At 43.3% G+C, this 71,085-nt stretch overlaps 4 protein-coding genes across 6 annotated transcripts in view; 3 read left to right on the forward strand and 1 right to left on the reverse strand.

Annotated features, from left to right (window-relative positions):
- The first annotated feature begins 9,415 nt into the window (after positions 1 to 9,415).
- LOC133124743 (voltage-gated potassium channel subunit beta-3-like) lies at positions 9,416 to 39,878 on the forward strand. The gene is made up of 14 exons (XM_061236187.1): positions 9,416 to 11,385; positions 24,277 to 24,320; positions 25,791 to 25,828; positions 25,920 to 25,999; positions 26,230 to 26,274; positions 26,426 to 26,470; positions 27,047 to 27,090; positions 29,352 to 29,438; positions 31,610 to 31,695; positions 32,700 to 32,820; positions 33,006 to 33,100; positions 33,474 to 33,594; positions 34,261 to 34,349; positions 35,892 to 39,878. Exons 1-14 carry the CDS (start codon positions 11,105 to 11,107, stop codon positions 35,979 to 35,981), a joined length of 1,266 nt encoding a protein of 421 aa, XP_061092171.1. The 5' UTR covers positions 9,416 to 11,104; the 3' UTR covers positions 35,982 to 39,878.
- Positions 39,879 to 43,846: 3,968 nt separating this feature from the next.
- On the reverse strand, positions 43,847 to 48,603 carry LOC133124319 (motile sperm domain-containing protein 1-like). 3 transcript variants are annotated; one of them, XM_061235416.1, is made up of 6 exons: positions 48,421 to 48,603; positions 47,162 to 47,484; positions 46,862 to 46,937; positions 46,178 to 46,398; positions 45,655 to 45,807; positions 43,847 to 44,744 (listed from the first exon to the last, which is right to left on the reverse strand). In XM_061235416.1, exons 2-6 carry the CDS (start codon positions 47,394 to 47,396, stop codon positions 44,716 to 44,718), a joined length of 714 nt encoding a protein of 237 aa, XP_061091400.1. In that variant the 5' UTR covers positions 47,397 to 47,484; positions 48,421 to 48,603; the 3' UTR covers positions 43,847 to 44,715. The 3 variants fall into 3 exon arrangements, with proteins under 3 accessions (XP_061091400.1, XP_061091401.1, XP_061091402.1); XM_061235417.1 differs by having other exon boundaries at positions 47,162 to 47,511; XM_061235418.1 differs by lacking the exon at positions 48,421 to 48,603 and adding an exon at positions 47,780 to 48,389.
- A 502-nt stretch (positions 48,604 to 49,105) lies between these two features.
- On the forward strand, positions 49,106 to 56,993 carry LOC133124317 (mitochondrial 2-oxoglutarate/malate carrier protein-like). The gene is made up of 8 exons (XM_061235415.1): positions 49,106 to 49,445; positions 51,081 to 51,233; positions 51,470 to 51,676; positions 52,014 to 52,104; positions 52,232 to 52,322; positions 52,747 to 52,846; positions 55,015 to 55,066; positions 55,735 to 56,993. Exons 1-8 carry the CDS (start codon positions 49,369 to 49,371, stop codon positions 55,888 to 55,890), a joined length of 927 nt encoding a protein of 308 aa, XP_061091399.1. The 5' UTR covers positions 49,106 to 49,368; the 3' UTR covers positions 55,891 to 56,993.
- A 1,393-nt stretch (positions 56,994 to 58,386) lies between these two features.
- The window catches only part of rnf167 (ring finger protein 167), a 19,052-nt gene continuing 6,353 nt past the window's right edge, over positions 58,387 to 71,085 (forward strand). The window contains exons 1-8 of the mRNA XM_061235227.1: positions 58,387 to 58,711; positions 62,117 to 62,270; positions 62,548 to 62,628; positions 62,877 to 63,014; positions 63,926 to 64,013; positions 64,436 to 64,526; positions 65,654 to 65,759; positions 66,983 to 67,076. Of these exons, the coding sequence (XP_061091211.1) occupies positions 62,160 to 62,270; positions 62,548 to 62,628; positions 62,877 to 63,014; positions 63,926 to 64,013; positions 64,436 to 64,526; positions 65,654 to 65,759; positions 66,983 to 67,076 (709 nt within the window). The 5' untranslated portion in view covers positions 58,387 to 58,711; positions 62,117 to 62,159. The remainder of the gene's footprint in view (positions 58,712 to 62,116; positions 62,271 to 62,547; positions 62,629 to 62,876; positions 63,015 to 63,925; positions 64,014 to 64,435; positions 64,527 to 65,653; positions 65,760 to 66,982; positions 67,077 to 71,085) is intronic.

The raw sequence follows: 71,085 nt of genomic DNA on the forward strand, positions 1-71,085 counted from the left end.
AAGAAGCCCAAAAAAGCAGCCGCCTCGGTGGCAAAGCTGGGGGCGCGGGGTCGAGCGGGACAGGGCCCGGGGCAGAGGGGCGAGGCAGGGACCCTGGCATCGCAGATCCTCGCCGCGGCACACCGGCTGATGGAGAGTCGGCGACTGGAGATGTTCTTGCGCGAGTGTAGCCTGTCGCTGGCCGACTGCGTTGCGAACCGCACCACCATGATGTACAGGTGAGCGACCCTGCAGCACTGCCATTGTCATATTGTACATTGTGCAGCTACATTTTATCAATACAATATTGCTACTGCAAAGGAATACCGGAATATTGATGAAGGCTGTGTACTGGTGGATTGTCACCTACCTTTTGGAGCAGTGAAGTCCCACGTTTGTCTGTTTGTATTTTCCCAAAGTAACGTTTCAAGCTCCATATTGACTGTGGTGTACATAAAACATGGTGTGCAGAAAAACAAATTCTTAAACTTAATATTTTATTTTTAAGGTGTATCAACCATAATATGCTTGGAAATTCAGTCAAAAATCTGGTAAAACCAGGCAGTCAACAGGACTCCATATTGCCAATAACTAGGTATTAATGATTAATTGCCACTGGATTAATATAAAATTGTTAGGTTTAATAACCAGTCTGAATATCATTGCATGTCACGCTGAAAAATAATTACACTGTCTTGCTGTTGTCGTGTTATTGGTATGACAGATTTCCCGTTTCTCTCATTGTCAGTTGACATGGATCAGTGCTGGATTTATTCTTTAATGATGTATACCCATATGTCATTGGGTTTTTGCCCCAGTGCAGTCGTGGTTGGTGGAGGCTGCCACCTGGCAGTGTCAGTCGCTTTGGTCCCCACTGTATCAGTAGCAAGCAAGCCACCCACAGTGGAAATATTTGGAGAAGGTCCAGCGAACAGCAGGAGACTCCTGGTTGGCCACAGCAGTGCTAACTCATCCAGATGTAAATACTGGATACAATATAATGTAGCTTCTAATAAGGTATTCCAATGCTGGTACAGTAACACATCTACACTACTACAATGCACTGCTCCCCCATGCTCTATGTAAACACAGTGGCTGCAGCAGACTCAGTTGTTGGCTCACCGTCTGCTGTCTCACAGAAGCCAGAGGACTCCACTGTCTGTTCTTTTGCCTCACTGGGGTCAACGATGTCAATAGAGCAATTTACTTGGCCCATTGATCCAACTCATTATTTAGTTCACTGCTCGAGGCCTTTGCCTGTGTGGGACTTCGTATGAATAAATCAGCTTAGAAAAATAATTATTTGTGAAAATATTGTGAATTTTCCATTCCCACCAGGATTAGTGCACATCAATGGAAAGGGGTCCTCAGAACTTGTCCTGCTACAACAGCTCCACTGCAATGTTCACTGTCGTGCGCGTCCAGTGTCACTGGAGCATTGCAGCAAGGCAAGAGAGAGCCCAAGGCTGTATTCAGATTTCTGCGTGCTCTGTGTGTGCGTTTGTGTGTGTGTGCTGTGTACAGTGTGTGTGTGTGTTTGTGTGTGTGCGTGTGTGTGCTGTGTGCAGTATGTGTGTGTGTTTGTGTGTGTGCGTGTGTGTGCTGTGTACAGTGTGTGGGCGTGTGTGCTGTGTACAGTATGTGTGTGTGCGTGTGTGCTGTATACAGTGTGTGTGTGCATGTGTGTGTGCTGTGTACAGTATGTGTATGTGCGTGTGTGTGTGTGTGCTGTGTACAGTGTGTGTATGTGTGTGCGTGTGTGTGTGCTGTGTACAGTATGTGTGCATGTGTGTGCGTGTGTGTGCGTGTGCTGTGTACAGCGTGTGTGCATGTGTGTGCGTGTTTGCGTGTGTGCTGTGTACAGTATGTGTGTGTGCATGTACGAGTGTGTGCTGTGTACAGTGTGTGTGTGTTTGCGTGTTTGTGTGTGTGCTGTGCACAGTATGTGTGTGCGTGTGTGTATGTGTGAGTGTGTGTGCGTGTGCATGTGCGTGTGTGTGCGTGTGCTGTGTACAGCGTGTGTGCATGTGTGTGCGTGTTTGCGTGTGTGCTGTGTACAGTATGTGTGTGTGTTTGTGTGTGTGCGTGTGTGTGCTGTGTGCAGTATGTGTGTGTGTGCTGTGTACAGTATGTGTGTGTGTTTGTGTGTGTGCGTGTGTGTGCTGTGTACAGTGTGTGGGCGTGTGTGTGCTGTGTACAGTATGTGTGTGTGCGTGTGTGCTGTATACAGTGTGTGTGTGCATGGGTGTGTGCTGTGTACAGTATGTGTGTGTGCGTGTGTGTGTGTGTGTGCTGTGTACAGTGTGTGTATGTGTGTGCGTGTGTGTGTGTGCTGTGTACAGTATGTGTGTGTGTGCGTGTGTGTGCGTGTGCTGTGTACAGCGTGTGTGCATGTGTGTGCGTGTTTGCGTGTGTGCTGTGTACAGTATGTGTGTGTGCATGTACGAGTGTGTGCTGTGTACAGTGTGTGTGTGTGAGTGTGTGTGTGTGTGTGTGTGTGCGCGTGTGAGTGTGTGTGTGTGAGTGTGTGTGTGTGTGTGTGAGTGAGTGCCTGTTTATCTTCATGATTATTGCAGGTACTGGATAATTGGATACCAGGCTCTTACAGTACGTACACAAATCGGTCTACTTTTGTGCTGAAAGCTGTGGCATCCATTTCCACACTAATACACCTCCAAAGGCTGTTTCCAGAGGTTAATTGCAGCGTAATCTCCTCTGATCAGATCCTGCAGAAAAGCGCATCTGTGTTTCATCGTGGAGGCTAGACATGATTATTATTTTTGCTTGCATTGTTTTTTGGGGCGAATGAATGTGTGGACAAAAACTAGACAAAGATAAGAGCAAAGAAAATTTCAATTAGTCAAAAAAAATAAATCACAATACTTCAGTACTTAGAAGGGCCACTTTGTGGACAGTGAGTTAAGGGACACAGAAAATGGCAACACGCCAAGCCTTATTTGACTGAAAGAAAAACAAGCAGAGGCAGAGACTCCCCTGGATGGAGTTTAAGGCTGTGGAGCAGAACAGGTGTCTGGAGCAGGTGCTTACCCTGAAAGCAAGTGGAAACAGGCATCACCCAGTGAGTGATTGTCAGAGGCTGCAGTCTCTATAGTCATCTTCCACTCCCTTCCCATCCCTTTTGTTCAGCGGTACTTTTTGCTGGGGGGCCAGAGTGTGATTATTTTCAGGGCAGAAATATGTACATATGCTGCTTAAATGTCAGCTATACTTATTCATTTCCCCTCCTCCCATCTCTGTGCTTCACTTTATGTTTCTCGCTGCAATATGCCTGCATTGTCACTTGCATATGCATACATGAATATATGCATGTAGACAGACATACATGCATTCACAATCACACATACAGACATGCAAAATGTCAACATTCCCAGACTGGTTGAGAGGTATGTTTTAGGAATGAGAGAGATACATAGGGATACTAATTGTATTTCTTTATTTATGAATTTGGCAGACAGACACCCAGAAGCTCACACAATTTGACACATAAGATTCAGTGCAATACAAATGTCAGTGAATGGGATCAGGAGGGAAAACTGTGTAGAAACGTCATTCTGAACAATTATTCATAAACCAATGGCATTGCTTTAACCTGTGTGGGGCTTTTACAAAACAGACTTTGTAGCTACCCCGGCCATCTACAATCCATGTCCTAAGCATAAACTGGGAAAACCACCAGGATGCAATAAAGGACATTCACACCTCCACGCCTCCAACCTCAGGGTAGCAGAGCCGTAATGGCTGCATTCCCATGTGGTTACTGACCATTTTGGCCTGAGCGCTATATTTCTCACGTTTTGTTTTATTGACAAGCTGGGTTCAAGAGGAACCGTTTGGTGTTATTGCTTTGTGGAATGATGGACATTTAATGAAAATATCAGAAACCTGGTCAAGGCCCTATTCAGCATGAGATGCAAATCTGTCTGCATTCCTCAGGGCTAATTTCCCTCTATAGCACTGTGGTAACAGTTTAGTGTTTTACGGATAAGGCAGCAAGGACTTTTCAATGTTTCAGTGAGCCGCCTTTCAGTAGCCTGGATTCTCCTCTGACCCGTTATGCTTTTGTTTGATGGATTTTAGTTGACGTCAGACAATGGTGGGTGATTCTGTAAGTTCCAACAGTCCCACAAGCTCCATTCTACCACTGGGCGGCCAGTCAGGTATTGAGATATGTTGGGGTGTAGAGCGGCTTTGGAGTGGAGGAGTAACCAGACCACAGAATGTGATAGAGAATTTGAGCAACACTACCTGTGATGAGGGTTTGAATGATATAAATATGGATAAAGATGAAGCCAAGACGAATCTGAGCCATGCCAGTGCCGGCTGTGCCTCCAGCATAACTGTCTTTATGGGAGGGAGGGATGCAATCAGTAGAGATAGAGTTGTTCATTGCTGTAGTGGCTCTTGCTGGCTGTCTGTGGTTTGCCCTCTGCGCACACATATGAATGGGTCTCCTCCGCCCCTACCCTGTGCATGCGCAGCTCACGGCTGTGGTAGGCAGTTGGCTGGCCGATGTGTGTTTCGAAGGGGAGCCATGGTTTGTCTTCACTCTCCTGAGCCAGAAGCAGGATTTTATATGCGTGTATATCATGAATTGAAGATTTTAAATTCGGGTGGGATTGCAGATACCAATTTTTTTTTTTTTAAGATAAAGCAAAGACAGAGAGAAGTAGGAAGAAAGGATAAAAGGGGTAGTGGGAGATGAGAGAGGTGGAACAGACTGCCCTTATTACTAGTGCCATCTGTTTGTAATCCACTAACATTCTGCTTGTTAACTCTGCATGTGTGTGTCTGAGGCTATATGTCTTTCGGCTGTGTGTGCTTTGTGTATGAGTGCGGGGGATCTTTGTAGTGCCAAGACACTACAAAGATCAGGCATCAGGCCATCCTCCCAAACTGCAACCAGACAAGACAGGGGGAATCAGAGAGTTAACTGAGAGGTCAGATACAATCCTGGGAGCTGCAGAACTCATTGGCTAAAATGAGCGAAACTGCCCAGAAATCCCTTCAGCACTTCAAAGATTCGGTGTCCTAGAGAGATGGTTAGATGGGAGCCTGCCTGGAGTGTGTGGCAGATCCATAGACCTAAAGCTGAGCTCTTTGGCCTGAGGAGTGCTTTATTTAGTGCAAACCAAACAAAGCCCAGGTGACACCATCTCTGCCACCAAGCATGATGGTGCTGGCATTATTCCATTGGCTGAGATGGATGAAGCCAAATTCAGTTAAATCCTTGAGGAGAACCTGTTTTGGTTGCCCAGACTGTGCTGAGGGTGTAGATGTATTGGTTTAAAAACAGAAAACCCAGCACAGGAACAAACAGGAATAACAAACTCCAACTGTAATCAAAAGCCTAGACTCAAGACTAGATATTGCAAACTTTCTTATACCTGAACTAAGATGGCAATAGAACACACCTGACCAATGAGATATAGCTGAGAAGCCAACTGGCTAATTGCTGTTGGTCCCCTAAAATGTGGGGTGGGGGGGATATGTATAAAAAGAGATGTAATTCCTACACAGATCGATCGACTAATATAGCTGTAAATGCCCTCAAATTCAAATTCAAAACAGTCTGCACTTTAACCTCATACTCATTGTTTCATTTCAAATCCAATGTACTGGAGTACTGAGCCAAAAGAAAATGACTTGTACTGATGTTCAAATACTTATGGACCTTGTGTATTTCCAGTATTTTGCGCATCACGTGCAATATTGACCACTTTATGCCTCTTTAGGAAAGAAGTAGCTTGCATAACATACCAAATCCTGATATGAGAGGGATTCCATGCTTTTGACCCTCTCATCCTGTAGCTCTCACTGTCATCCCTCTTGTTATGGCTCCATTGCTCTCCACAAAGGATAATTCACCAGTTCTCCACCATGGAGATGAGTCACGCTACTTCTGGATAAAGGTGTGAAAATAATTGTAAAATAAAACAGATTGTATCGGCCGGGGTCAAATGTGAATGATGGCAATTTGTCTGAATGCCTTTCAACACCAAGCACTTGGCGCAATGCAAAACATGTTTTTGTGTGTTTTGTGGAAGCATATTTTGTAATCAACTAGAAAACACCTACAATTGATTTACTGTTAGCCATGCTATTTAGGCTTTGATAGCTGCCTCTGTTTTCTTTCTGATTGTACAGTAGATTACGTTCTAGTGTTCAAACTGTAGAGGAACTGTCATGTCAATTAAACAGGTCACTGGTACTGTATTGACTGCCTGTATTCAGTGGTAAGCCATGCAATTACACTTGTTCCCCACTGGAGGGTAATGTTGAGCATATTGTGTGGCTGTACTTTCCTGTCTTCTCCATTTCTACATTGCCGGGCAGAATCACTGAACCATGAACATAGGCTTTTTAAAGGTAATGCATAGTGTCCATGTTTACCTGTTGAGTGCAAAAGCTGTTAATGTACTTGTCTCTCTTTGCCTTCATCAATATGCGTGTTTGTGATCTGCGTATGCTTGCGTGTATGTCAGTGTGCGCATGTGTGTGTGTTTGCATGCACAACAACCCAGTGAGATGCTCTGTATGAATGTGTTTCTTTCTGTGAAGTATGTGTGTGTGAGTGTGTGTGTGAGTGTGTGCACGTTTTGCACTGTGATTGTGGATTAGTGGTCCTGTGGCAAACACAAAGCTGGTTTATGTGAGATGGGATGTGAGATTTACTGTCTTTCTCCATCTCTCTCTCTCTCTCTCCCTCTCTTCTCTCTCTCTCTCTGTTTCTCTCCTGGGGACCTACACAGTCCATCTTTTCCCTTCTCACTGAGTCAGCAGTGCTCAAGACTGCGCCCACTCCTCTGTTTCCCTCTCCCAAACGCACAAAGTCTCGCACATACTCACACACTCTCACAGACATGCACGCACATTTTCTCTCTCTCACAAACCTACAATTACACTGAAGGTGTGCACTTACACTTATACATACTCACAATCTGTGTATTTCTCTCTTTTTCACACACTCGGACTATCTCTCTTTCATGTACACACACATACAGAGAGAGAGAGAGAGAGAAAGAGAGACATACAGTACTTATAAATAAAGTGTGAGTAACTCTTCTAAACATTGGCAGACATACGGACCCTCGCTGATAACTCAAGCAAAGTCATCTGTTTATGTACTGCACTAACACCCACCCCCGCATTCAGTGTCATGCTAAGTGACTAAATACTGAGAGCTAGTCTTAGTCTTAGTGCAAATCGTCTTTCCGATTACTGTATATGTAGCTGATCTTTTACTTTTTGGCACCAGAATATTACTATCTTCATATTGACTATCATAAATGTATAAACATTAGCCATAATGTTATAATGTTCCCCCTGTAAGTATTGGGATCATGTTGGAATTTGAGGTCCTATTCTAGGATTCTTACTTGCCTTAGCCATGTGTGTGTGTGTGTGTGTGTGTGTTCCTGTGTGTCTGTGTATACATGTGTACATCTAGGGATATACAGTGTGTGTGTGTGTGTGTGCACATGCTTGCACGTGTGTGTGTGCCTGTGTGTCTGTGTCTGCGTGTGTATGTCTAGGGATGTACAGCGTGTGTGTGTGTGTGTGTGTGTGTGTGTGTGTGCCTATGTGTGGATGTGGACAGCAGTCTTAGAGCCTGAGTGGGTGAGACAGCTCTCTTCTTGCTCCCTTGCTGAATGACCTTGTGCAGAAGGCACGCTGGATGACCATCAGAATCAATAAAACATCAACACTCCATTGGTTACATCTCTCTATACAGTGCAGTCTTTCTCTCACCTGTAGACACATAAACACATACACACGTACAAGCGCACAACTCCCACAAAACTCTTTCCTGCTTACCTGGACTCCCAATTCATAGAGCCCTCCACTGTAAGCAGTATCTTGTTAGATCGCACCCTTCATCAGTAAAGAAACTGTATACTCAGCAAGACATTCCAGGGTCAGACACATATTTTCAGTGATGAAGGTGAGTCCTCAGTCAAAAGCTGACCCAAAGTACATAAACAGAGCTCTATTGATCTACTGGTCATTTAGCCAATTTTAACATCAGCCATCAGTAATATAATAGCAATCACCACCAATTTGTGGAATCCAACTGACCATGCAACCCTATGAACTTGTATAACAGTGACCTCCAGAACCATTACGTTGCATTATAGTCATTTAGCAGATGCTCTTATCCAGAGTGACGCTACAAAAAAGAACCACACGGAATACAACCTCTACTAAGAGCTTTCAACATGTTCTACCAAAAGACACATTTCCTTAACACAGAGAATTGTAATGGTTACTTATGTGCACACTCAGTAGGGAGGTCTCAAAACATCTCTTTGTTCATAATCAAATGTAAGTCTTTTGATCATGAACATTTCCTTGGTCTGTCAACCAGGATGGGTTACTGTACATTATGTATTATTTTCCCATTTCTGTTTTGAGATAATAATATGCCAAGAATATTCTCCAATAGGCCTTGCCATGTATTTACAGTTCCAAGTTCTGTCAAACTCACCAAAGCACAATTCAGGCATGTAAGATACAGTATACTCTTAATGGTAACATCCCTTGATTGGGGATTGTTAAAATTGGGTGATGAAAAAAAGCCCATGCATGATACTTGTCACTAACCTTCAAAAATAATTATTCATTGAATATGTTCCCTGCCCATTATGCAGTTTTCTCTGACAGATAGGTCTTATCTGCAATGGAAGTGGAAGTGTTTATTTTTCCTGAAAACATTACGCAGTTTGCCTTTTTTTGTCAAAGGATTGACAGAGATGAAGGCCCGATTTCAGTTATTTTTGGATTGATCCTTTTTCATGTACTGACCATGTTATTTGTAGACGTTGCCAAAATAAGAATAACATTTCCTTTAATTTCCTTTGGACTGTTTTGCCCATGGATGATGTGGATGACACTAGTAAGGAATTGAACAAGAGCACAATGTGCAGCTGGGAAATAACCACTGCCATGTCTCCATATCTTAAATGTTTATAATAGGCAACAGCACATTTGATACTCTTCCTTAAGGACTGTCATCTATATGTTATGGGTGGCATGAGGTTTTGCTGGTTGAAGCAGAGAGGTGGGGGTGAATACACTATGTATATTCGTTCCCTTCGTGTACATTGCTCCTATTTTAATTACAAATAGTCAAATTCCCATTGCGTCAGCTCACTGTGAATGCAAAATGTACAATCTCATTCGCTGAGTACAGGCAAGACTGGTTAAGCAACGGCGCGCTCTACTGCATACTTGTGTTTCTATGCAGGCAAAGGGGAGGTGGGGAAGAGGCAGGGAGGGGGTTGTAGATGTAGAAAGGGAAAGGAAGAGGAGGTAAAGTGAGAGTGACAGAGAAAAAAAGGGGGGAGGGAGAATAAACCGCAGGCTGGCGTGTTCATTGAAAAGGGAGTGGTCCTTATTAAAATAATAATTTCGCCGTTCGTGTGTGCATGTGGAAGCAGGCAGCTGAGCGCAAGCCATCACAGTTAACGCTAGACACGTTTGTAGCGCGCGCGTCTGTGCGCGCGAGCGTGCGGGAAGGGTTCGGTTTCGCTGTCTAGGAGGCGATTCCTTTCGCGCAACCAGAAAGCGAGGGAACTGGGAAGCGGCGTGCATTTGAGTACAGCATTGGACACTGGATGTTGGAATCTATCTGTCCTGCATATTTTGGATGTGGCAATTCTTCGCCTATTCACCGCAAAAGAGATTAGCTTGCATCAGAAAAGCACCAACAGGGAAAGCGGCAATCAGAAGCAAGCAGGTGCTTTTCGGTATCACCAGGTTTTTTTCGACGTGCCTTCGTGTTTGAACCTGGCTGAGAGCAGTGGAGTTGAGCTTTTTCTCCTGGCTTCTGGGGGAAACTACTAAGATTGTTGATAGGAAAACAGCTTTTCAGTCACTGTTAAAAGAGGTGTCCAGGGTTGTGCGTCTGCCAGTTAGTTCCAATATTTTTAAATTATTGATAAGCTATATATCGGTTGGAGTAGATGGGCGTTATGCGATGGATATAGGCAAAAGGAACTCGCAGATTTCCCGGTTGTAAGCGGGTTAACTATGATAACTGATCATAAAAATAAGAACGGCAAGAGTCATTCTTGCGGTGACTGTTGCCGGGGGCAGTGCCAGTTCTCAGTGGCATGTGATTGAGCAGCGCAGTGTCAGGAAGTGTTACCGCTGTGTGTGCGATTTCTTGTGTATGTGTGTGAGCGGGAGTTAGTTGTGTGTTAGGACATGCATGTAAGCTCGCTGCCTGTGTGTGGTTGGCAATTGTAAGATCTTTTCGGCGCTGTCTTTACCAGCAGTCAGTTAGCGCATTTGGTACGCGACAGGGGATCGGCTAGGTGCGAGGAAGATTCTGTGGATCTGTCTGTGTCAACGGTGCAGCGTGCGTTGGGGAAGTCAGTCTGGCCGTCCACTAAGCCAGTGTTAAGATGAGTCAGATGATTGTGTACAGAATTTGTGTGTAGCAAGGTAGTATTTTAGTAGCCAGTCCGTTTGTTAGTCAGTTGTCACGTTCCAAATCCCTGGCTATCCTGGGTGTTTTCTCTCGGGGCTTGCTTGAGCAGTATGCGCATGGATATTTTTCACTTGCGTAATCAATGTGTTCAAGCACAGTGACCACAAGGGGTTAATCTCCATGCCAGCCTGCTCAGTGAAGATACTGTGGGTCTGGCAGTCCGGGGGCAGTAGTCCCTGAGGTTGTCATTGGAACGACTACTACTGAGCTGCAGCTCCACCAACTCATACCCAGCCGTGGCTTTCTGCAGCAGTCCTCATCAGGCGCATAGGCATACCGGTGTAGAAGCCAGCACACTGTGAGCCCACAAACGCCGGGAAGCCGTCGCTCACAGCACCGTGTCTGCTCAGACACCACCTGCGTGTGCCAGGTTACAGAAGCTTGGGCCCGTGCCACCTTGTAGCACTACCAGTTAAGAGGCAGCCCGGCGTGCCAGTTTGGACTCCGTCCCTGAGAAGAGAACACGTGCCAGCGGAGTGTAGGCCGAACCGCACAGGCGCCACCGCCTTCCGAAAAGGAGCAACCCAAGCCAGGAAGAGGCTGTGGGGAGGGGGGGCCTAGTGCCACACTGTCCCATTCTCAGAGGAGCGACAGGGAGAGCAGGCGGTCAGCATGCAGGTGTCCATCGCCTGCACGGAGCACAACCTGAAGAGCCGGAGCAGCGAGGACCGGCTGTGCGGCCTTCGCACCATCGCACCCGGCGGGGGCTGCCCCAGCGGAGGAGGGGGCGGGGGAGGTGGAGGAGGAGGCGGGGGTGGAGGTGGGGGAGGCCAGGGGGGAAATGGCCACCAGGTGCAGATGAAGTCGAGGGCGGCGGTGGCCACGCGAACCGTCACCCAGGGACACGCCCACATGAAGGAGACCATCGGACGGCACAGCAGCATGAAGTACAGGTGAGTGGCAGGGCCACGCTGTGAGGGGCAGGAGGAGGAGGAGGGCCCCAAGACAACACCAGACAACACATTTGTGACCCAAGGAAGGGGCAGAGCAGGAGCAGTGTAGTGGCAGAGTGCTGAGGGTGGCGCTGGGGGATGTGGTGGGGGTAAACTGGCTCGTAACGGGACTGTGAGCCAGGGGTTGAGTCAAGGGTAGCACTTGTTGGCTGAGTCACCTGTAACTGATATTGTGGCTGGATTACCCTTCACTGGCAGCTTGTTCATGTGGTTTCTGAAATGTCATTAGTTTTGGGCCTTGCGCTCAGCTCTTGGTGTTAGGAATGTTTTTCTGGTATGAAAATGGCAGTCTGACCTGGTGGAAATCCGGAAACCACTTGGCCCATGCTATAGTGAGGAGCTTCATTAAAGCTGGTCTCTCTTACGGTGGTGGAAATTGAGGCAGTGGGGTAATAACAGGCCCTCTTGGGGTGCTTCAGGACATCCTAGCCGATTGCTCTGAGAATAGTCAGAGGAGTTGGTATGGCAACACTTGGGACGATGGGACGTATAGACGGACGTATTTGTAAAGGACACCAGTTTGTGACACCATTGTGATGACTGGACTGCTGTCAATGGGTTGTTTACTACTGCTGGAAATAAACACGATAGTGTCGGTTTATTACGTTCATTTCCCTCCATGGCTGATGTTGTTGTTATGTTCAAGGGTGTACAATATAATCTCACAGTAATTCCGGTGTTGCTTTTGTGCTCATAGGGGAATCGGTAGCAACATTTATTATTGCCATGATTTTAATCTGCACCATCATTTGCACACCACCACTTTCACTGCTCCTGCAAATTGAACTGTTCTGCGACAGTAGTATTAATATTACTATTACCACTGTTCATAATTATGCTATTTTTGGAACAGGCTGCATTGTTATCTGCATTCCCTTGAAAGGGGAAAAGGCTCAGCAGAGACAGTGTTTAAACTCTGCTGGTTGCTTGGCCACTCTCTCAGCCGCAGTCTGTGTCAGACCTGCTATCCAGCAGTGTAACCGGTCCTGCTTCTGCCTCTCAGTTCAATTAATGTTCCTTTGATTCAGTCTTAATTAGCTTAATTGGGTTATTCCTCTTAGACTGAAATTGGGAACTTGTGATCCCCCAGGCTGTCTCCAAACAAATTTTGACTGTTCCATAAATGTTCCACTGGTGAACGCAAGCATCAGCGTTTGTAACAGAAACGATGGCAGGTTTAACCAGTTGAGGTGGTAGCCCTATAGTCAAATGCATTCCCATGTTCAGCTTCCTCTCAAACCATCACATCTGCTGCACAATTGCGGCACAATACTCTGGGGTACTGTTATACTATCCTGGATTTATACTCTAAGCAGGCTCTACAGAAGAGTAAGGTTAACTCTTGTGTGTTCTGTACTGGTTTGTGTGGCCCGTATTATTAAACTGCGTACTTTGTATCCTTTGTAGCTGTAGCCAGGGCAACACAAAAGGTTGTCGGTGTGAGAGCACTCATTGGATGTCGCGCTCGTGTCAGATTTGTTTGGTTGCATAATTACTTTGAAGCGTTCTTGCGATGTGCTTGAGATGCAACTACAAATCTACACAGCCCCCACGCAGCACGTTTGTGTAGGATTGGAAAGGTCAGCTGCTTTTAATTTGTCTGCCTTTAATTCACGCTTTCGGGGTTGTTGGTTTAATCAGGGCGTGAAAGCCGATCAACTCCGACCAGCTCTAATGCTGATGTCTGATCACTGGACCAGCCATCAACAGGGGTGTTCACAATGTTTGCCATTGGTCCGGTCCTCAGACTGTCCATGTTATATACACTTTTAACACCTCTTCAAAGTCACTGAAATTACAAAATTAATGTTACTGGGTACACTCCAAAAAATAAAGTACATCTTATTTCTTTTACATTTTTGCTAAGTAACACAACTTAAGATCGCTAGATATTTGTTGCAGTGTAGACATTGAACTGCTGTGGCAAATTGAAAATGTAGCCATGACTTAATGTTCTGAAAGTTAAAGTTTAAAACATAGTCCTTTCAAAGCTGCTATCGCTGAAGAAATTAATAGAGTTAATGGGGTTTTCTTCAGAAGCTTTTTTTATAGCAAAGGTAGCCCCTTAAGCAAGTTTCCATTTGTCTGAACGATTCTGTTGATTGAAATCATGCTCCAGTAGCCTATATGGAAGCGAGAACCCCTGTTTCACATGCGCGTGCAGTTTCTTATCGTCCTGACATGGATGGCTGGAGGCATCTCATGGTCTCCTGTGGGATATCTACAGCTGAGATGCATTCGAATGTGCAGGAATCCACAATACTGCGTGTCCTTGAAACTGGGCAAACTTACGTAAGACCGTGCTAAGTCTGCGCTATTTTCACGCTGTCTGGATGGGACAGAGCTGAGGCTGTGATCACTGGCCTGGCTTTATGGGTACACACAGAGCTTTGCAGTCAGGGATGACCTTCACATAGCATTATGGTCCTGCATTATAGCAGCCAAAGAGCTGATCCCCCCCCCCAACCCGCTACAGAGTTGGACTGCTGTGAACGCATTTGTCTTTGTGTACTCAACTGTGGGTTCCTGATCCTCTCCAAGTTTGGGCTGCTGCCGATTGCTGCTCCTGGTATAACTCCCGGAGGATCCTGACCTTGAAGATGTCCAGGTCTTCATCTTAAGAGCCCTAAATTGTTGATACCTGTCAGTGGCTGAATGCTCTGGAGCCTGTCTCTGACTTGGCTCCGTGTCAGGAACGGTCGTTTGTTTTAACTGCCCGATTCAGGCCGGATAAGAACGGACTGCATTACCCCCCCCCCCCCCGAAAAGACCCACGTTCCCCACTTCACCCTTATAGCCTCTCCTGCCCCCTGCTTTAGAGCTCACGATCATTATAATCATCGTTACTTTGGACTGATCACAGCGGGAGTGTGTTATGATGATCGCTAATAGCGCGCTTACGCATGATTGCGATCATGATTATAATCATAAGGACTGGCGTAGTTTTAATATTGTGCTTATTGGGTGGACAGCTCAGTCTGATTGTCGTGTGTGTGTGTGTGCGTGTGTGTGTGTGTGTGTGTGTGTGTGTGTGTGTGTGTGTGTGTGTGTCGCGCGTGTGTGTTTTTTCCATCCCCCCAGGAGGAGCTGCTGGACAGTATGTTAAGGGCTGCTCATTTGTCTGTGGGTGAGGGGTGCATACTTCACCCCATTGCTTCTCTGCGCTCTCCTTAATTGCTTACGCTAACTAATTAGACCGAGTCAGTCGTCAGAGCGGGGAGCCATTACAGAGGCTGGGGGAGAGAGCGCTGCAAGACAGACAGGGTCTGTGGATCACAGTGTCCCATCGCTGCCTCAGTCGTGCTGTGTGTGTGTGTGTGTGTGTGTGTGTGTGTGTGTGTGTGTGTGTGTTCCAGACCCCTCTCTCTCTTCCACAGTGATATCCCGCCCTCCCTCTCTCTTCTGACAAATTCTTGTTTCTTTTTTATCTGATTCACATGCAGTCTTGCCTTTTCTCCCCCTCTATTTCTTTTTCATTTCTTCCCTCTATCCCCATCCTTATTTCTCCCTTTGCCTCTCCCCTCCTGTTTCCCTGTTTCTTTCTTGCTCTGTTTCCTCCTTCTCCTTCTCCTTCTCCGCTCTCTGCTCTCAAATGCTTTTTCGGTGCATTGCAGCACTCGGTGCCCAAGTGCAGTGTGCACACCGTCTGATTGTTTGTTTGGGCGTATACTGTATGTGGTGTGGGTATGTGTGTGTGTTTGTGTGTGTGTAGTTTGAAGCCTGTGTTTGTAATTGGTGTTTTTTTTTGGCTGTTTTCAATCTGCCATGAATGTGTGTGTGTTCACTCACCTTGAGTGAGTCGGAGACAAATTGTTCATGTTTAGCCAGTGCGTATTTGCTTTGGGGGACAGTGTTTTGGCACAGAATGTGTGTGCATGTGGGAAGTGTCCACATTTTTCTTTTTGTTCGCAATTGGTTTGAGCCCCTGGCCTTAATAGTGACTTGGATAAAAACTTTGCTATGCTCTGCTTTTCCTTAAACGTGTGTTTGTTTGTAAGTCTGTATGGTTTGTACAAATGTGTGTGTGCATGCTGGAACATGGTTTCACCCTCGGTTTGGTAGACCAAGGTAGTAATGGTGCATGGTAGACTAAGACAATAATGGGGTTTGGTAGAATAAGGTAGTATTGGTGCATGGTAGATTAAGACAATAATGGGGTTTGGTAGAATAAGGTAGTAATGTTGCATGGTAGACTAAGACAGTAATGGTGTAGGGCAGACTAAGGCCCCTTAAACCTAATGACTGAGGCACTAATGCTGTAGGCTAGACTAAGACACTAATGGAGTTGGGTAGACTTAGGCAGTAATGGTGTGGGCCAGTAGTTCCCAAACTCGGTCATGGGGGCCTCCTGTGTATGCTGGTTTTCCTTCCAACCACAATTGCAATCCAAGAACTTTAACAAGCTGTGTGCTTTTCATGGTTAGAGGGAGTATTTACCCTCTTAAACCACATTTTGTCAGATATAGCTATGCATGCCATGAAGAATAAAACTCCCATGTTTGTATGGTGTTTATTGTGCTATATTGCAAACAATTGTGTAGAAAGAGGTAACATTTGTGTTACTGAGACTGAGGTTAACCAATAGGCTCATAATTAGGTTGCTGAACAAATCTGTTTAATATCCTTCATAATGTTTCCTTAAATGTATCAACTCAATGAAGGTTTGGCTCATTATCATTTGCTTTGCTTTTGAATTCTTTATCTTCCAGGTGGTTAGTTTTAGTGGCCAGGTGTCCACAATTTAACTAATTAGGAGCATATTGTTTCACCACACTCTTTAATTTTCTCAGTTAAAAATAAGTTGCCTTTTTCATGTACCTGCTTTCAATATAGCACAATAAACAATATATCCCTCTGAGCACGGAAAGTTCCGGGATTGCAATTGTGGTTGGAAGGAAAACCAGCATACACAGGGGGCCCCCAGTTTAGGAAGCACTGGTGTAGGGTAAACTACGCCAGTCATGGTGTAGGGTAGACTAAGAGAGTAATGGAGTTGGGCAGACTAAGAGAGTAATGGAGTTGGGTAGACTAAGACAGTAATAGTGTAGAGTAGACTCAGGAAATAATGGTGCCAGGTAGACTAAGACAGTAATGGTGTAGGGTAGACCAAGTGATTGTGGGGTACGGTAGACTAAGACAGTGATGGAGTTGGGCAGACTCAGGCTAATGCACTAATTGAGTAGGGTATTGCCAACAGATGCACTGCTCAGAGCACATCCTTTAACAAGCTTCAGAGGAGTGCCATGCCCAGTCTCACCCCTCTTCTATCCTCATCCGTGGCCCTGGGAGTGTGAGGGCGTGGCGGGCTGCCAGGTCTGAGCTGGTCTGTCAGTCCCTGCATGACTGAGCCTGGCTCTGTTCCACAGGGGGATGTCTGCACCCCTTTCCACATGTAGTCTCTGAGTCCCTGCTGGCTCCTCTTGCCCAGGACCGGGGTGATTTTCCATCATCTATTCCTTTACGCTGACCTGCGTTAGCTCAGCCTGCTGGTGTTACTGGTGCTGGCCTACTTACTAAGCCAGCTGTGGGCTGAGTCAGCAGGCTGCATAACTATACTCCTCTCCTTCCATCGACAAATTAACTATAAATCCAGAAGGTGGCCAGGAAAAAGCAAGCTTGCTGACCAGCAAAAACCGGAGGGGACAGTAGTAATATGAAGTCAGTTTTTTTTTTTATCCAGGGCAGTCTCAGCCTCCAGCCTGACGCAAGTGTGATGTGTGGTGACAGAGTATCACCGCTTCCAACTCTCCGTACCTGTGTGTGAAGCCCCAGCACTGCTGCCAGCCCTGTGGAGGCTGTGACACCAGCTGCATCTGAAAGCAGCCTCGGCCTGGGGGCTCAGCATTCACCACGCTGCCCACCATTCCCACACGGAAACTGACTTTGTGCCGGGGAGTGCCCAGACATGGGTGCCCAACATCCAAAACTTCCCCAGACGTCCTCTTTTCTCAGTGTTAAGTGAATAAACGTAACTAAAAACACTGGCCAGGTCATGTCATGTAGTAGAGGCAGAGAATTTCAGGGTCAAGAACAGGCTAGATATGGTGCTCGATACTAGTTTTTAGAAACACTTAGCTCTAGGTTCACTTTAGCGTTGTTCGGCCGAATGGCCTGTTCTTGTCATTATTTTCAGTTATGTATATTTCGTGACTTAAAAGCAAAATAGTTCATGCTAATAATTATAATGCGATGTTGTATTTCAGTATATTGCGTTTGACTGTAGTATATAAGTATATAAGTCAATGTGAAGCTCCAGATGTGGAGATGCACACATTAGTATGATGTGTCTGTGGCGTGCTCATGTGCATTTGTGCCTTTGCTTGCATGCATGATAACATATGTCTTTGTGCAAACGTACCGTGTTGTGGTGACTGTGGGTACAAGTCTGGATGTACAGTATGTGACATATGCCAAGGCAGAAATATGTACAGTATGCCAGTGTAGATGATATTTCCTGTGTGTGTGTGTGTGCGTGCGTGCGTGCGTGCGTGCGCGCGCGCGCGCGCGCGCGTGCGTGCGTGTGTGTGTGTGTTAACACTTTAGGAATAGTAGCCCTGCAGGCTGACAGTTCACTGCCTAGTATCACCTTTACAGTGGCCTGGGCACACTTCCAAATTTCCTGTGCTCAATACACATCCTAGTCATGCAAATAATGAAAACAGCTGTGCAACCCAACAGCCGGCTACCTGAGCAAATACATGTGCACACACACATATACTCTCACACATCACACAACACACACACACACACACACACACTCACACAAAGACCACTTTCCAAAAGCAGACCCCAGGGCACATGGACAATGTGTATGAGGTTTTGCATGTGCATACGTGTTTTCTATATTTGCAATATATGTTAAGTGTATAATTGGCAATGTATCTTGCTTCTTTACAATGCATATTTCAGTACTAGATGCAGATTGTGCAGTATTTTGGTGTGTCATTCTTGATTAAATGAGATGCCCTTAGATGTTGCTCTCGAGGATTGCTCATGATTAATGAGAGTAATGCCTAAAATCCCGCTTAATCTCTCTTTATATTTATATTTCTTTCTTTATAATAGTAGCCCACACACACATACACACACACACTATTCACTGCCTCATACACATAATAGAAATTCTAAACATAGCTCAGCTGACCAAATATAAATAGTGGGAGTGGGAATTAAAGAAACGCTCATGCTTCTGGAGAAAATAAAAAACGATTCGATAAACTGTGTTATTCCATCGGGGTGTTTATGGTAAGAAGGCGAGAGCAGGCGGCATGCGGCCGAGTGCTTCGGCGGAGATGAAAGAAGACGTGGAAAAACACGGAGCTGAAAATGCAGCTGCTGTATTTCGCTGCAAGTCTGACGCAGCACCGCGGTTTGGCTCCAGCTGGCGCGGTTAATTAGAACAGAGCCGCGCGCGCTAAACCTCGGATCAACCGGACATGCCCGCGTTGTTCCGCCGCTTCCTTTCTGTCAGATAGATGCAGCAATCGCCTTTCAGCCCCAACGCTAAACGGGGCATTCAATAGCGCTTTGATAAAGGGACCTTTTTTAAATGCTCAATGACATCCAGATCCTCAGGATTCATTTTCAATTTTATTTGTATTCAGTTGTTCAGTTTTCATTATTCTATTCAAAACCATACACCTGCACACAAAAGAATAACAGTCGGCAAGCTACTGTTATGAAGAAATGAACCACGGTTTAGGTTCTGTTCCACTGAAAAAAATCACATTTTCAGTCAAATTGACCTTTTTCTGTTTATTGCTGCAAATCATACCTCAACTATTCAACTTTCAAGATAATTCCACATTTTGAATGCTTATGCCATGTGTATGGTGAAATTAGTATAATTATTTGCCATGTCTATCTTTGGAGTCAATTTTCACGAAATCAGATTTTGGCCGATATTACAGAATCATCTTTCTCAGTTTGTAGTTATTCTATCATCATGAAACTTTGCAAACCTTTACTCCATATCCAGGAGAGTGTTTTGAGCCAAATATTTTCTTGTTATAAGCTTTAGGGGCAGGTACAGCATCATAAGTGTCATTGTTAGATCCAGAAATTTCATAATTTTTCTTCATGAAAAATCTGAAATTTCTAGAAAAATTACTATTGGGTACAGGTGAGAAAAAAAAATGGCTCAAAATAATCTTCAAATATGTCTTATTTAGAATCTGAAAGTATTATAACAATATATCTTACTTGATTCAGATTATAAACTGCTACATTAATGTTTGAATTTGTAATTTCCGCCATCTTGAATAAAGTATGGAAATGAGCTCATTTACACTTACGCCCCACTGTTGATTCATTCAAGCAGCAAATTTGCACAAACAACTCCGGGCATATTTGTCACAATCAATTTTGTAAATAAGTGCTGAAAATTATGGCAAGGGCCATATTACTCCTTTATGGCATACTTTTTTGTGACAAAAAGATTTTATTGTTGCATTAAATGTTCATGAATACCAAGTCAGACAGCAGACAGCACAGTGAAGCATCCAAAGGTAGGGTGGGACGACATTGGCTCAGGCGGTAAGAGCAGTTGTCTGGCAGTTGCCGGTTCGATCCCCTGCCCGGGGTGTATCAAAGTTTCCCTGAGCAAGACACCTAACCCCTAAATGCTCCTGACAACCTGGTAGGTGCCTTGCCTGGCAGCCAATCGCTGTTGATGTATGAATGGGTCAATGAGAAGCATCAATTGTACAGCGCTTTGGATAAAGGTGCTATATAAATGCCAACCATTAACCATTATCCTTTAGTAGACCAGGGTTGGAGTGGCAGGCTATGAGTAGAAAACAAAGATACAAAGAGTAGAGTGAGGGCAACATATAACCCCGACCAGGTGTTTGCTGTGACTGCATAACTACTGAGCCTGAGACAGAGAACCTATACAGGCATCAGAAATGCAAGAAACCTACCCACCCCCCAAGAGCCTGAATAAAAGAAATAAATGTATGAAAAGTACCTGAAATTGGACAAATGCCTGGGGCGGTACCCTTTATGTGCATAACATTTTATAATTTGAATATATAATTAATTTTTACCTTTTCTTTTGGCATGGGAAATGTACTCCAGGCCAAGGAGAACATTACTGTCCTTTCAACAGACATTTGGGCATTTGACAGTAAGTGAAGTTTGTTGCCCCGTAATAAATTATGCCTGCACGAGTCTGCAGTTCTGTATCTAGATTATACCTGGTTACAAGCTTCACTGAAAAGGTGTGTTTCTGATCAGGGCTTAGATATTGAGACTGTGTCTGATTCCCGTTTGGCACCAGTCTCTGTGCTTCTCGCTGAGCCACCCACACCCCCCGGGCAGCGCTGCAGCTACTTCTACACTCCTACACTAATCTTGTCCACAAGCCAGTGGATGTTTTGCACACTACCAGCCACACAATGTAGCATAGGCCACAGAATCACATGGTTAAGTGGGGCCCAGGTAGGTAGGTGTTCAAAAACATTATGACCAATGTGAAGTCTGAAAAAGTAGGCTATATGCAATCATCGCACTGCAAGCATAACATTTTGCCTGCATCGTTCAGATATGCGAGTTCTGCTGCATTTGTGGATCAATCCCAATTAAACCACAATTGCTGGTGGTACATTACACTCAGTGATCGCTGTATTAGGTGGACTGGTACACCTGCTTTGTTATTGCAAATATCTCATCAGCCAATCATATGGTGCAGCTCAATGCATAAAAGCATGGCATGGTCAAGAGGTTCAGTTGTTGTTCAGGCTAAACAACAGAATAGGCAAAAAATGTTCTAATCTAACTGACTTTGACCTTGGAATGATGGTTGGTTTGGTGATGACAGAAAATGCTGATCTCCTGGAGATTTCATGTGCAAAAGTCACTAGAGTTTACAGAGAATAGTGCAAAAAAATATCCTCTGAGCAGTAGTTCTGTGGGCGAAAGCACCTTGTTAATGACAGAGGTCAGAAGTGAATGGCGAGACCGATTCAAGCTGACAGGATGGACGACAGCAACAGAAGGCCAATAAGTATAATAAATACATAATAAAGTGGTCACTGAGTATGTATTTTGGGAAATACTTATCTATTATAATTTCTTATCTAACCCCTGCCAACTGCTAAAAAGTTATTGGATGTTGTAGCTGTTGGTCCCATTCTATAGGCAATGTTGGGGAGTACATTTACATTTACATTTTAGTCATTTGGCAGACGCTTTTAATCCAAAGCGATTTACAAGTGCATAGGTTCTACCATAAGTCAGAGCATCACATCCAGAAACTAGCAAAATACACAGGAAATGCTGTTCTAAACATAGTTGTCATCAAACAAAATGTGTACATGTAATAGAGAAATTAGCCACATTTCCCAGTAGCATGTGGTTGCTAAACTACTTAGCTTTCATGTACAAGTTGTGAAGTTATCTTATAAACTAAATAGCAGAATAGCATGGGTTGTAATTTGCATTACAGTGGAATAGATCCTGGCACTGAAAGGGAGGTCAGGCAAAATGAATCCCGCCTGGATTCCCTCGGCTGTGGTGAATGGTCCTCAGACAAAATCACGTTCAGGAACGGGCGGCCAGGGTATGCAGCGCCATGGCTGTACCTGTTTTGGCATTTGTAGGGCTGTCAAACTTCAGAAGAGAGTTCTTGAAGTATAGCTTAGGTGTACCGACCAGTGCTGTGTGCAAGTGTCCTTTCAGCACTGGGAACAGTTTTTCCTCCGAAATACAATCGCCTCCCAGACACACATTTTTGAGCGATGGCTCATGTGTAATTCAAATACCAAGTTGTGCTTCACGTCAGATGACTAATTGTTCATTTTTCATAGTTTTCATTTGTGTTTTTTAAAAGTAACTTTAGCTTACATAAGTTATTTTTGGTAGCTGTACTGTAATGTACTACTTCTTCAAGGAATTGGTAGATTGGTTAAGTACATCAGCCAACACTGTCCATAGCCTATGCAGTGGACAACATCACAGCTGTGGTATCATGATACCAGGAGTGTATTTCTGACTGGTAACCTGAAGGTGCCTAGCTGTTGGCTAGTGGGTACTTATAGTGCAGTCTGTAAGTATTTGGACAGTACATTTCTACCAATTTTCCATTCTTTTGGCTCTGTAGTCCAGCACATTGGATTTGAAACAAAATGATGAATGTGAGGTTAAAGTGCAGAGTGTAAGGAATCACTTCTCTTTTTATGCATAGCCCCCCTTAACATTTTAGGGGACCATAAGTAATCGGATGGATGGATTCTCAGCTGCTTCTGAATTGTACGTGTATTCAGTTGGTTCCTTGGTGCAGGTATAAGAAAGCTTTCAGTATATAAAATCTTGTATCAATTCTAGGCTTTTGATTGCCTTTGCAGTCTGTTATTGGAGTTTGTCAACATGAGGCCTAGAGTTGCATTTATAGTCAAGGAAGCTACTATGAGGCTGAGCAATAATAATAAAAAAACCATGCATTCCAATTAAATTCACAAAATAAATGGGCTACAGTTTTTATAATTTTGCCCGGAGATTATTTATTGCACTAATGTTTGGGAGCAATAAAAATTAAATTGAGGTTTTCTATTACTGAGATATTGACATTCTGTGAAGTATTTAAGGGTGCTTTGTGTTTTAACACAAACAAACTGAAAATGTGCTAAAATATATATTTTTTTTAGCGTGTTTCAGCAATACAAAAAAATACATGTTTTATTTTTTTCCTAAATCTAAAGTGCACACCTATTCCCTCCTCATATTATGTCTGATATTGCTGTGAAGTAGAATCTAAGAAAAGTATAATTATCCCCGTGGTGACAAAGAGACCCATTTGGTGATATTGCAGTTAATGAGAATGCCCCTAGTGTTAGTCAAGGTTATCAGTCTATCGCCAATTAGATGAAATTGTGTGGTGAGACTCCATATATCATTCTGTATCAGTTATCACTGCTGTTATTACACAGAGGCCGTGTATGAATACCTAACTTCGGGATCTCAAGCTCTGCAGGGCCGTCGTCTGGTTTTTGATGTGTTCCTGCACTACGTGCTTCATTTAAGTCATTGATTGGCTAAAAAGTCTGCACACCTTGTTTCCAAGGTCTAATTGGCTGCTGCTGGAACGGAAATCAAGAAAAGCGGCGGAGACTGCAGCCCTCCAGCACTGGAGTTTGAGACCCCTGACCTACAGTAGCTGCTTAGAGTTGCAGTGCGTGGCAGGGACTGGGGCATTGTGGCGGTGGGGGTGGGAGGCACGGGCGCATATCTCTGCCTTTGCCTTAATGGGGCTCCTGGGACTTTGAGCTTTCAGGCATCTGTGGAGAAGAGTGGTATTAATGAACAGTGAAGATAGAGAGAGGATTCTTGTTTGCACACTTGACCCAACAGGACCTGGACTGGGGTGGAGGCTGTGCTGTCTGTTAGACCCAACATGGCATAGTCGCACAGTTCATTCACTAATCCTTTTCATTGTATATAAAACAACAGTTTGCTAAATATTACTACTAGCTAGCCTCAGAATAACTTACTTCCTTCTGCCCATTCCCTGATATTAGCATTCAGGACTGAAGGTCTTTTTACTATGTAATGTCTTGTCCTTGAAAAAAAGATTAGTGTCCTTTTGGTAGGTTCTGCAGTGCTATGACATGCTGTAGATCAAGGGGGATTGACTGGTATTTAGGGCGAGAGTGTATCAGTTTTCTGTTGTTTTTGTGTGGATAAGCCAACGGCAAATGCTTGTGTCCTGATGGTAAAGTAGGCTAATCAGGTCTGCCTAGAAATTGTTTCCAACAACACAGACGTGCAATCTGTGATGGATTGGATCAGACTGGATGAGCTGAATTAACCCCCTCATCTCCTATTGCATTTCAGGAACCTGGGGAAGTCAGGGCTGAGAGTATCCTGTCTGGGACTAGGTGAGCAAAGAACTCCAAGAACTGTATGGTATACTACACTCACTGCATAGTATACGACAGCACTCCATGGTATACTGCAGCACCATAGCAGCACCATGGTGCCCATGGATGTGTGAAGGAGAAACAAGCCAAGTGTAAAGCTTTAAATGCCTTTATTTATTCTGATCTCAGGGTGACTTACATTGCCTCTCATTGGATAACTGCTGTTATACAGCTGGCGTTTCATTTCAAGTATTTGGGATGAAGAATATCCGTCAGTGGGAACTGAGTAAGCTCATATCACTGGTTTAATGCCCTCATTGGCTTCTACAGCCCACCCGCCAAGATTAGTTAATACACGCCTGGCTGACATGTAACAACATGACATTGTATGTGACTTTCTTGCTAAATATATATTCAGAAACATTGTGTGAGGATTACTGGATTATTGCACCCCACATGTCAGACCCTATCCCAGCATGTGGTGGAGAGCAGGGAGGTGTGAGAGTGTGAGAGTGCTTAAGGCATGTGTGTGTGTGTGTGTGTGTGTGTGTGTGCATGTGCATGCAGAGGAGGATGGGTGTGTGTGTGTGTGTGTGTGTGTGTGCATGCGGACAACGATGGGTGTGTGTGTGTGTGTGCGTGCGGAGGAGGATGGGTGTGTGTGTGTGTGTGTGGAGGTTGGATGTGTGTGTGGAGGAGGATGGGTGTGTGTATACTTGTGGTGGACAGCAGGGAAGTGTGAGAGTGTGTGTGTGCATGTGGGTATGTGTGCGTGTGGGGGTGTGTGTGCATGTGGGTATGTGTGCGTGTGTGTGGGTATGTGTGCGTGTGGGGGTGTGTGTGTGGGTGGGTGAATGGGTGTGTGTGTTTATGGGTGTGTGTGTGTGCATGTGGGGGTGTGTGCGTGGGTGTGGAGGATGGGTGTGTTTGTGCATGTGGTGGACAGCAGTGAGCTGTGAGCGTGTGGGTGTGTGTGTGTGCGGACAAGGATGGGTGTGTGTGTGTGTGTGCGTGCGGAGGAGGATGGGTGTGTGTGTGTGTGTGTGTGTGGAGGAGGATGGGTGTGTGTATACTTGTGGTGGACAGCAGGGAGGTTTGAGAGTGTGTGTGTGCATGTGGGTATGTGTGCGTGTGGGGGTGTGTGTGCATGTGGGTATGTGTGCGTGTGTGTGGGTATGTGTGCGTGTGGGGGTGTGTGTGTGGGTGGGTGAATGGGTGTGTGTGTTTATGGGTGTGTGTGTGCATGTGGGGGTGTGTGCGTGGGTGTGGAGGATGGGTGTGTTTGTGCATGTGGTGGACAGCAGTGAGCTGTGAGCGTGTGGGTGTGTGTGTATGCATGTGGGTGTGTGTGTGTGTGTGTGTGTGTGTGTGTGTGTGTGTGTGCATGTATGGAGGTGTGAGAGTGCTTCAGGCAGCTGTGCATGTGTCTGTGAGCACACGTGTGTAGCTTAGTTCTGGGCAAATAATGTATATCTTTTCTGTTCTCAGGCACCTGGGTGACCTTTGGCTCCCAAATCTCAGATGAAGTAAGTCAGTCCAGTGTCATGTCTCAGTGTGCATCTCTGTGCATCTCTGCGAGTCTCAGTGCATCTGATCTCGAGTGTCTGTGTTTCTCAGATGGCAGAGAACGTGATGACCATCGCTTATGAAAATGGCGTAAACCTCTTTGACACAGCAGAGGTTTATGCCTCAGGAAGGTTAGTGTTGTACCTGCCTGCGGTGTTTGATCATGCAAATTATGACAGACAGTTATGTCCCAACATTTTCTTAATTGACATGTTTCTACAATGTTAATTATTTCCAGTGCTGCACTGTAGACTGTGTCTGTGTAGTATCGTCATTCGTAACTGGCTTTGTAGCTGTACTTGTCTAATTTTCAGTATATTTGTTTTTGCAGTATATTACTTTTTTTCCACTGTCTCTTTAGGGCTGAAATCACCCTGGGAAACATCATTAAGAAGAAAGGATGGAGGTGCATCTCTTCTATATTTATAGCTGCCTTTTGATTTATCTTTCTGCATCGCATCTGTGGTTTTTGTGATGAAGGCAGTAATGGTAAAATGCTGTAAATAATTGGCGACTCCTCTGTGCCCATCTCCTCTCTCTTTCTCTCTCTCTCTCAGACGATCCAGCTTTGTAGTGACCACTAAGATCTACTGGGGAGGACAGTAAGTCTTTCTTTTTTCATACATAAGGGGTCTATGAAGCCGGTTGCAAAAAAAATATTTTACTTAAAAAATTGTTGATAATTCTCATTTCTCAGAATTATATTGTCGTAATTATTATGAACAACCTAAAAATGAAAATGTTATGAGATGTGATGAAAATTTTAGGCCATATTGCTCATTGTTCGGGGCAGTAAGTATGGCAATAAATTGTGTGTGTTTTTATGGACATCTGTTGGTTTATTCCAAGTAATTTGAGCATGATACATTTTATGAAAAAATGCATTGCATGCAAAAAGTACCCCTCATGCAGACACTCCATTGGAAGGAAATACTCCTCATCCACTGATAAGAACAGATGTTCCTGTCACTAGATTATCAATGCATCTCTTCTAATACTGATCCGGGAAAAACTTTTCTTTCTTCAGGGTTCTATTATTATTAAAGCCATAAAAACATTGTAGTAGGTACAGTTTTCTTTACCCAGAGCCTTTATCAGATATAATAAAGCAAAAGATTGCTACTGTATGGAAAAATAAAGCTGGAAAGCCTTATGACAATACCTGTGTCCACCTGCAGGGCGGAGACAGAAAGGGGGCTGTCCAGAAAGCACATCATTGAAGGTACAACACCGTCGCCGTGTGATCATCATCATCATCATCATCATCATCATTCACTGCAATGGGATATTTCTTCCTTTTCTTACCTGCGTCACTTTTACACATTTAGTGTTCTTGTTTTATCACTATACAAATTTCGGGAAATTTAGGCTTTAAGTCCTACGGAGACCTGAAACCCACCGTCCTAACAAGGTCACAGTCCGGTGTCTGCTTCACAACGCCCTGCTCAGCTGCTCTTTCACTGCCTCCCTGTGCCTTCAGTGTCCCCGCCCTGTTATCAGTGCGTGTGACTCTGATGAGGGCCAGTTCCCAAATCACTTACTGGGGCCGGCAAGGGTGAAGGCCCGTCTTTTAGCACGCAGAAACAATAGAGCATCATCCCCCCCCCCACTACCCTCGGGAACGTGACCTAATTATCTCAGTACCACATTCCTGCTCTAATTACACAGCTTTGTTCTTTCTCCCTCATGGTAGCTAACGTTACTCTACACAACATTGTGGGCAAAGTGTAAAGTACCATATGTAGCCTGTACATGCCCCATGCACATGCACTGAGCCCCTTTTGCCCTGTCATCTTCAATATACTCTCAATACAGAGCGAAACACCTCACTGAGCCCCTTTTGCCCTGACATCTTCAATATACTGTCAATACAGAGCGAATCACCTCATTTTGGAATAAGCATGTGCATCCCAAATGTTTGGCAGTTTGAACATTTTCTATGGTTTTTCAAACTGCTGAAAAGTTGAATCTTTGAAAAGATTACATCAATTTTAGAATTTCTTAGTATTTGGCCCACCTTTTGCTTTAATGGCAACAAGTTTATTAGACATTCAAACCACCCTGTCTGGCACCAACAAACATTCCAAGGTCAAAGTCACTTAGATAACATTTCTTCCCCACTCTGACATTTCGTCTGAAGAACAGCAGAACCTCTTGGCAATGTCTGCATGCTTTTAGGCATTTAGTTGCTGTGTCATGATTGGCTGATTAAGCTGGTGTACAGGTCTATCTAATAAAGTGCCCAGCGAGTGAAGATTTCACCAGTGTCAGCATGCATGTGTAAGCCACTGGTGTGTAAGTACAGCAGTTTCAGAGCTGTACGGCTAGCAGAAACTTGATTGTACTTCTTTTCTACTACTGCATCCAGGAGCTGCTCAGCAATAACCTTTTCAATGATGTTAGAGGCAAAAGGCAACTTGGATTTTGTAGGAGTGATGGATCAAGGCCAGTTTCTTTAAAAGAGCCCGGACACCGGCTGGCTTAAAAAAATCAGGGACACAAGTAGAGGTGTTGGAATCATTAATAATGATGGGGAAGGTGGGGGATAAAACTCCCAGGACCTCTTTATGAAATCCAGAGGGTGGTATGTGCAGAGGACTGGAAGAACACCACGTAAGAGATATCAATGGTAAATGGTAACTCGTAGGCCTTTAAACAGGGCCAGATTTAATGAGCACGTCACATCACCGTTTACATGACCGGATTTGTCCAGCTGCGGCAGTGTGGCAGAGTGACCTCCAGGAGTGTCTGAAGTTCAGACTCTTATCCCTTTAGTCATAGCTCTTAATCTGTAAGCGCTGCTCCACGCTGGCGGTCAGAGGCAGGCCTTGGAGGTTTGTTATGAGACTACTGTATCATCTACAAAGCCGGGCAGAGGAAATGAACGGGAAGGACTCGGACAAAAAGCAGGATAAATAAGAGAGGCTGTGGCCCCCCAGTGGCTCGGCCGTTAGCCGCGCTCACCCAGCGTGCGGGCTGGGCTCTGTAATGGCAGGTGTGAGCTTTGGCTCTCTTAGTCATCGCTATGACTGGCACTTCAGAATGGCAGGGCACAGTCATCGTCTGCCAGAGTTGCGGGTTTTAGTTGGCCCTGTTCCCTCGTTGCCACCGCATTAAATCCTTAATGTCACGGCAGGGGCCTGCGGGGCTATCAGGTGCCATCGCTCCTCTCTTCCTGTGGGTACGAGCTCTCCTGTAGCACTGTGTGGGCTGTCGTGTGGAAAATAGTCACTGGCACGTAGGTGAATTTGTTAACGGGCACTCACCTCAGTGCTGATTAGCAGACTGCACAGTGGTGTCGGGTAATTGGTGAATGAGAACGGGGAGATCAGGGACATTGCACATTATCAGACCGCAGTGGGTTTTCATGGGAAGGATGGGTGCTGACACGGTGGATGCGGAGGTGACTGATTGCAGCTGGGGTAAACACGATGGTCATGTGTGAGGTTGGCATTGACGCCGATGATGTCATCTGTCATCCAGGCCTGAGGGGCTCCCTGTCCCGTCTGCAGCTGGAGTACGTGGACATCGTATTCGCCAACCGCACCGATGTCAACAGCCCTATGGAAGGTCAGCACTCAAATACACCCCATGCATGCGTGTGTGTGTGTGTGTGTGTGTGTGTGTGCGTTCCCACACGTCTGTGTGTGTGTGTGTGTGTGTGTGTGTGTGTGTGTTTATCTGCATGCTTTAGTCACTAATATACTGTTAATCACTTGGTCAGCCAGATCTGGTCAAATGTCCTCTGGGTTCCCAGCTGTTGGGTTTTCCATCATGTCAGTCAGTGTAGAAGTCAGGCCAGGGTCAGTTAAGTAGGCAGGCATCTCTGTTTTGTTTGTTCCTTCTTTGAGAAGCAGTGAGGCTGGGTTGTGATGGGATACTGGTTATTCATGAGGACATGGGGAAGGGGCACAAGAAGGGTGATAGCTAATATGTGCATAATAATATATAAATGAACTTGCCACACAAGTGACCTACACTATGGGAATTGTGAAATCAGGGATTGCACTGCATGTCAGCATCTCATTTTTCAGAAATGATTTGATTTTGAGCCGTGCTCTGGACTGGTAGGTGGTGCTGCCCCAATGTTGGGATTTCCCTGAGCTCCTAGAATCATCAACCTTTTCTGCGGACCAGTTTTGTTTTCATTGCTTGTCATGTTAGACGAGTCACTTTTGTTTTTGCCACAGATTTTTGCCTCTGTCCAGCACAGGTTTGTGGTTTGGCATCTTTCTAATCCCTCTGTTTTCACACTTTCCTTTGCTGTGTGCAGACAGGATACAGCAGCTGCTTTTTCAGTGGTCCTGGGGACCCCTGTGTATGCCTAACCACTGTGTTACGTTACTGAATTGTTATTTTTCATTGGCTATTTGCAGTCTCTTGAGGCTCATGAAATCTAAAATTACATGCCAGAAATCAACTCAGAACTCATGGGGCACTCATAATGGTTGCTGTTCAAACAGATAAACTGAAGTTGAAATCGTAATGTGTGCAATGGGTTTTAACAGTAAAAAACTGACAGACATGACTGGAGGCTGGAGAGGAATACGCAGGAAGAGTTTATTTTGGAGGATAAACCTATGAGACATATTTGTACAGTTATTTAATTATTTAGTTAGTTCCGAACACCAAGTAAGCTCACAATATTCCGAACAGTGCAACTTTCATGACAAATAAATAAGAAATGACTTCCAGATCTCATAAAAACGTGGCACGAGTCACATGCGCGATCCATTTCAGCTCACAGTGACAAGGTAATGGTGCTCCTCTGTGACAGCGTGGTGGGGAAGCTGTTGCTAACGAGAGGCAACAAACCGGGCAGGCTTATACGGCTCAGCCAAAAATGTTCCTTGTAAAATTATTCAAGCATGCACACACATCGTCTTATAGCTATAGATGGTATCTGTTTTTAATTAATGTTAAGATTAACCAGATAAAGATTTAATAGAGATTTGGCTGCATAACAGAGAAAACTGTAGTATTCTGCTTGTGGTGTTGTTCTATATCATGTATAGGTGTTTGGAACTTCATGTGCTAACGGTCTTCTGAACACAGGGAAGTTGTGCAGTTATTTTTCGTTTTCTCCATAACTGTTGGTCCAATTCCCATAAATCCAATTGTCTTAGTGTCTGGGATAGCCAAAGCAACCATAATCATAAACCACATTCCTCAGGAGAAAAACTACCATTGAATGGACATTAACTTCTGCTGGAAGCAGCCGCTTCCCTGTGTTTTTTGTTCGGAACCCAGTGTGTCCACGTTATTTAGCTGATGCTTTTTATCCAATGCGACTTACAGTTGATTAGACTAAGCAGGGGCCAGTCTCCCTTGGAGCAATGTGGGGTTAAGGGCCTTGCTCAAAGGCCCAACAGCTGCATCTTGCTGATCTTATTGAAGCTACACTTGGGCTTGAACCCTCAACCTTCCAGGTCCCAGTCAAGCACCTTAGCCACCAGGCTATAGGCTGCTCCTAAGTTATTCTAATACTGCAGTTGTAACACTAAATAAAGAAAGGTTTATTGTTCTCAAAATAGTAATCCTCTAAAAAGGGGGCCAGGGGGAGTGGTGGAAATGCTCATGCATGTCATTCAGTTGTATCTGTCTACTGTATGCATCCGCTAGTTTGTAAACTCAGAGGGTTCATGCGTGACTGAAATAACGGCGTTAGTCCCCCACCTTTGACGCGTGTCACGTCGCGAGATGAATAACACGCGAGTGTCACGTGTTGCGGTGTCTTTCAGAGGTGGTACGTGCCATGACCTTCGTGATTAATCAGGGAATGGCCATGTACTGGGGCACCTCCCGCTGGAGCGCCATGGAGATAATGGTGAGTGAGCCACATATCTCCTCTGGCACCTCAATCTCACAGTCCCCTGTGTGCTGTCATTCCCACTGTCCTGAGCCAGTAACCCCCTGCTCTGCACTACATACCCTCATCCCTACTAGTGGACATGAACAGATGTATGTCTCACACTGTGCTATCATTTCCCCTTATACACTTTCTATCCTTTACCCCCCTAATAATTTGGATCAAAGACAGGTATTTAAGTTTATTTAAGTGCGCTTTGTGTATGGGAGTAACTTGGCATTTACTGTGTTGAAAATGCTTGAGATGCAGTATACTGTTGTACCCAAAACACAGGGCATTGCTGCAAAAGAGCATGCATACATCAAACTACCCTGTATAAATAATAAATTATCATTCAACTGTATTATGACCAAGGTTACTGTACCCCTCACACATAATTCTTTTAAATGCCAACATATTCCTAACTCCATGTTCATAACCATCTACCCCCTGCTTTTTCTTCCCGGCCCTTTCGAGATTACAGTGCGGCTGCATTTAGTCCTGTAGGTGTCACAGTGTCACACAGCTCACCTGTCTGGTAATGTAGCTGTGTGGAAGTGATTTATGAGCCCCATGCATTCCATGCATTTTCCTTAAGGAGGCCATGGAACCGTATACTGTAGTTATAGTCCAGCAACTGTTCTCTAACACTGCTACCTTACATATTATGGGTGCCCTTCTAAGTATCCTTTACAGCACTAAACCCATTGACTGATGCATTTGTTTGTGTTTGGCAGATGCTGTCATTCAGGGAGAATCACAAGGCTATATTCTGCAAATGTGAGACAGGATGTGCCAGGTTCTACATACCTGTTATAGAATAATGACTGTTGTTTCTGGCCTGTGTTTCCGTATCAGTGTGTTATCGTCTCCTCAGGAGATTGACAAATGACTGGCAGCTTCATGCTGATTGGACTAAAGTGTCCCAGTGGGCAGTTTGCCTTCATACCTGTCCCAGTAATAATCTTTCTTTCTCCTCCCAGGAGGCGTACTCTGTTGCGCGGCAGTTTAACCTGATACCTCCAGTGTGTGAGCAGGCTGAGTACCACTACTTCCAGAGAGACAAGGTGGAGGTCCAGCTGCCTGAGCTCTACCACAAGATTGGTCAGTTTGGCACTGCGTTCGGTAGCTCTTCACTCACTGAGTTCTTATATAATAGATATACTTAATTTTATTGTTTGGTGTGCCTGTGTGTGTGTGTGTGTGTGTGTGTGTGTGTGTGTGTGTGTGTGTAAATGTGCTGGGAGTTTGGTGTATAACTTGGACATGTGTTCATGTCTGTCTCTCAGGTGTTGGTGCGATGACCTGGTCCCCCTTGGCCTGTGGCCTGATCACTGGGAAGTACAGTGATGGGGTACCAGACTGCTCACGGGCCGCCATGAAGGTACACCCATCCAAATATACTGACACTGGTGTACAGACATTCCCCACATACTGACTCACTGGAACTATCTGACCCAACATACATCAAACTGCCAACCCATAACAGAGCATGTTCTCAGACAGCATTTATATATCGAGGATAATATTTAATGAATAAAAGCTGTCAATATGTGTAATTGATATTGTACAAATACCACTTGCTGTGATTAGACTCTTTGTGTTTAATCTTCATGAGCGCATATCTATAGGATGGTTGTGGTTTGTCCTACATATTGTGCTTATGATTAGCTAAATATATTTTTATCAGCATATGAGGTTATGTTTGAAAGTTTAGAATATTTGTAAGTGCTTATAAGTGTTTGTTTGTGTGTCAGGGGTACCAGTGGCTCAAGGAGCGTGTGAACAGTGAGGAGGGGCGCAGGCAGCTTGCCAAAATTAAAGAGCTCCACCTGCTGGCTGACAGACTGGGCTGTACAGCTGCACAACTGGCCATTGGTAATGTCAGCACAACTGTACGCATGGCTCGGTACTGTGTGTGTGTGAATGTATGTGTGTGTTTGTATGCGTGTGTGCATATGTTTGTGTGTCTGCGAGTGTGTGTGTATGTTTGTTTGTCTGTGTGTGTACGTTTGTAGCCTGTGTGTATGTGTGTGTTTGTGTTTGTGTGTGTGTGTCTTTTTGTGTGTGTTTGTAGGGATATGTGTGTGTGTGTTTGTGTGTGCTTGTGCTTGTGTGTGTGTGTGCGTGTGTGTATGTGTGTGTGTGTGTGTGTGTGTGTGTGTATATGTGTGTTATTCTCTGTACCTCTTTTCCTATTGGTATTACTCAGTCTTGATTACTTTATTATACCTGTTGTTAGGCCATTGTTCATGCTGTGCTGTGCTCTCTAGCCTGTCACTTTCCCCCTTTCCTCTAGCCTTCTCACACACCTGAGCTTCACCAGGACTCTGCCTGTAATTGACCTGTCTCCTGTTCTCTAGCTTCCTTTCTTACTTTCCCCTCTCGTCTATTCTCCTGCTTTCCAAACTTATAATTTTGAACAATGTGTTTTGAATGAAGCTCATTTAGACATTTACAGGTCTCTCTCTCTCTCTCTCTCTCTCTCTCTCTCTCTCTCTCTCTCTCTCTTTCTCTCTTTCACACTCATTTTCTCTCCCTCAGCTTGGTGTCTACGCAGTGAGGGAGTGAGCTCTGTGTTGATGGGAGTCTCCAATACTGAACAGCTTCTGGAGAACCTGGGCTCCATACGGGTAGCCATAACCTCGCCTTTCTCCATATGAAAACTCCATTGTATTTAACAATAGTTACCCAATATTCTGTCACTTGTGTTTAATTCAGGGCTTTGAGGTAGCAACACAGGCCATATTCTGCTACTTTGAACTGTTGCTCTGATTCTATGTGCTTCTTTAGCAACCTCAAGGTCTTGTATTGATTTTAGTGTTCCAACATTTTTATATTGTTATGTGTGTGTGTTCTGCAAAACAGAAAGGACAAACAAGCCACCTTCCCCTCTTTTTACAAGCTCACAACGCCAGGTAGCTTATGGGAAATAGTCAGTAAATATAGGTCTTCTGGGCTAAGAATGGGCTACTTTGCAAATGCATTTTCGGTTTTTAAAATACATTTTCAGCACCATTATTTCGCAGTTTATTCTGATGAATCTGTTTCTCATCCTAGAAATCAATGGCTTGTTTTTTTAATGTATTTACACATGCACTCAGTGACCGCTTTAATAGCTAGACCTGCATACAAGTTTGTTTATGCAAAGATCTAGCTCATCATGCTGCAGCAACTGCATAAAAGCATACAAACATAGTCAAGAAGTTCAGTTGTTGTTCAGACTAAGCATCAGAATGGGGAAGAAATGACTTTGATCATGGAATGATGTTGGTGCCAGGGGTGGTTTGTGTATCTCAGAATGAGATACAACAGTGGTATGCAGAAGAGCATCTCGGAATGCACAACACGTTGCACAACTGTACAAGCTTGGGATACAGCATCAAAAGACTAATATGTCTAATAAATACCTAATAAAGTGGTCATTGAGGGCATATTCATCATGCTGGACCTAAAATCAACTATGCATTTGAGTAAGTAAGCATATTGTTGCTATCAATGCTTTATTAAACATTAATAGCGACACCAGCTGCATGGAGATTAAATCTGACTGGATAGCGTCCTCTGTGTGTGAGGACTGCACTCTGTTTCTGCTGCGGAGCTGCACGTGTTAGAAGCTGATGTGATTGGATGGTGCAGTCAAATGTGAGAGGCATGCAGGATGTGACGGGAGTGCGGCACAATGGAACAACTGACCACCCCCCCCCCCAAACTGTCACTTAAAATGACATCACAAGTTCAAAAATGAGCTTTGTTAGAATGAGTTAAGGATGTATGGTAGTGCAAGATACAGCTGTGATTTGTATGAAACAATGGCAACAGTAATGTTGCCCATAATGTATAGAATTAAGATACATAATAATTTTATGTGTACAATAATGGCATAGTATTATTGTAGTATTATTATGTTATGATATACAGTATAACTACTTATCTGTCTCTGTTTTTGATGTCTGAGGATCCATCCCAGACCCTCTGAATTTTGCATTCTTTGCATTTGGCAAGCTTGAATTTCAGCCCACTTTCGTGGCATGACAAACATTCATTTTGACCAACTATATGGAAATGACAAAAATAATATAGAAAATTGTAAAAGGCTTTGTCTCCCCGTCTTCTTGTATCTGTCACTTTCCTTTCTCCCCATTGCTCACTCTCTCCCTGGTCTTCCCTCTCAGGTCCTGTCTCAGATGACGGCACAGACAGTGAACGAGATGGACTCTCTCCTGGGAAACAAGCCGCACTCCAAGAAGGAGTCGCGTGCATGAGGGGCGGGAGGCGCAGAGGCAGGAGGACAGAAGGAGAGGGAGAGAAAGAGGGTGAGAGAGGAGCCAAAGGAGAGGGAGGAACAACAGAAGAGACGGGGGATGTATCGTCCCTTTTCCGCCTTCTTTATTAGCAAATCGCATGTTTTCTTCAACATCGCGCTTCCAGTAACCTCCTGCACATCTACTTATATCATGTATGTATATGAAGAAAAAAATAAACCCACAGATGTTCTAGCTGAGGCATTGAAAGTGCACAAAATAGATGGTTAAATTAAAAACTGAGAAATCCAGTGACACATGGAGAGAGAACAGGGAGAATGGTATATTCCTATTTTTCCAGATGAGAGACTGAGAATGGGAGAGGAAGTTAAAACTGATCAGGGCAGTGACTGGGGAGGGATTTCCCCTGCTCCCTCTTTTCCCAGTTTCCAAAAGCCTCTCCCAGAACTCAACCACAATATCTTAATTTGTTTTTTGTGTGTGCTCGCATGTCCCTTTAAGAATGACAAATGTTGGGGGGGGTGCTACATTGTCATTGGCCAATCATACGACAGAAGAAGAACAGTGTGCACTCTGCAGCAGCTAGGCTTCAAGAAAAAGAAGAAAAAGGCACATGAAGGAGACAGCTAACTGTAAGTCTTCAACAGCATCTCTGTCATCGTGTTCTGAAAACTGTTTCTGCAACATAGAGAGGATTACAATAACTCCGTGGTGAACTGCTGGGCCCTGAGAGACTCCTCAGTTCATCCTGAGAGACTCGCTGTAGCAAACACTGAAACTGGGCAAGCACAGTCTGAATGCACACCAGGCAGATCCGCATCACGTTTTCCCACACTCCAGGCTGTGGGGCACTCACTGGCTGGTCCCTGGTGTCCCAGAGCTTCACATTCCGAGGGCTACGGAGGTGATTCTCAAACAGCAGCTTACTGGCTCCTGGAACAAGTGATCCGCTTATCCATGCAGTCAAAAGCTCCACTTCATTGATTAGGACCTGAGCTGGAATTAAATTGAGATTGCCACAGAACTTCAGTGGACACCACGAGACTAGAGATTCCCAACTGTCACCCTGAGCCTCGAGGGACTCTGGGGTGTTGGGGACTGCAGACCAAGTCACATGCTCCTCGTGTAGTGTTCAATCATCAAAAGCATAGCAGTCAGAGAGGCTCATCTGAAATGTGTCAACATGGATGGTAAATGGCAGGTGCTGCTATTTGCCATCTATTCAGATACCCTGACCCTGTTTTCTTTGAAAACAATGTTTCATAGGCTATCAAGAGAAGTTAGACAAATCTTGAACTAACTCAGTGTGCTCTACATATTCTTTAAAAAAATCAACTGAACAATGCAAAGGCATTAACATAAATATTGAGATCCTTTAAGTTAATTCTATATCTTTTTAAACCTCTTGCTTCAGATATAATGGAGGAAAAATATAAAGATGGACTTGTGGTCAGAGTTTGGGCCTAAATACCATATTTTTGTGTGGAATCAGGATTTTGAAACCTGTGTTTATAGGGGTTTCATTTAAAAACCATCTCACCAGTTACTCTTAAATACGCTAAAGATTTAGTCTGGGAAGAAGTCTTGAATTCAAGTATCAGCTGCAATTGAGGTTTCAGTAAATCCATAAAGTCTGCTTATTTATTTTGAATAAATAATAAATATATTGAACATTGTTCTTAAATACATGCTAATTTATGTATTTATTCCCATCTCTACAGTGCATATATTTAAAACCGCATAGACTAATCGACCTAACAACCCTGGTCTCCTAATGTCTCATACACATTTGTTCATACATATTGAAAGAATGGTTTTGGTCTGTAACTCCCTTGGGTTCCAGCGTATTGAACCAGAATACACTGCTGTTTTTCAGACAGCAAGTCCTTGAGAGCCATTTGTTCACGTTGGACTAAACACAAATGTATGTGTTAATGGTTTATAATGCAAGTATTGTCCTGTTAAGAAAAGCAGATCAGTGTTGCCAATGCAGGATTTTTATTTTTATTTATTTTAACTATTAGTCTGCAACCAATCAGGATGCTACACATTATGTATGTATGCAGGTTTTTCAATCATTATATTTTCATGTGTATGTCATAATGATTTAACATAAATATATGAATTATGTAAATGGAACAGATATTAAGATTTCCCCAATTACCATTGGGGGTGTGGTGTTTGTAACAGAGTATTTCCTGTAGATAGTTTGTATGACAGATATTTTGTTTGTCAGAATGTATATTTTCATTTCATATTTTGTTATCAACTTCTCCAATATTTCTGTTGGTGTAATGTCAATGAGAATGGAGGAATCTATTTGCATATACAGAGATGGGCCTATAGAGATTACTGAATTATTAATGAAACATTAGTGTCATTTCAGATTTGCCACTTTTCTTGAAAAAGTCAACATAAAAAAATCTATATTGGCTGTTATTCTCGCAACTGTTGTTAGAAGGCTGAAGAAATATTTGAAGACTGAAGATTTAGTTCAGTTAAAAATGTTGGACATGTTAGTCAACTGTAGAAGTTGATACAGTTTTTGATGTTATGTTACATTTGCCCCAATTCTCAATGTAGGTGAAGATGATTCATCACAAGGTGCAAACTGATGTGCTGGCAGAAAATGCAAATCAGTCTGGGTAATACTTCTTGATAGAAGGACAGGTGGAACCCACAAACATCTAGTCCTGAGCCTTACATTTTCATTTTGGTTGGTTCTGTTTTTTAAAAAGGCTCATGAGATTCGTAAAGTAGCTGATGGACATAATGACTTGCACACTTTTAGTGTACATAACAATGAAAAAGATCAATAGCGGAATTGACGATCAGTTGACCTGTTTGTGTATATAAACTCTTATTGCACTTCCTAATAACTTTGCCTGTATAACTTATATATTATTGTCTTGCAAAAGAAAAAAGAAAACAGCCCTGTATTGAATGTACCTTGCTTGCCTTTAAAAACAAAACAGTATCAGAAAAAATTATCTACTTATAGAACAATGTAATCCCTATATCTTTAGGTAGATATCTGTAGAATATTCTTTACTCAAGTCAAAATGGGAAAAATCAAATGCAAACAAATGTTTAGCCCCGTCTTCATTTCCATTGTTCTCCACCCCTGTGGATTTGTCCTCTTGACATGATTTTTCCCTCTTTTTCTTTCACTTATCCCCGTTCCCTCTTTCCCTGCTGGAGAGGGGCTGCATTCAGGGTTTGCAGCAGTGAATGAGCTGCCTGTTTGCATATATATGTGCACATACACATACTTACAAGCAGATATTTACAAACTACTGAAAAAGAGGATTGTACAAATTTATTTTGACTCACAAAGAAAATATATTTGAAAGACAATCAGTTTGAGATCGAACATGCACATTAGTATATACATGGTCTGGTGGAGTACTACTATGGCCGGTTGCAACCATTCCTTGCAGTGTCTGCCCCTAAACCCCTTTCCTTATTCCACCCACCACTGCAAACTTGCCTTGCCTCCCTGTCCCACCCACCATCACTCTTTTACACCCTGGAGAAACAGGTTGTATGAATTTAGAAAATGTTTTTTGTAGGATATTTATTTGTATATAGTTCTGTAGATTAAAAATGTTTGGTCAGGTAAGCCTGCCTACAGAATATTTGTTTGTTCTCTGAAGTTGTTGGGGAAATCATAGAGACTTACGCATGTGATCTGACAGTTACTGAGGGTAATTAGTTCATAAGATGTATGTGTGTGTGCATGTGTGTGTGGTGTGTGTGTGCGCGTATGTGTGTGTGTGTGTCTGTGTGTGTGTGTGTGTGACGGAGAGAGCACTATGGCTGGATGGACTGGATAATGTGTGACATGCAGCATTATACTAAAGATACTCAATAAAGTCTTCCTGAAGTAAGTCACAATCCTGAGTCTGTCCTCATTTCTTCTCTTTTTCCTCATTTGCAACTGTTTTTTCAAATCAATATTTTCTTATTCAATGTGGGCCACATACTGGGAACCATGAATAATATGAATGAAGATGAATATCTGATTTGTGTGGTCTCCATATTTGTTTTCCCTGTGTTGCCTACAGCAACATGTGGCTGCCCATAACATTTTTCAAAGCTGGCTTAGGACAGGGAAATTAGTGTTGCCAGAGAATTCAGTGTACAAACACAAAATCTCTGGCCTTAAAAAGCGTCATCATTCTGATATGTACAGTACCAACAAATAAAAGCAAACCTCATGGTCGCAATAATAACACTGAAACACCTCCATAAATGACAAGCACTTTTGTGAAAATCATTTTAAAACTAAAAACAGACTTTGTCTTATTATGGTGTTGCTGGGAATCTACTCCCTTTGTGGAACCAAGTCAGGACTGGCGAAGTAACACATTGACGACCATTTTTCAATTGAAAATGTTTTATTACGATGCACAAAGGGACATGAAGGTGCTGTGACAAAACACAGTCGTGAACTGAGAATGATATGGTTCTGAATTTTAAAGAGTTTGTGTTATAAATATGTTGCCTATAGGGCACTAAATGCATGTAAATGGTAAATGGTCTGCATTTATATAGCACCTATATCCAAAGCGCTGTACAATTGATGCTTCTCATTCACCCATTCACACTCACATACCAACGGCCCTCCAACTGCCAAACAACAGCTCTTACCTCCTAAGCAATGTCATGTGTGACGTTTTATTCAAAAATACTTAGAAGTACGAGAATACTTTTTGAAGCTCAATATCCCAAAACTCTCAGAATGCAGATCTGCTAATTGTCAGTTCACAAAGTGAGGGTTTAAGTACCCTGGTCAGAGGTTATTTACCGTTATTTAGCTGACACTTTTTATCCAAAGCAACTTACTGTTGAACACACTAAGCAGGGGACAATCCCCCCGGGGGCTTAAGGGCCTTGCTCAAAGGCCAACAGCTGTGCATATCTCATCATGGCTATACCAGGGCTTGAACCACCAACCTTCCGGGTCCCTGTCAGGTACCAAGGCTACAGGCTGCTCAGAGGTATAGCAATTGCCAACATTCCCAGCAAGGAATACACATTGCACCCATATATACCAGGGACATCTATTTGTTCTGCTGTGGTTCGACACCCTTTTTATCTGCTGCTGTTGTATGTTCTTACAGATAATGATTGGCCATCAGTCCCAAACAGTGGGAGGGCTGTTGCAGAGTGTGTCTGAATGTGTATAATAATGAAGGTAAAACAATAAATAACTTAATCAGAATAAAACAATCAATCACATTTTTACATTTTTAGTAAATCGAACCTGAATAACTCAAACTTATCAGTACTCACTGATTTGTGCAAGCCCAGCCTACTCAGGTGTGAAGACGCCTTTTACAGAAGCACTTGCACTCTGGGTTCAGGGCCTGTTTTGTAAGTAGGAAGGGAAGTGAGAATGGAATGGAATGGCACTGTTCCCCTACCTGCTGTGGGCAGATCATAAATCATAGCCCTGCTTACTGTCCCAGACCAGAACTGTCAGGAACACAGGACACCAGGCAGCAGCTGGAACCTTGGAAGCAGGGCCTAGTAAATGTTAACATATGCAATGTCCTGGAGCTGTGGATGACTCACTGCGGACTGGTCTTTTTCACCAACCGGTGACCGGAATATGGGCTGTCAAGACGTATCACTGTGTTTAGCTCCAGTGTTCATCAGACCTGATCAGATATAGCCTTTAGTTACTCGAATGTTACTCAACAAAATGATACACTCTCCTACGCTCTTGTGGCAGACAACACTGGATCTCATATGGATGCTTATAGAGCAGTTGGTGGTTGTTACGACCCCCTGCCTCCCTGCCTGTTTGTCTCTCGCCCCTGCCTGTAGGTATGACGTTGTGTGTGTCTGTGTTCTGGCAGGGGCTGGAGGGGGGCGTGGCAGGGAGGGAAATTGGCTTCACTGGTGACACCTGTGACCAGTGAAGCTAATTGTTTCAGTATTGGATAAAAGGGTTCAGGAGAGCTCAGGTAGTTGTTCAGCTCTTCCCCCACAGAGACACCTGTGAGGTTTGTGCCTTTTGTTATGTTGTACACCTTACAACATTCCACTCCTATACTTTCCACTCATGCACTCACTCACATTACTGATTTGCTGATCTCCACACCCCATTGTTTTATTATGTTGATTAGGTTCTGTTTGCTTTTGTTATAATAAATAAGTAAAAAGTGACTTGGTTGTGCATCTCCCCTTTATTTGTCATGGCCCAACGAGGGGGGCCATGATAGTGGTCAGAACAGTGTGGGTGAGGACATTGCTTCCAGGAAGGCCAACCTTAATGTCCACATAGACGATGACTCCATCCATCACCAATCAAGGTTTGCCCAGCAATACAGGAGACTTGGGGCCACCTACACTTGAAAGCAGGAACAGAATGTATATTCGCAATGGCAGTTATGCATTCAGTACTACAGAACAACTATTTAGAGCAAGATTTCCTTGCAGACATCTTTGATGGATTTGGGTAGAAACTGAGGAACGAGATGTGGCAAATGTCTTTTCAAAGGTCCACAAGACTAAAGACAGAATAAAACGGGCATTTGTCATTCTGGATTACAGAAAGTGCTAGGAATTACTGTACAGTTGTATTACCAAATCAGATTGATTCCAAATCTTTTCCTAACGCAGTCTTTTATGCCACAAAACAAGCGCATGAAATGTCTGTTTAAATTTCATCCTGGTTTGTCAAACCTGCACCTTCTGCTCCAGTAGTCCCTCCACAGTGTAGACATCTGATTGACAGTTAAAAGTGTTTTCTATTACCAGACAGCAGAGCCCTCACGGTTTGTGCTGGTAAAGCATTTTTTTCCCCATTATTAGTGCCTTACCTATAACAGACCATACTGCAACCATACTGCAGACTGGTCCCTGGTTACTTAACGCCACTAGAAGGCACAAATGGGACAGATTAGGTCTCATGTCTCTTGGACAGCAGGCTCTGAAAAATAACGAGTTGTCCAGGACGGCTGGGGGTCACACAGCACTCAATTTACAATGGCCTTCAGGGATTCCGTTAAGTTTTTTAGGAAAGAGCAGCTTCCTCCTACTCATGTAAATGAGGTACCGCCATCTGTACTTTATTTCTGCTAGCAGATGTTCAGATTGCTAGATCTGGGTAATGCAATCAACGAGGAAGTCATATTTGTCTACAAATCTTTATATGCGAAATTTTTCTGCAAGATATTAGCATTAACAGATTTATAGATGGATTGTATTATGCGCCTGATTATTTCTAGGAAATCATTTTAACCAAAATTACAGTAGTCATGCATATGAAATGCAATAGTCACTATATTTTATATTTTATTTAGTCACAAGACAAGTTCCTGAATGTCTCTATCAATGGGGAATTTGAAAACTATGAATCAATGATCCAACTAGCCACAAAAGCGTACTGTGCTATATGTAATGCAGTTTACCATATTTACATATTCAGCAATTCAATTCAATACAATAACTATTTGGCACATCCACAGATTTAGTAGCCATTCCATCTGAAGCAGATACTAGCATTAAAAGGTCAAGAAAAACTAAAAAAAAATGCTTATGCAAATATACAGTAACTAGATACCTAATACTGTATGTGCAAAACACCCTGGGTGTTCAACGCAGTTAAATGATCATTGTGTGAGGGCATCTCCTCATAACTTTCAGTCTCCTATCTACAGTAGCCGTGTAGAGCTTTCTCCAATATCTGTCTTTTTGTTACTATATTGATGTGGAGCTAAATCCGCTAGCAATTATAATTCAATTTAAATCTATTTTTAATCTTTCTAAGTTTAAGCAATAATAGAAACTATGAAGTCACCATTACATATCAAGTTTTTTTCATTTAGAAAAAAGGGAAAAGTATAAATGACTTGCAATAAAAATAGAGCTTTAATATACATATGGAATATAAACACTAGCAACGTACCATGTATACATACATACATACTGCATGTTCATGCATTTCCAGCTGACATGCAGATGTTTTGGTCCATCAACTTCAACAAGCTGCAGGCAACAATTATTTTATACTGATGAAGCAAATGGAATTATCTATATATACACGTATATGGAATATTGAAACAGCAACAATTCAGCTCAATAACAGCAAGAGCACTTGGGTAAAAATTACTGTGAGATCTGCATGGAGTGGAGGTTTATAATATGGCAGGTTCAAGGCTCATGTACTGTACTGTACTGTACGTATGTATTTTTGACATCCTCTATAATGATCCTCTCTTCTAGAAGTTCAGTCTACTGCAAGCTGGCCCTCAAGAAACTCTCAAAGCGATCCTTACAATAATGTCCTGCTAGGCTACAGTGAGCCTCAAATAAACTGGCCAGGTCACATTCCCGCGATGTAGTTTGCAGCAAAGTTAACACAACATGCCATGTGCGCTAGCAGGGATCCAGAGGCTGCTGTGCGTCTTAGAGCGGATGTTCAAAAAGAGGGTCTGTTCTTTGTCAGTCCCAGTGTCAGTCCGGTCTTTTGGGTTTGGTTGCTTCTCAAGTGTACTCCACACACTCTTCTGCTGGATAAAACTGGCCATATTATGACTTTTATGACGCAAAAGACTGGCTGTTGAAAGTTGGTTGGTCAATCCCTCTTTCAGGCAGTGTCCTTCAGTCTTTCGAGGACAGCTACAGTCTTCCTCTTCCTACAGCTACCGCAGCTGTCTGTAAACATCTACCCAATTCAATTTTAAATCTTGAAGATTTTCAGTCTCGCTCGCTTCTCACTTCAACGTAGAAACACCATGGTGAGCAGGCCTGTTAAATGAGGTGAAGGGATGGAAAAAGAGATAAACAGGTCAAGTTTTCATGTTCGAAGGAACCTGGTTTACATCAGTGTACCACTCATCCTGAATGAATAGCTAAGCTGCGGTCACTGCTACATTTCCCAGAGAGGAATATTCACAGATAGGGTAAGAGCGCTCCTGAATGAAATTACTTAAACTTGGGAGTATACATGCATCACAGTTCTGACAAGTTTCCTTGCTTGTGAACAATTATTTTTGAACTCGTCTCCAATTTGAATGAAAAATGTAATGAAGTGAAGTGAATCTGAGGCAAGACTGCAGGTAATGTAATCGGTTTACCCCAAGTAATATTAAAATGCTCAATGTCCTACAAAGCAGGCAGCTAATTGAGCCTCGAGCAGTCACATAATGTACTTCGACCTTGCAGAATCGCTTCATGATTAAGCCAATTGTGTTCAACTGAAAAACTATCAAGCTTATTTTATTTTCCCAAAATTGCCCATGGCAACCGTTCTACTGACTGCATAAAGTGGCAGCTGATGAGGTGTCAGTGTGTTTGCATCTGTGAATATGTCTGGGTAAATGTTTCCTGACACTCCCCCTCATATACGAAGGTCTGAAGTACCATGCAGTGCACTTGTGAAAAAAATAAAACAGGAAAACTGAAAATACCAGGAGAAGACAGAAAACCAAATTAATGTGTGACAAAATTGCACCATCTTGTGTTTCGAATATGTGGCACCTGAAATAATATTAAGTGTGAGATTATCTCCATTATCTGCAAGTGCAGTTTATAGCTTATCCTTCCTTAATAAATTATATTTCCATGACATACATGCAGATGTTGAGTTAACTGTGAATTTCCTGTCCATCACCAGTAGATTAATGATTATCATTAATAAGCCAGAACAAGTCCTTACCCAGTATGTAGGCACAGACCAGTTTCTGCATAACAGTGACATGAATGTGCAGTGGAACCAGAGGGCTCGGCTCGCTGTGCAAAGGGAGCATGAGGCAGGTGATGCACACCAGCCCGACAACGATGTAGAGAGCGAACAGGGAGGCGTCACGACCTGTGCCAGACGCACAGCAGTAAAGCACGGGAATGAGGATACACGCTGCAAACTAGCGATTAGCACTGAGCTTCTAGTCATAATTACAAACAGTCAGACCTACCCATCACATTTGTACATGACTCTGAGCATGCTGGAATGTGAATTAATTAATTAATTAATTTATTTATTTATTTAACTCAGGACCCACACCAGTGTGGAAGCAAGTGCTTTCAGCATATTTTGCCTCTCTCATTTACCCAAATGTTTCCACCTTTATGGCCACTATCTGCATATGTTCTGTTCTCTCAGTCATTGCCTTGCCATCACAGATGTACTTCCCCCTGCTCTGATGCTGCTCTCTCTCCTCCGCTCCTAGTCGGTCTCTTACCTCTGTCGGGGTTCAGTACCCCCGGAGGGAACATGGCTGCCGAGCTCATTGGAGGTGCAGCTCTTCCCTGAGGGGTCTCCAGGGGCTTCTCCGCTCCCTCACCCCCCCTCAGCTCGGCCCAGATTTCCCGCGTCCCCCTCTGCCCCCCTCCCGACACCTCCAGCCTGAAGCGGTCCCTTCGCCCCCAGTTCCTGGAGCTGACATCCTGGTGCCGCACTACACTGCGAAAGGACAGGGAGAAAGCCAGGTCAGCAAATTCTGCCTTACAACACATCCTAATCATAGCTACTGCTCACTAGTCCAGAACACAAAATGTTCCCTAACACCTGTCAACCCTGACACATTAAGTTTTATTCACTGAATGAGACTTAATATCATAATAATCATATGTTACGAATGTAAATTTATATATATCTATACACACACACACACACACACACACACACACACACACACACACACACACACACACACACACACACACAGAGTTCACAACCCCTGTGAAATAATTGCATTAACACCCATTGGGTTGATGTATACAATTCTTGATCATTGCCTGGTAATTTGGTTTGTAGGAACCATTCTAATTAGGAACATATGGCCTTTATGCACAGCCCTCCTATTAAAAGCACAAGGAAATGAACATCAGATGTGCAATGTAAAATGTACGGGTAATAGACTCACATATCTACACAGGACCGGGCCCTCACATTGCCCTCCGCTTCAACTACCGTGTAGAGAGCAGGAGCTGTGCAGAGCACTAAAGCAAAACGCAGAAGAAGAGCAGAAGCAGGGAATGAGTGAAGCAATCCCAAAATAACAGACAGTATGAGTTATTACAAGCGCACAAAGCAAACATCTCTCCACCTAAATCTGCAACTATTACTGCCTGAGTGAACATTTTATTTCCTCTCACCTCTGCTCCCAGTACAGTGTCTTTCATAAATCCCTCCTCTACCCATTAGCCCCACCTCAGTTACTCACCTTTGAACCTCAGCACAAAGCTGTAAGGATTATAGAAGGTTAGGACCCTTCTGTGTGAGCTGTGCTCCTGAGCGTAGAACACCAGCTCTGTGGGGAACAGGAACACAGGGAGGCTGTCCTGTGACTTAGGGTGACCAACGACAGCAGCCGAGGGGCTGGGGGCATGCCTGTCCTTCTTCCTTACTCTGCCCGTCTCCTGGATACCATCTGGACTGCTTTGGCCCTGGTGCATCATTGTTCGCGGCGTCGTATGTCCACAGCCATTCTTCACAGAGGCAGGGCTGGCTGGTCAGGTCCGAAACTGATGGCTACACTGCCGCCATCTAGTGGGCAACAGATCAAATGGCACACTGCAGTGAGGAATCGAGGCACGGAAGTAACCTTAATTAGTTATCTTACCTTACGTAGCCTAGCGCTGTAGCTAGCTTGCAGTTTTATTCAGATGTACTTTTTCCATCAATGACCGGCCATATTATATATTCTTAATGAAACATATCTTGAAACAGCGCCCCTTCTTATAGAGCTTAAAGTGAGGTATATAACGTAACTAGTGAACTTACCTGGTTTCGTTTGCCATAGAAATAGCAATATTAGCTAGCTAACAAACAAAACAATTACCTTCTTTAGCTTGTGTCGCTAGTTAGCTAGAGCCAGCATATCTACATGGCCATTCCTAACGATGACATTATTCTAATGTTCATGAATAATTATACTATAAATGTATCTCATGAGGTTGGCTCGCTAATAAGCAAGTAACCAGTAAGTTACACAGCAATAGGTGCAAATTGCAACGTTATGGAAAGGCTGGCTCCCTAATTATTCGGTCGTAGCAAGTCAACATTTTTTCTGGTAAAGTATTCCCACAGCTAGCTAGCAACGTGTGACGTGTAGCATAGGCATCTTGATATCTCATGTCGTTAGCTAGATCGCCCGAATAAACCAGGCACGTAGCTAACGCTTACGAGCTAGGATAGCTAACAGCTTGTTGAACTTGCGTGCTATAGAACCAGAGGCTATTTTGTATCAACTGGTCTAATCTGCAAGCCTGTTTTAATAAAAAAATAACATACATTACATATCTATTGCTGGCTAGCTAGCTAGTTACCTGATAATTAATATAATGCCTGTTGCGAGCATAATCTTTAAAAGCCACGGTATGCTAACGCTAACCACAACCAAAGGTGTGTTACAACACTGAGATAATTTACAATGGAAAAGTTGGTCAATTATAGCTAGCTAGGTATATTTAAACTCCTTACCGTTCAGTAACGTTACTTGGCTAAACTGTCGCATTTTTTCTACCGTTCATGAAACTAACCAACCAAGATAGATAAAGTGGGCATTATAGTATCATCCCTTCATCAACTTGTTTGCCCTTCGGTCTATCGTCTAGCAAGCTATGCTGGACTAGCTACAGTTATCTTCCGTGTTTACGTTTCAGAGTGACAGCGTGAATGACCACCCCCTTGTTTGTATTTATTGGCTTGGCCGAAAGAGACGCCAGGCAAATAGAACAGAATACAAGTTTAAAATAATTATTCAACAAAATTATAACTATAACAAAAACAGCTTGCAAGTGTTATATTGTTTTTCATGAAGATAATAGCCACTGTATCGTAAACATTTGTAGAATTTCCCTAAAGAAAAAGGGAAATCACAAATGTATCTTAAATGTACTTCTATGCATTATGCTCACATTAATAAATAAATAAATAAATAATTATGTTATTAGGTAGGTATTATGTAACGATAAATAGTATATCTGTGGTATTTGTCAGGGGCGAAGAGATAGTGAATGGTGATATTCCTCACTAGCTAACTCAGTTTGTTTGGCATCGTTGAATTCTACCCACGAACACAGAACACCGTTCAGTTTTAGCGTTTCTTGGATAATGGTTAGCCATAAAGTTGGATATTGTTCCATAAACCGGATTACCTCATTTTGTCATGGAGCGTGCATGCCATGAGCCATGAGAGTTAACTGCGGTTTTGCGCGTTCTTCATTTCTATTGGAGCAGCAACAGGAGCAGGGTACTTTCTACGTGCACACCGCCTACTACTAGTGTCGCCTTCCAAAGGTGACTGCAAATTGGCTAACGACGTTGCTAGTACTATCTGTCGACTCAGGTGGATACAGTGGTTAGGGAGAGCAGTTGACAGTGACATCCGTTTGAATTGGTGTCTAGCTATCTATATTATTTAGCACAATGACAGCTGCTTCGGACTCCGTAAAGCCCAAAACCTCTCCTAAAGCCATAAAGTTCCTCTTCGGTGGGCTTGCCGGGTGAGTACTGCTTCAGTCCGGTTTCACATGCACAACCGCTAAATAAACTAGCTCGCTTGTTAGCTAGTGTGACTGCTTGCAAGCCAAACCTTTGATGGTCTGGGTTTAGAATAGCAAGGGGCTAGCTATCAATCAAACTTGCTAAAATACATACCACTATTATGCTGTCCCTCAGTACTAATTGGTTGTACAGCTCTTTTGTTATTTCAACTGTCAACAGTGCTAACCCCATTCCTCAATCAAACGTAAAATGCATGTGACTGTCGCTTACGAGCTGGTTAACGTTAGCTAAGGAATCTGCATTTTACAATGACTGAAGAGTAATATTATGGTAGCTATCTATTTCAGGATTTGACATGAACCAAAATTAAGCTGACTAGATGACATTTGCGTAATTTATGTTCATGGACAATATTAGTAATACTACTAACATCAATGTAATCAGTTACCCATCTACCTAAAATAAATCACAAATGTCAACAGCTGTAGATTTTCCAAATGCAGCAATGTAAGTGTGGACTTTGCAATAATGAAAATGAGATGTATGCCCATGTATTAATCGGCTAATTTGTTCATATTTGGGCATACCGTTTGGGCTTGTGCCTCAGATGTAGGTTGTAGTAGGTTTTCAAACAGTCCCGTAACCGCCAGTACAGCCTAAATGTCAGCTAAAAACATTTGTCCCAACGCCCTGCTAATTTGAACTGATATCAACAAATTACTGACGCACAGTAAAAAACAAAAACAAGGGGACCAAAAACCAGCTTCTACAAAACCCAGGTTGCGATATTTACCATGTGCCACAAATATGGCTAATTAAATAAACATGAATGCCCCCTCCTCCCCACCCCCACAGCCTTAGTGTATTGGCATAACAACTGCGTTTAGTATATAAAAGCAGCTATTTTACCCATAAAATGACAAAAGGTGAATCACAAAATTAGATTATTTTTCTAATGTTGAGGATGTAGCATAGAGTGGTGGTGCAGTCACTGTGTTTTTTTTCCTTGTGGATGTCCAAATATTGCAGCTGTCATAAGTGAATAGCTTCTGGCATTTCTTGCAAGCAGAATATCCTTTGACCCATTTTTGTGGTTGACAATATTGCCAAACCAGTTCCAAACAATGGATTTTACTTCTGAATTATTGTCCACACTCCATAATCCACAACTGGCAATGTTAGCATTCAATTTGCCCTTGATTAAGCTCATGGATTTGTTCACTTTTTATTCATTGCATTTCATCACTTTTTCATCCTTGCATGTACAATGGATCTGTAATGTATAATCTGTAATTTCATTGGAAATGGTGTTCACTTTACAAGTTTACTAAATTGTTCATCTGTCCAATATTATTTGAGGGTTACATTACATATCTTCTCTGGTTACAAAGCACTATACGACAATTAGATTCCTGATTCCTCTAACAATAACAGGATTGATTGATAAAAATTTTAAAAAATTATTTGTGTTAGCACTTTTTAGATTCTGCAGTATTGCTATTCCCATTCACTTCTTTCACTAAAGGCTGGTCACCTGTATTCATCTATGATGACCCTTTACAGTATGTAAGGTGAGTTCTGCTGACCGCAGCTGTCAAAGAACACCAAGTAACAGCCCCTCTTCCTCTTGGCAGTATGGGGGCGACGGTGTTTGTGCAACCGCTTGACCTGGTAAAGAACCGCATGCAGCTGAGTGGGCAGGGTTCGAAGGCCCGCGAGTACAGGACCAGCCTGCACGCTGTGGCCAGCATCCTGCGGAATGAGGGCATCGGGGGCATCTACACAGGGTAAGAGCAGGGCACAGGGGCAGGGCAGCCTGCATGTTTTAGCATGAGTGCTCTGGGCATAAAGCTGGGGCCGTCATCAAATTTTGGCATCTTTGAATATCTGTAAAAGAACATTATCTGAATATCTGTCCCCTCACTTTGTTCCCTCCTTTTATTCCTCTGTCCGCAATTCCCCTCTACTCTCTTTCCTATTTTGTTGTCTTCATTTCTCTCTCTTATTCTTTTACACTTTCCAGTTTGTCAGCAGGCCTGTTGCGACAGGCCACCTATACCACCACGCGGTTGGGCATCTACACTATTCTGTTTGAGCGGATGACCAAGGCGGATGGGACGCCCCCTAACTTCTTCATGAAGGCTCTGATTGGCATGACAGCTGGGGCCACAGGGGCCTTTGTGGGGACCCCTGCTGAGGTGTCCCTCATTCGCATGACCGCTGATGGCCGGTGAGAACAGACAAACGGCAGCACGAGGAAGGGAGTAGGCCAACTGCAGGCCGAATCGGAAGAATTCATCCTCCACAGCTTTCAGTGCCCTTTTGTGCTCCACGCTAAATGTTGCTGAAGCTTCTGTGAAGACTGTCAGTCACGGTGCAAACCAACCTTAGCAAGTCTGGAAAATGTCTGGAATGATGTCTCATAGGATGATGTTAGAGGTGAGGTGAGAAGATTAAATGAAATGAAAGCAGTATGTTAGGTTTGACGCAGGAACACATTTTTCTCAGCTCATGCCCACATCGTGAGAGCGCGCAATTAATAATCTATGGACTCCTTCCCTCGCCAGCTTACCCCCAGACCAGAGGAGGGGATACTCCAACGTCTTCAATGCTCTGATCAGGATAACTCGTGAGGAGGGGCTCACAACATTGTGGAGGGTAGGACGTCTGTAGGACCTCTCTCCTCCTTACACTCTCACTCTATAGCAGAGCAATGTCTTACTCTAGTGGCCTAGTAGTCTTTTACAGTACAACAGTGATAATACAAGCCTTGTGTGTGTTTCAGGGCTGCATACCCACCATGGCCCGAGCTGTAGTGGTCAATGCTGCTCAGCTGGCCTCTTACTCCCAGTCCAAACAGGCACTGCTGGACACTGGTAAGGGATTACAGTCACATACATCACTTTAATAAAACTGACACCACATTATGTCCAAATCCTGTCTATATGGTCATAATGGATGAAACCCAGTCAGATGCAATGTCTGGTAACCCTAAGAAACATATCCCCAAAAAAGGGGGACAGCTGTTCTCCATCATTGGCCTTAATTTATTGGATCCGTATGGATTCAAGCAAACCTTTTAGGAGCTGTTCCAGCACATTTGATGAAGTTGAGAATTTAGTAGGGTTTATTGGTGGCTCAAAACAATAGTATAGCAATCATTTTGATTGGTTGTAAAGGTATAAGGTCAAGAGGGTTCCAAAAACCTCTTATAATAAGATGAAAAGGACCGTCTGTTAATGTGTGTGTGAGGGTTCTTCTCTCAGCCATGGAGAGGAGCTCATGTTTTCTCTCACACAGGGCATTTCCATGACGACATTCTGTGCCACTTCTGCGCCAGCATGATCAGCGGCCTGGTCACCACTGCAGCCTCCATGCCCGTGGACATCGTCAAGACCCGGTTTGTCTGTCCACTAGCCTGACCCTCTTTCTCTCTGTCCCCATGGTCCAGAGATGGGGACTCCAGACTCGACTCGGACCCGTCCAAAAATGACATGAGACTCGACTCGTGAACAATAAGAGTATAAAATGCCATTGTGAACAATGTCACAACCAATCATTATTTTTCAATGATTTATATGAAAAATAATCCTTGGTTAAATCACACTCAACGTTGTTTTACACGGCACAGCGTGCGCTTTTCAGTTGCAACCATAGCAACAACCTACACGGTATCTCTTGCAGCATAGCTAATGTTACAGTTCTGCTTGTTGTGACCTTTGGGTTTAAACAATTCAGGCTTATAGAGCCAAACTAAATTATTGCATGTTGCAAAAGTTGCAGCATTAAAATAAAAGATGCCGGAGCAACCACATCAGTTTGGAGCAACCATCAGACATTTGAAAACTCATCCGGAAAGGTCAGTCAGTTTACTACCACAGGAGCTGATGCCACCGATTTTCACTGTTACCTAACATTAGCTGGCTAAACTGTTGTGTTGGCCAAGTGACGCTTTTAGACTTAGTATATTGTTTGGGTCACCATTTAATCAGCATCACGAAAGCACAAAATCTAATATTTTGTTGACTATCAATAACGTTAGAACAAACTTCTTCAGTTTGGCTTGAAAAGCCCTTTCCATTTTAATTGTCAACGTAGATCACAGAAGCAGCTGCGTTTTCAATGAAACGGTCATCTAATGGGGTTTTAGTCTGGACCTTGAGCAAAGTGTTATACTATTTTAAAAACCTTTCAGTGTGATCTTTAAAATCGATATGCAAGCAGAACAGCAAGTCATTTTGAATGTCCTGTTAGGTGACGCTATGTGGTAGTTGCGTGCACATTGATTGTTATTCCAGTGTTCTACAAATATGAAGTGTATGTACTTTAGCTTCTTTGTTATAGACATTGGCATTAAAAGCTGTAGAACGTGAGTTTGGCATGTACATTATAATTTCACTGTGCATTGGTTAATGCATAGTTATTCTACCTAGGTTTTCCGATAGCATAATGTTCAGTTGTCACACACGTGATGTCATATACACTATGTCATCTACACTTCTGGTTTCTATATCTTCAACAAGTAGAGCAATCGTGATTCATTTCTATAGTGATACTGTTGTTTAGGCTGAACCATTCTGGAGACTTGAGACTTGACTCGGACTTGCATTTGATAACTGGTGAACATGTATGCCGTGGTTGTTCATTGTGTTACACTCACCATAGCACTCTTGTACATGTCACGTGATACCAACGCACACCAGTGGAACAGGGTTTGCACTTTGCTGTAGGCAGTCACAAACATTCCTGTGCACATTGACCCTCTGGACATGAGTCTAGTCGTCCTAATTTGTACTCAGCATTACTGCTCTCTATCCTTGTTTCCTTTCTATCTTCCTTTTGTTGGGCTTCCTGCTCGCATAACTTTATTTGAGTTGTAAAGGCCCTTGTCTGGAAAATATTAAAGGCGTGTTTTTTGCTCTGCAGCCTTGCATGCAAAGTTCTGCAATCCAGATGTGGCAGATAAAAAGTATGCAGTGTACCCTGGGTTCCTGTTTGTCAGCATTTCTAGGGTCACATGACTCTCCTTTGTGTGATTGACATCCTGTTTAGCGCCTCGGCTGATGAACCTCTCATTGTTTTTCAGACGCACCAGCAGACATCCATATTTAAAGGGCTGTGCACTGAAGCTAGACATTCTGTTTTCTTTGAGAAATCAAATTGAATTGCTATGCTCAAGGGATCTAATGCAGTCTGTACCCTCATATTTATGAAAAGTACTGACACTACTGCCCCCGCTGTTTTCCACTAGTCTATACACAATACTATATGTCTACTCATCCTATTCTGACAATAAATAAATATATAAACTTACCTTTACATATTTGGTGAATTGTCATGCATATTCTATTAAGCTCTTGGCATAATATTATATCTACTAATAGTCCCAAAATATGTATGATATTTCAGTTTGATGGTGTTGATGTCACATCATTTCTAAAACAGTAACGGAGACACCCAGATTGTTTGCTACATTTTCTCTGTCTTGACTGTGCCATTTAAGAGTCCACTTTGACTTCACATTCACTTCATGACTTCTATATACATTTGCCCTTATCCTTGTTTCAGGATCCAGAATATGAGAATGATTGACGGCAAGCCAGAGTACAAGAACGGATTGGTGAGTCCGCCTGGCTGTTTGACTTCTTCACCCCCCTCTGGTTTATTAGAGACAGCTGGGCCCCTGACCTTCAGGGAGGGAGTGGGATCATCTTGAGAACCGAGCTCAATGTTGAAGGCAGGATGTATATTATCTACACGGGGACAGATGCATAAATACTGTAAAAATGCATGTTTGCTATTCCTTTAGCCCTTTCACTCATGTGACACTCAAGTGTACCTACCATAAAATACCAAGGCCATTATCGACCTTATACCTTTTAATCCAAACAAAATGACTGCTATACTATTGTTTTGAGTTCTTATTAAAACCCTACTAAAGTTTCTCAACCAAGGCCTTGGGATTTGGATGGAAGCTCTTAATATTGGGCTTTGAATATTGGGCTTTGAACTGAAAGGGTTACTTGTTCCTTGAAACTGCTTTCCTGCTTAAGAATATGCTGCAGAAAATAAAGAGGTAAACCATGAGACTATGATACGAGATTGTTACCTGATATGGCTTGTCATAGTGTAGAAGGTTATATGTGTACAGTCTTTATGGTATTATGCAGGAAATCAGGGGCTTCACAACTTTGCTGTATTGCTAAAAGGAGTAAGCACATGACTGTTGATTCAGTATTGATGTATAATGTACTAAATTTGCTCCTCTCCCATCTTCTCCCTGGTTAGGAAGTACTGTTGAAGGTGGTGCGGAATGAGGGTTTCTTCAGTCTGTGGAAGGGCTTCACCCCATACTACGCCCGCCTGGGGCCCCACACAGTGCTCACATTCATCTTCCTTGAGCAGATGAACAAGTTCTACAAAGCCTATTTCCTTGACTCATAAGACATTAAAGTGTGGCTTGGCAACTCACTGATGGACACCTTTAAAAACTGACATTCTGCTTCACTCTGGTCGACACATATACACAGTCTTATTCCTGTAAATTAATGCCAGACTGATCTTAAGTCTAATGCTGAAGTCTAATGCTGTATAGTGAATCTCTTTCTGTCACATTGACCAACAGACATGGTCAGCTTCCCCCTGTAGGAAGGTGCCTTCTCTACCTCTCATTGCCTTTGACACACAGACTAAGACACTTTCTCATAGACCTGTTCAGTTTTAGTCATATTAAGGCTACTGACAGAGATTGAAGGCAACACAGGCACCTATGGAAAACCATGTTTGTCAGCACTGTCCTCTGTTTCCATCTCTTGGTCACTGTGGTCAACTGTGCTCCTAGGAATTCAGAGATTTAGAAGTAAACTTTGCTACAGAAATTATATTTACACCACAGTAAAATATGTTTATGCAACAGGAGACAGCACATATGGATGTGTTATGCTTTTACATAGCACTTTTAGGGATTGGCAAACTCAGTGATACAGCCTACTCAGATATCTTGTCACATGGAGGAAGCCTGTGAAAATCCGTAGACTTGTCTTCCTGTGCGCTGAAGCCCTGTTTCAGCTAATCACTGCAATGTAACCATTGTTACAATTCCAACAGCAGGGGAATCATGAGTCCAGTGAATGTTAGAAGCCTCCAAGCAAAGAGAGGACTGAAAGTGGGTCCGGTGGAGCCCCTCTTTCCACAAACATCTAAGTGAATAACCAAGCCTCTTTCCTGAAGCTGCTGTATACAAAGACCAGTAGCCCAGTGTGTGTAAAAACATTTTTTAAACTACAATTTCACTGGTGGTTGAAATTGCAAAACATCACCGCACACCAGTAGATGCCATGCTTTTAAAAATTATTTAAATAATATTTTCAAACCCAGTGCTACTTCTGCTGTATAGTTGTCAGTCTCCTTCAATGTCTGTACATCTGAATATTAATGTTGAAGGATTTCATGAACTATGGAGCATCATGTAATTTCAATGTGGTTTTTTTTTTCCTTGAAAAAAAAAGAATAAAAGTACAAAAAATGTTTTTTCATTTTTCAAAATATATCTGTCTTGCATTCTTGTCAATGCCGGCTCTGTTCTGTCTCTGTCTGACCTAAGTTGCTGCTGGAAGTGGTGTTGATGGGCCAGTAGGTGGCGATCTTCAATGTCCCAGTGCAGAGATGTGCTGTAGACGCTGTCTTTCAGATGAGACATTAAACTGAAGCCCTGACTCAGTTCACATGACAATGTCTATCTCATCACACCCCAGTGACCCCACTTGTCTGCTGGGTGTCCTGCTCGTCTGCCTGTTGAGTTGCTCATGTTTGTGCAGGCCCAAGCTATGTACTGCAGTGGTTGACATAAAGTGCTTTAGGGGGAGAGCATGTGGCTCTGTGCACTCCCAAATCAATAGTAGAGATTGCAATGGTGGGCACTGATAGCGGTATGGGGCAGCCTGTAGCGTTGAGATTAAGGTACATGACTGGGACACGCAAGGTCGGTGGTTCGATCCCCTGTGTAGCCACAATCTGCACAGCCATTGGGCCCTTGAGCAAGGCCCTTAACCCTGCATTGCTTCAGGGGAGGATTGTCTCCTGCTTAGTCTAATCAACTGTATGTCGCTCTGGATAAGAGTGTCTGCCAAATGCCATTAATGTCATGTAATGAATGTTTTGATCAGTTTGAGCCAGCACATCACTTCCTGTTCACACAGTGGAGCATTGAACTAGTTCACACTGGGTAAAGCACTTCAGCTAAGGATAATGGTACAGTGGGATTTCAAATTGGAGTAATCTGCTCAAGGGTTCTAACAACTGCCCCAACCTCACCCCAGTAGATATGTGTTTGGCCGGTCCTCCATAGTTACAGGAGGAAATGTGTAAGTGAACAGCCTGAATTTTTGGCATATGGGAGGAGGGGGCGCTTAACTTTGTTGTAGTAGGATAGGATACCAAACCTTCACACATAGCCATTTATGTTAATCTTCCTGTACCGATATAACGTTACTTTATATTCAACGTGGAAGCAGTTTTTACATGTCTTTTGTAGCAACTGTGAAGGTGAATGGCAGATCCTTTTTCTATTTTGTTTTTCTCATGATGGCTGCGTACCTTCTGGGCCTCTTCTTACTCGTCACTTCAGATTGTTATTGTCTGAATTACTAAGTAGCTATTTCTGTTGTTTACCTTGTCTTGGAAATATGCCGTCCTGGTGAAGCTAAAGTGGACAATAAAGCAATCTAATCTAATGACTCTGCTAAATGGCAGTAATATAATGACACATTCATTGTCATTATCCAAATGGATATACCCACAATGTGATTTTTAACGATACTCATGTCATATAAGTTACCTATCTAAATGGTTGCAGCGAAAGATGGATTGGTTCGTTTTGGCACGGTCTTCGCGCGATACTCGGGATTTCAGCGCATCCATCTTGGCCTTGGGATAGGAGACTGTAAACTAATGTAAACAGAAGAATGAGATACGCGAGAATTAGGTGTTTTGGTATGTGGCTAGCTAGGTGGCTAGCACAGTTCAGAAGGATTGAAAATAAACATTAAAACTAGCGAAAACATAAATACGCCCTTTCTATAGGAAATAAAGACTTTTTGTCGAGAATTCCGAGGGATATCGACACAAAAAGGTGCTGACATCACTTGATTGAAGAGGAACCGTGAGAAAACCATAGGATAATACGTAGCTTGCATGCTAACGTTAACAAGGCGTTTTAGTTGGTTAACTTAGCCAACAAGGTAGCTCGCAGGCTAAGTGCTACACGGTAAGTTTAGAATTAGAAATATTTCATTGTAATGATGGGAAGTGGCAACGTTTGCTTTTGATCTAGCCGACAACATAGCTTGTAAGTTTACGCAGACGTTCGCGAAAGTCGATTAATTTGTATCGCTCCTGTAACGTTAACTTCGCTAACATTAACATAGCTAACGTTAGCACATTGTGTTTATCAAAGAGCGGTTTTTTTTGTTTTGTTTTTCAAACACAAAGTATTTTCCAAGCTATTGCTAGACATTCTTAGCTGTATTAGCTAGTGCTATTTAGGGACATTAACAGTACATTAGCGATCTGTCTGTCAAGTTGGTTAACGTAACCAAGCCACTTTACCGCGGCAACGTTGGCTAAGTTCGTTAGCTACCAAGCTAAGTGAACTGTGAGCCAGTTAAGTTAGCCCCAAACCTGGCTCACGCTACCCAAGTAGCCACCTAGCTACGGCGGTCTAAAGTTCGATTACGTTAACGGCTAGCTATTGTAAAGTACTATTATCAGTCAAGCAAACAGTCTAGGTTGACGAGGGATACGCCATTACAACGTTAAACTATGATACTGGTGCAGGGTTTTGATCGAGAAGACACCCCTTGAAATAGCTAGGTTGCTAGTCTCATAATCTTAGCTAATATCCTCATTGGATATATTGGGCTGTCTAGTTGGTACTAGGCCAGATTGTCTGCAAGTTAGCAATATCTTTTAACTGTTATTTTTTGCACAATTTTAATCCAATGTATGTGCACTGCTATAGAAAAGCCTTGTGGGTTTAACTTACTACAGAGAACCGGTCACATCGTTTGCCAATATATACAAAACGTTATTTTCCAGTTTGCTATTGAAATAATTCTCCCCAACCATACCTTTGATTTCTGTCTTTTTAAATCATGTGTCGCGACTGGCGCGTTGGCAGAACTGGGCCCATTATTAAAATGCAAAAAAACAACAACTGCATTTTACAAGTATTTGCTGAAGCTGAAGTAGCTAAAAACGGGAAAGCAAAAGGAACCAATTTCATATGTCACGAAAAATTAATTCAAGTCTTGATTTACAATACATCCAGTACTCTTACCGCATACTAATTTAGTTATTTAGTTCCCTTTAACGATTAGATCAAAGTGTTCCATCGGTCTATATTCCAACATTTCAGGAGGTCAACAGATTATTTGTACACCTAGGCTGGCTCACATTTGGCATTTGACAAGATGACTTAACAGCAACATCATGAAGATGCCATAGTCAGGAATCTGTAATGAATAGTTATATCGTTCCACTTTATTCACAGCGAGCACCGGACGACAGCAACTCGATGAGAACGATGTGTGCTAATCTGATGCACTTCGATCACTGCGTTTCTATGGAATGTGGTTGGTGGCTTGGTTGGTCAGTTTTGTACATAATGACGCGATGGTGTGGTGGGCACAGGTCTTCTCCGGCAGGTGCCGCTTCAACACGTCTTCCTACTCTGTTCAGTGGTTCCACCACTTCCTGTCTGGCCTCTGCCTCTGCCTCCTGTTTCTGTTCAGCCTCCACTCTCGTCTTTCACAACCACAACTCATGTTTTCACATGGGGTTCATGCACTTTGAACAAACTGACATTAAAGCAGCTTTAACCGTGCTTGATTTCTTTTCAGCACCAGCTAAGGCCAATGAGTGTGACCGCTCTGCTTGTTAAAATCAGATTCATTTTTTTTACACTTAAAAAACAATATGTTTCGGTGGGCGCAATAATAAATAAACATAATGCAATGTTTTTTTCCCCACTCTTTCACAATCTAGCATTACAAGCCTATATAATATTTGATCTATATTGTAGTGTGTGTCTGAATGGTAGTTCATTTTCATTAATTTTCATTCTGTGAAAGGATACATCCTAGTCATCTTCCTGTTCTGCTGGTGCTCTGAAATTGAAGAGGCTTACAGTGGCATACCCAGCTGTGATACTTGTTGTGTTCAGTTCCGTTTTCATTGGCCAGTGGCCCAGATTGATTCCACTGCTGACTAGTGGTAAATGCTTGCTAATCTTGGAGGGTGATGGATTTTCCAAAGCTGAAGTCAAGGAGCAGGGTAACTTTGTGAGCTAGTGATCACTTTCATGTGATCTCTGCCCCATTTGGGTTCCTGGTCTCTGACCAGAAGAGCCTTAAATCCAATGCCCCACTTTTAAATCCACCATTTTGTGTGGCAATGTTAGCACTACTAATTTTCCACTATGCATTGGTTCTTAAGCCAGTGCTACAATTAGGTTTCAAAGTCATTTCATTGTATTTTATACTATTAGAGTATTGCGTTGAATCATTTGATCTCAACAAAGTGCATCATTTTATTTGGTGACCAGGTTCTCCCTATTCCTTAGTATTCGGTTGGTTTTTGTCGGTTATGGAGGAGGGCAAGGGAGATTTGCACCTTAAAAGTGATTTCCTGTATTCTGGGGCATTAAAACACCCCCAAAAAAAGCATTCAGTCATAAATCATTTTTGGCCAGTGAAGAAAGTAATCTTACATTTTATTTTCTCTGAATTATTGGCACCCTGAATAAATATATGCAAAAAGCACTGTGTATATAAAATATATATATATGGCATGCTGGCATGCTTGGTCTCTGATTAGGAGAGCAGGCACATGGTGAGAAAGCAGAAGTGAAGAACTGTGCACTTAAGGACGGTAGGTGGTCATGCTAGAGACCCACAGTCCACATACCCATCTGTGGTTTGGTTTGTGCTACATTTCCTCAATAAGTTGCAAATTCGCTATTGGGTTAAATATGTTCAACTTCACAGAAGCTATAAACTGCATAAATTACTATGGATTCTTGCTGTGTGTTGTTTGACCCTTGGGTATTGCATTGCTTTTAAAATAACCTCTTAATGCATCTTGTGATTATAAAATGCCATTGGTTCTTGCCCAAAGTGCATCCTGGCCTAATTACAGTTTATTTGATTAGGTCTTTATGCTCTTTGGGCAAGAGCCAGTGGCTCCCAGGCAAATAACAGTGTCAGGTTTGACATTTTATAATTGCTTTTTTGTTGTTGCTGTAGTCTTTGGGGGGAAATGTTCATTCACGAATGATGAAATGAGTCACACTTGGTCTTGTATGGAGAAACTTGTGGCCATGTAACTGTGGGTCAATGTATGTAGCAATGTTATGTTGCAATTGACTAGTGATTTGGGAGTTTTAACAGTTTCTGTCATGAGCTGTTGGTAGGAATTTTGATGAGTCATTCAGCCAAACCCAGTTACAGAATTTGTCATCAGCACTGTGTTGATACCAGTGGTTGCTGACCTCTTGTCATTTCCTAGTGCTCTGCAATGCGCCATTGGTTTTGCTGTGCCGATCAGTGCTTTTTTAGTTTGGGCACATGATCGTTTCCTGACTTTTAACCATCCCTCCTCTTTCCCCTCCCAGGCAATTCCCTTCCTGTGGCCCAGTGCCCCCACGCACTGTTGGGATGAAGTGTTGGGTTTCCTGGGATGTGTGTGCTCGCCTTCGCCTGGTGGTGCTGATGGTGTCTCTGTGCCTCTCTCTGTCGCCCTCTCCTGGAGACGCATACATCTACGCAGTGAGTGACTTTCCCCACAGTACAATGGATCTTTGTTCTTTGTGAGTGTGTCTTTTGTCCCCCTTTTTGTCCCCTCTCCCTGCCCAGCACAGTGTAATTCTACTGAGGTGTGGTAGGAATCAAAGGGCAGTGTGTCTATGAGCAGCTCTTTGGTGTGTTTACTTTTAACAGTAGGCCTCACCCTATACTACATCAAAATGTGTTCCTCGCTGTGTTTACACTCTCGTGCTGATCTTTGTGTCCATAATGGCTGCAAGTTTTTGAATCTGTCTCCCAGCATTACAGCAACAGGACTTCCATGGTGTTTGAAGACCTGCCTGCCCTCTTTGGAAACCAGCTGCCAAAAGATGGTTTGCTGGTGAGTGAAAGAGAGAGAAAGTAAGGAAGTCGGGGTTTATCTTAAACAGTATGTAAAATCAGGTACAATGGATACAACGTTAAAGAATAAAGGATAAGTAATTAAGTATTAAGTATGGGCTTCATTGGTTGGTACTTCACTGCCTAGGTGCAGGAGGCTGCTAAAATAAAATGAAATAAAATAAAAGAACGCGAGTTTAGTGGTGGTGTGACCGCAGTGACCATGACCTGAATATTCGTGTCCATCAGGGGGTGTTGGTGGAGTCTCGACCCCTCAACGCCTGTCTCCCCATTGAACCTCCACCCACACCACTTACTCCTATCGCTGCGAACCTCACCAAGTTCATCGTTCTTATCCAGCGCTTAGACTGCAATTTTGACATCAAGGTATTTGTGTGTGTCTGCCGTACGCATTTGTGCCCGTACGCGTGTGAGTTTCACTGTAGAATTTGTAAAAGTTTCGGCTTGTGTCTTTCATGTATGACAGATTAGACTTGTTATTATGCAACAGATTTCTTCCAGTAAGTTCAGGTAGAACTAAATTTTATTACTCCCAATTTCTTTGGTAAATTGACCTATGTTCTGCATGTTAATTTACAGGTTAAATTATTTTCTGTATGTCAATTTAAATGCCTTGGCTTGCATTCTTCATGCAAGGCAGATGAGAATGACATGAAAGAACAGATTCTGTCCATTAAATTCAGGTGGAACTGAATGGCACAAAGCCTTGTTTCTCCTGCATATTGTATTACACTGAGTTTCCTGCTACTTCAATGCATCACTCTCAGGAATCATCAAATCACGGTCCTCGAGTTTGGAGAACTGCTGGTTTCCCACCCTCCCTTTACCTGGGAGTCAGGTGTGAAGGCAGCCTGGTGTCTGTGTCAATCTACTGACAGTCATTCAGTCAAACTAATTGTTCAGCCAATTACCTGGGAGAAAAGAAAACCAGGGCCGGATTTGGATTCGAGATTTGATGATCGCTGATCCCTCTGGATTAGAGCATCTACAAAGTGATTGTAGTATAATGTAATATTGTAATAAAATTGAATTATTCATCACACAACTTTACAGGTAAAATCGCTTTGTTTTGTATTTGATGAATGGAAAAAGGGAGAGTTGTAATTATGTGGTTATGATTGTGCTGAAGCTGGCTTTGGCCCCAGTCCTTTTCTTCCTGACAGGACCAGGAACCGGACTGTCATTGAGCCTGAAATGTTGGCTGTGCAGTGTCTGTGTGATGGTCATTCTGCCCGTATCTGCGCGTATCCGAGTGAGCATATCATTCCCTCCTCCAGGTGCTGCACGCCCAGCAGGCAGGGTACAGTGCAGCCATCGTTCACAACATGCACTCCGACATCCTCCTCAGCATGGGCTTCAGTGATGGTCAGTCTCTCTCGCCCTCTCTTAGTTTATATTTTCCATTTAGTTTAGTGAAATGCACATATTTTCCGGTATCCCAAACAAAACATTATTGACAGCATGCACATGTGGAAGACTGCACAGACGAATGTTAACATCTAGATTTCATCCATCTGCGGTAATTTTTCCACAATTGATTTCTCTAAGCTCCTTGTTTTGCTGTCAGTGACCTTAGTAACTTGCATTGTTAAGGGAGGGAACATTCAGCATTATTTTATCAGTTTGATTGAAATGCAGCAAGCAATGTGTGCTGCAGTCAGATTTGCCTCTATAACTCTATAAGTGGGACTCTTTTCAATTGGACTGTGTGGATTTATCTACACCTGCTCGGTCCGTGAAATGTGTGAATGTAATGGGTGACCGTGGCCATTTGGGTTTCCTCGCAGAGAGCATTGTGCAGCAGATCGAGATCCCGTCAGTCTTCACCAGCTACACTGCCTCCCAGCTGCTGAAGAGTTACGTCATTCCTGAGAGAGGGTGAGGGAGGGAGACGCCTGGCATGCGTTCTCACACACACGCCATGCTCAGCCACACACGCTCCGCATGCCCCTGCTCTTACACAAATGTGAAATCTCAGACACATTGTATCACTCAAGCAAAGGTATCACTCAAGCACGTAGTCTCACACGAATGCAGGCACATAGGCACGCCGCCACAATGTAGTATATATAGATGCAGTTACTCGGCACCCATAGAAGACTAGGAGCGCGTGCCAGCAGCGGCCATGGAAGATTAAGAGGTCGCATGAGGTCTTATTGGACAGCCCCTGGGCCATGTCAGGGTTTTGGGTTTCAAGTACGGTCAAGTTCATTTGAGGTGAAGGGCAGATGTTTGACACTCAGCAAAGCAGGGCTGTCTGTATTCCTGCTACAGTATTCATCATTCCTGTTACTTATCCGGAAGCAACCTTTGCACCACATGAACTCGACCCACAACTAAATGATGCTCTTGAGGAATTTGAAGTCCTCTCCATCCTGCCCAGATGGGGTTTGTGTCCAGCGCAGAAATCCTGCTCTCCCTTGCTGTTGGGCTGTCTGCTTGTTTCTATTAGGACACATTAACCATGCTGTAGACCAGTGGTCTTCAACTCCTGGTCCTGGAAAGCTACTGCTGGTTTTCATTGTTACTTTGCACTTAATGAATCATTTAGAGTAGTTGATTACACAGTTATCTCCTCTCATCTGGTTACCTGGGTTTCCACAGGGTGCTGATTGTAAGGTGAAAACAAAATCCAGCAGACCCTGTAGCTCTCCAGGACCACAGTTGGAGACCCTGTAGCTCTCCAGGACCACAGTTCGAGACCCTGTAGCTCTCCAGGACCACAGTTGGAGACCCTGTAGCTCTCCAGAACCACAGTTGGAGACCCTGTAGCTCTCCAGGACCACAGTTGGAGACCCTGTAGCTCTCCAGGACCACAGTTGGAGACCCTGTAGCTCTCCAGGACCACAGTTGGAGACCCTGTAGCTCTCCAGGACCGCAGTTGGAGGCCCTGTAGCTCTCCAGGACCACAGTTGGAGACCCTGTAGCTCTCCAGGCCCACAGTTGGAGACCCTGTAGCTCTCCTAGCAGAGGTGCAGACACTAACTGTGCTGTTTGCTTTACAGGGCCTACGTGATCCTCAGGCCAGAGTTCTCCTTCCCTCTGTCCTACTATCTCATTCCCTTCACTGGAGTGGTGGGCATCATCATCCTGGTCATGATCACCGTCCTGGTAAGAGCAGCAGCCCCACAGTGCTGTCCGTATGACTCCTGTCCTTCTCCTCCAGTGCTGCTCACACGCCAGCCAAACTCTCCTCGCACCAGTGTTTACGTAGTTTCAATTTCAGGTTGAGACATTGGAGATGCTCTCAAGAACTGAGTCATAAAACGTTTTTATAGGCAAGGTGGCTAACTGTGCCCAGTGTAGATAAAATACTTTTTTCAACTGTCACATTTTGTTGAAATGAAACTGAGCTGTTGTGTTAAAGGGTCTTGGTTATGGATTGGTGATGTCTACTTACTACTGTAGGGAGTCTTCAGTGCAGGGTGTGTCATTTGGCTCTTAAAATAGCCTACAAACACTGTGTGACCAGCTTCCCCTGTCTGTACGCGTCACACTGTTTGCTGGTGCTGTCACCTCTGTCGGCAAATCTGGCAGTTAGAGGGTACTTTGAACAATGATGAGTGGGATGTGTTTTTTCAAGCAGTGAAGTAGTAATTCCGTACTACCCAAGCTACTGTAGTTCTAATCACTTTTCAGAAGGTACAGTCTGTATGAATGCATGCATGGGCAGGTAGGTTAGTAGTTTATTTTTATCCTCCACATGAAGTTCAAATAAAGTTTAGAGGGAGATAAAGAAGAAGATAAGATAAGTTAAGATGAACAATAATGTACAAGCAATGAAGAAATTAAATGTCGAAGCTTCCTCCAGTTAGACTGAGAACTGCCTTTGTGTGATCAGCCTTGACTTCCTGTGTGTTCAGTGCTTTCCCTGTTTTACATGTCCCACTTCTGTTTCCTGTTACTACATTCAGTCTTCGGTTTACAAGCCCAACAAACAACAAAATGGCCCACCTTGGTTCATAGTCACCCTCAGTCAGAGTGCTGAATCCCTGATGAGTATCACACTGGCACAATAGATACAAGTAAAGGGGACACACTTATATTAGCATTCAGATGTAATACATTTCTAGATATTTGTTTCAAAACTTCCTCAGCTTACTGTGCACACTAAAATGGTAGGGCATCTGGAAACATAAATTCTGAGTGATGTTGATGGGATGCTGTTCCTTGTCTTTGAATTTGTAAATTAATTCCATATTGCTTAGGACTGACCTGGCTAATGCCTGCATAAAACACAGATGGATGAGGATATAGATCACCAAACATGCAGGAGGGTGATTTTATCTACTGTGTCCTTTAACCTTTGTGCCTTGCTTATTTGTCTGTTTTAGATTGTTCGCTGTGTGCAGTACAGGAAGCGGATGCGGAGGAACAGACTGAGTAAAGAACAGCTAAAGAAGATTCCGGTTCACAAATTTAAGAAAGGTGACCACTAACCCCCCCGCCTTGTGTCTGATGCTGCTGTTCTCTCTGCATGTTTCGTCTTCTCCAGCAGAGGGCACTCCACTCGCCCGTGCCCCTGAACTGTGGGTTGCTGAGTTTCGAACTGCCTGTCAGTGAGAGAACTAACTTCGGCATAGAAGGACTCCTGACACATATATATGAATAAGCACACCACGCCTGTAAGCATAGTGACCTCCAAAATGTTTTGGACAAAACATGTTTTTTTTTGTTGATTTGGCTCTGTGGTTAAAGTGCAGATTCACAGCTTTAATTAAAGGGCATTTTTATAAGCTTCAGTTTTGCCATGTACTGTAGAAATTGCAGCACTTTCTGTACATAGTTGCCCTCATTTCAGGGCACCATAATTTTGAGGGCATATTAACTTCATGTAAATGACAGTAGTCATGCTTTGTACTTTGTCGCATGTAATGACTGCTTGAAGTCTGTGATCCATGGACATTACCAGTTGTACCTTTAGTGATGCTCTGTCAGGCCTGAACTGCAGCCATCTTCAGCTCCTCCTTGTTTCGGTCCCTGGTTGATATGGGCAGTCAAGAATTTTCCAATTTTCTACTTTGAAAAACTCATTTGTTGCTTCAGCAGAATGTTTGAGATCATCATCTTGCTGGAGGATGATGTGCTGTCCAATGAGTTTGGAGGCATTCACTTGAGTAGATATAATGCTTTGTTTCTCTGCAGAACTCTTTCTGCTACTGCTACTGCTACCAGCAGTTACATCATCAATGACGACATGCAAGCCAGTACCTGTAGCAGCGATACATGCACAATTACTACTTTTTTTAAATCCCTCATATTTGTTAGCCTTATAAAGCCTAGAATCAAGAGTAGATACTGAATGTTCTCTTATACATGCGCTAAGGAAGCAATTGAGCACAACTGATTAATGAGAAACACCTTTGAAGCTACTTGTCCTAAATGGGGGGGGATGTTTACAAAGTATTATGATTTCTATGTGGTGAAACCAAAATGGATAACAATACCCTTTAATAAAAGCTACACTTTCACCACATCTGCATTGTTTGATTACAAGTCTAAAATTGTGGATTACAAAGCCAAATCAAGAAAAAAAGAAAAAATGTCTTTGTCCCAAACATTTTGGAGCTCACTGTATATACACTTTGTGCATAGCACAGCACAGCTGTACAGATGTAGACCTGCAAGCCTAGACAAAAATGTAAAAAAGCATGTATGGACTATTGTACTACTAGGTACTTTTTCCTCACACATCAGTATGACTGCACATGTCTATACATATATACCTACAAGAACTCATGAACACATACCTGTGCATGTATGTGCACATAGACCAAGCAAGCATGCATGTATCTGGTACATCTGACTTTAAAACACGTCTCTTTGCTCTCAGCACCAAATGCAGATAAGATTCAAATAGAACTGCAGGTCTCGGTCCTTGTGTCGAAAGGTCCCATCTGCACGATCGGGTCAGGGGTGCATTTCCGCCCTTTCACTGTGGTTTTGGAGAGCTTGGCGTAGACATTACAGTTCAAATGGCTTGTTCCACAGGGTTTGCTTCCCCTCCACAACAGTTTCATTTAGCGCCTTTTCTGATGCTTTGTTCATTTTGGAGCTTGCAAACCAATAGTATATTCTGCAAGAAGAGAAACTGGAATCAAACCGTTGTATGTTGTGTGAAAGCAGTGCGGAGATTGTGTGGTGTCACTCGGTGTGGGCCGTGTGGGCGTGAACTGCATTCAGGAGCCAAGCTTTTGCCACGTCAAACCCCAGGTCTACAAACGTGATGAAGATAATGGCAGTCCATTTATCATTCATTTATTACATTATTGGCATTTGGCAAACGCTCTTATCCAGAGCGACGTACAGTTGATTAAACTAAGCAGGAGACAATCCTCTCCTGGAGCAATGCTGGGTTAAGGGCCTTGCTGAAGGACCCAATGGCTGTGCGGATCTTATTGTGGCTACACTGGGATTCGAACCACCAACCTTGCCTGTCCCAGTCATTTACCTTAACCACTACGCATACAGATAATTTGAAGTGATGGCAGCTGGCCGTAGGGCACATGTTTAGAATTTTGTGTGCGTAGGTCCGTTCATGTGTGTGCTTGTACACGTTTGCATGCATGAACCTGAGAAAGCAGATGAGTGAAAGTGACAGGAAGTGCAAATGGTGAGGTCCCACTTCCTGTGTGATGCTAGCAGTGTCACTCACACTCATATTTTCCATCTGTTTTGACCTTGTTCTTATCTTTCTGCCTCTGGGAGACCCAAGTAAACTATTTTGCAGTGAAATGTATGCACTTACCACAAATGACATGTGTTAAACATGCACTCACGCATTTTCTGTTCTGCAATTGCATATCTGCAATCAAAACGGTGTAATCAAACAGTGCAACATGTGCTTGAAGTGCAGATTATCAGATCAAGATATTTTTGTTTTGCTTTCACCATGTATAAATGACAGCACTTTTTATACATAGTATCATAAGGCTTGTGTATAATAGCTCTGCAGGTGTCTGCAGAAGACTCCACAAACAGAAATACTGAAGCTGTACTGTAATATGCAAACCATGTGTGAGATGGGTCTTGTGGAAAGATGAGACCAAGATCTGTCCACAAAACCTTTTTCCAGAACTTAGGTACTTGGCGAGTTATTATCTGGCCATCTTGTTTTTGCAGCTTTCTAGAGGTTTGTATCTTGCAATATGGCCTCTTATTTCTGTTTGCAAGGTCTTATGTGGATAGTAGTCACTGACACGTCCACACCTGCCTGCAGAAGAGTGTTTCTAATCAGTTGGTGGTTTTGTTGTTTGGTGGTTTTTCTTCATTATAGTGATAATTCAACTGTAGATCCTTGGCCTACCAGTGCTTTTTTTGTGATTTACTGAGCTCAGCAGTGCTCTTAATCATGTTCCAAACAATTCATTTTACAAAGTCTAAGGTTTGGCCTATGTATCTTTTTTTTTTTTTTTTTTTCTCTTAGCCTTATAATGTCTACTTTGACTTTCATTGTCACTCTCGTCCTCATTGATGAAAGCCAAGGCTGGACTCAAAGGCATTCCAAAGCTTAAAATTAAGACTAGTTTCTGAGCTCTTGTATACCTGCAATAGGAACCAATTGAATATACCTGATTAATCAGACACACCTGTGAAGCCATTTCTGTCATTTCTACATGGTGGTACCAATCTGCATAAAAACTGAGAATCTGCACTTTGGGACCACCACATTCAAATTCTAGTCAAAGTCTAATATTGTGAAGTACAGATACAGAGCCAAATCAAGAGAAAATATGTCTCTGTCCCAAACATTATTGAACATACTGGATGTTTGGGGGTCTAATGTTTTTGCTCCAGGAAAATATATGATATCATGCACTCGGTATGCCTGCTGTTCACCATCACATCCCTCCACAAGGCTGGGTTTCAATCTTAAAACCTGTGTGTGCGTGCATGTGTGCGTATGTGTGTGCGTGCGTGTGTGCGTATGTGTGTACGTGCATGTGTGCGTATGTGTGTACGTGCATGTGTGCGTATGTGTGTACGTGCATGTGTGCGTATGTGTGTACGTGCATGTGTGCATATGTGTGTACGTGCATGTGTGCATATGTGTGTACGTGCATGTGTGCATATGTGTGTACGTGCATGTGTGTGTATGCGTGTGCATGCATGCATGCATGCATGTGTATGTACGTATGTGTGTGCGTGCATGCGTGTGTGTGCGTGCATGCGTGCAGGTCGAAGTAAATGGTGCTAAGTATCCTCCGCACACGCTTTCTCATGGTCTATTGATGCAGGTAACTTCTAGTTTGTGCTCATCTTACTCCTTTGGGTTCATGGTGATCAAGCTGTCTGAGGGGATTAAAGCCAAACTTTGACATGATAGGAGACTGACTAATTTCCCCTTTTAGAAGGCAAGCGGGCTGAAGCCAGTGGTACCAGCTGGCAAAGCTTCCAGCCGAAACACTGTCTGCTAGATGACGACTACTCCCAGTTC

This window comes from Conger conger, chromosome 3, assembly GCF_963514075.1.
Source record: "Conger conger chromosome 3, fConCon1.1, whole genome shotgun sequence".
Lineage (NCBI taxonomy): Eukaryota > Metazoa > Chordata > Actinopteri > Anguilliformes > Congridae > Conger > Conger conger.

Coding starts and splice junctions, on each gene's coding strand:
- LOC133124319 (XM_061235416.1), bottom strand. CDS start 47,396: ATGATGCACCAGGGCCAAAGCAGTCCAGATGGTATCCAGGAGACGGGC. Junction 46,938..47,161: donor CTTTGTGCTGAGGTTCAAAG/GTGAGTAACTGA, acceptor GTTTTGCTTTAG/TGCTCTGCACAGCTCCTGCT. Junction 44,745..45,654: donor GGTCTGTGCCTACATACTGG/GTAAGGACTTGT, acceptor CTCATTTAACAG/GCCTGCTCACCATGGTGTTT.
- LOC133124317 (XM_061235415.1), top strand. CDS start 49,369: ATGACAGCTGCTTCGGACTCCGTAAAGCCCAAAACCTCTCCTAAAGCC. Junction 49,446..51,080: donor CTCTTCGGTGGGCTTGCCGG/GTGAGTACTGCT, acceptor TCCTCTTGGCAG/TATGGGGGCGACGGTGTTTG. Junction 51,234..51,469: donor ATCGGGGGCATCTACACAGG/GTAAGAGCAGGG, acceptor TACACTTTCCAG/TTTGTCAGCAGGCCTGTTGC.
- LOC133124743 (XM_061236187.1), top strand. CDS start 11,105: ATGCAGGTGTCCATCGCCTGCACGGAGCACAACCTGAAGAGCCGGAGC. Junction 26,000..26,229: donor GAGGTTTATGCCTCAGGAAG/GTTAGTGTTGTA, acceptor CTGTCTCTTTAG/GGCTGAAATCACCCTGGGAA. Junction 26,471..27,046: donor AAGATCTACTGGGGAGGACA/GTAAGTCTTTCT, acceptor GTCCACCTGCAG/GGCGGAGACAGAAAGGGGGC.